This window comes from Anser anser, assembly GCF_964211835.1.
Source record: "Anser anser genome assembly, contig: HAP1_SCAFFOLD_32, whole genome shotgun sequence".
Classification (NCBI taxonomy): domain Eukaryota; kingdom Metazoa; phylum Chordata; class Aves; order Anseriformes; family Anatidae; genus Anser; species Anser anser.
In genome coordinates, this window is record NW_028154148.1 from 3,482,862 (window position 1) to 3,552,353 (window position 69,492).

At 51.8% G+C, this 69,492-nt stretch overlaps 6 protein-coding genes across 6 annotated transcripts; 3 read left to right on the forward strand and 3 right to left on the reverse strand.

Moving 5' to 3' along the window:
• The first annotated feature begins 2,696 nt into the window (after window positions 1-2,696).
• Window positions 2,697-6,058, forward strand: LOC310890624 (olfactory receptor 14C36-like). Its single transcript, XM_083852935.1, has one exon. It carries the CDS (start codon window positions 3,408-3,410, stop codon window positions 4,338-4,340), a length of 933 nt encoding a protein of 310 aa, XP_083709061.1. The 5' UTR covers window positions 2,697-3,407; the 3' UTR covers window positions 4,341-6,058.
• Window positions 6,059-12,132: 6,074 nt separating this feature from the next.
• On the reverse strand, window positions 12,133-15,185 carry LOC310890655 (olfactory receptor 14C36-like). Its single transcript, XM_083852968.1, has one exon. The coding sequence runs from the start codon at window positions 13,709-13,711 to the stop codon at window positions 12,749-12,751; it is 963 nt and encodes a 320-aa protein (XP_083709094.1). The 5' UTR covers window positions 13,712-15,185; the 3' UTR covers window positions 12,133-12,748.
• Window positions 15,186-21,454: 6,269 nt separating this feature from the next.
• Window positions 21,455-22,686, forward strand: LOC310890547 (olfactory receptor 14J1-like; the record flags this gene model as incomplete). Its single annotated transcript, XM_083852874.1, has 1 exon — window positions 21,455-22,686. The coding sequence occupies exon 1, from the start codon at window positions 21,757-21,759 to the stop codon at window positions 22,684-22,686; it is 930 nt and encodes a 309-aa protein (XP_083709000.1). The 5' UTR covers window positions 21,455-21,756.
• Window positions 22,687-28,577: 5,891 nt separating this feature from the next.
• On the reverse strand, window positions 28,578-32,041 carry LOC310890548 (olfactory receptor 14C36-like; the record flags this gene model as incomplete). Its single annotated transcript, XM_083852875.1, has 1 exon — window positions 28,578-32,041. Exon 1 carries the CDS (start codon window positions 29,616-29,618, stop codon window positions 28,578-28,580), a length of 1,041 nt encoding a protein of 346 aa, XP_083709001.1. The 5' UTR covers window positions 29,619-32,041.
• A 9,450-nt stretch (window positions 32,042-41,491) lies between these two features.
• On the reverse strand, window positions 41,492-44,379 carry LOC310890670 (olfactory receptor 14C36-like). The gene has a single exon (XM_083852981.1). The coding sequence runs from the start codon at window positions 42,494-42,496 to the stop codon at window positions 41,618-41,620; it is 879 nt and encodes a 292-aa protein (XP_083709107.1). The 5' UTR covers window positions 42,497-44,379; the 3' UTR covers window positions 41,492-41,617.
• Window positions 44,380-48,435: 4,056 nt separating this feature from the next.
• On the forward strand, window positions 48,436-56,667 carry LOC310890676 (olfactory receptor 14C36-like). The gene has a single exon (XM_083852987.1). It carries the CDS (start codon window positions 50,455-50,457, stop codon window positions 51,388-51,390), a length of 936 nt encoding a protein of 311 aa, XP_083709113.1. The 5' UTR covers window positions 48,436-50,454; the 3' UTR covers window positions 51,391-56,667.
• Window positions 56,668-69,492: the final 12,825 nt, after the last annotated feature.

The following is a 69,492-nucleotide window of genomic DNA, read 5'->3' on the forward strand; positions in this document are numbered from 1 at the left end:
TCGACATCCTCATCCTCATCTTCAGTCTCCTGCACCTTTGATGGCCCAGCCTCGTCTTCACTATGCCCAGACTTCGCAGAAGACTGTCTGCGTTGTAAACGACCTGAGCCTCTATACCATTTTTTCACCTTGTCTACAGGGGCAACTTGCACTGCTACAGCTCGTTTCTCTGACCCAGCCACAGGGTCTGCCACAGGGCTTGGAATACCCTCTGCGGGGTCAACTTGCACTGCTACAGCTCGTTTCTCTGACCCAGCCACAGGAGTGGGAGCAGCTGCAGGAGCTAGAGCGGCTGCAGGAGCTGGAGCTAGGTTGATAGTAGCATCAATTGCAGCTCGATAGGAACAAGCCAGACCCCAGCACACTACAGTGATTTGTGTCACTTTGGAACGGCCAGAGTCATGACACCTTTTTTTCAAGCATTCTGCCAGCTTTTTAGGATTTTGCAGTTGTTCAGGGGTGAATGTCCAAAACACTGGAGGTGACCACTGCTCTAGAAACCTACCCATATCCTCCCACACTCCCTGCCACTCGCAACTATCCCACCTCAAGACAGATCTCCGGATGAGATTCCTAAGTAGTTGTTTAACCCTCAACAAAACCTGAAGCGCATTCAGGAGACATAACAACAAGAGCAGGCTGGTCTGAGTATCCCAAGGATATTCAACATCTCGGAGAACCACCGTAACTAGCTCGGGGGATAAGAGGGTGGTGAAGGAGAAAGGGAGAGTGAACAGGGAGGGAAACATGTCTTCCCCTGTCCCCTTCACAGATTGGCTCCCTAACGAAAACAGGCAATAGGTGTAATTGCTAATAGTTTCCGAGATATGGTTTCCAAAGTATAGAGTCGACGTCACTGCTGAGTACAAATACCAGGTTAGAGTCGTGACCAGATATTTCATCATTTCATAAGCCATTGTTACACCGCACAGTACCGTAACAATCTTAAACCAGGGCCCAGAAAGGATAAACAGTGCAACAGGGAGCACATACAGAAAGTAACGCGCTATAAAACTCAATTTGGAAAACAGGCACAGCAGACTGGAGAGTAAGGCAATCACCACCGTGACTAGCAACTATCAAGCAGGTCCAATACTTATACCAATTTTAGTTTAATACACTCAGGTCAAATCTGTCTATATCTCAACCCTTCGAGCCCCACGTTGGGCGCCAAAAGGGCTGTTGTGGTTTAACCCGGCTGGCAGCTAAACACCACACAGCCGTTCGCTCACCCTCCCCCCTCCCTCTCTGGGATGGGGGAGAGAAACGGGGAAGTGAAGCCTGTGAGTTGAGATAAAGACAGTTTATTAAGACAGGAAAATAATAATAACAATAATGATAATAGTGATAATGATAATAGTATTACTAATAATAATGTGTAAGAAACAAGTGATGCACAATGCAATTGCTCACCACCCGCTGACCAATGCCCAGCCTATCCCCGAGCAGCCGGCCCCCCACCCCGGCCAGCCACCCCTATATATTGTTTAGCATGACGTCAGATGGTATGGAATACCCCTTTGGCCAGTTTGGGTCAGCTGTCCTGGGTCTGTCCCCTCCCAGCTCCTGCCGCACCCCCAGCCTGCTCGCTGGCAGGACAGAGCGAGAAGCCGAAAAGTCCTTGGCTTGGTGTAAACACTGCTCTGCAAAAATTAAAACATCAGCATGTTACCAGCGCTCTTCTCATCCTAATCCAAAACATAGCACCCTACCAGCTACTAGGAGGGAAAATTAACTCTGTCCTAACTGGAACCAAGACAGTGGGACAGAGAGAGCTCATGGCAAGAGGGCCCTGGTGCAGAGATACAGCTGTGCCCAGGAGCAGCTCCTCTGCACAGCGCAGCAGGGCTGGGGGCTCTGACCGCAGGTGGCACGGGGACAGGAGAGAAGGAGAGAGGGCTTGGAGGCAGTGAGGAGCGCAGCAACAGAGGGCAGCGTGTGGCAGGACAGATCTGCAGGCTCTTGGCACCGTGAGTCTCTGGCTGCAGGGCCATGCAGGTGGGGTTGCCAGAGGGGTCTTCTACAGCTGGCACATCCGATGCCTAATAGCATCTGTCGGGATGGGTCTCTCTGTTTCTCCAGCTAGGAGTAGAAGATGCTGTAGAGAATGGCATTTATGGTTGCAATTTTCAAGAGAAAGACCAAGGCAGGGACTATCAGAAAGGCAAGACTTTTTCTGCACTCGGTGCCTTAAGAATCCTGCAGTGGAGGGGAGGCAGGTTTCATGGTAATGGTTTGTCAGGATTGGGCAGGAGATTGAGACTCCTAGAGCATTGCAGAGAGGGACCAATATGGCATCAATGAACTTCATAAAGTCCCTTCCTGCACCTCAGCCCACAGACTGCACCAACATCATCATTGTGGTCCTTTCAGGCTTTATCCTAGCTGATCTTAGGGAGCTGCGAACCCTCCGATGCCCAGTGCCCTGCCTTTGGAAGGTGCCTGCAGGCTTGAGGTGAGCACAGATCGTTTGCAATGAACAGGAGCTGCCTCCTCTGCAGGCAGAGCTGCAGCACAGGAGGGTGTGCTGAGTGTCCGTCTGTCCCTCCCTGGCCTTGCCTCCCCTGGCAGCAGCACGCTGCCATTCCTCCTGGCTTCTCCACCTGGCCGTGCTGCTGCTGCTCTTGTTCCCAGGCTGCCTGGGGATGGGGGTTTCACGTGCCCATGGAGTGAGCCCTCGGGGTGCTTGGGGGAAGGGGAGTACGGGGACAGGGTGAGGGGTCTGGAGATGGGCACTTGGAGCCTGGATTCCTCTGCTCTCAGCAGTGTTCAAGCTCTTCTCAGGACAACCTCCTTAGTGCAATTGTCCTGCAGTCGAAGAGATGCCAGCGCAGCTGAGACCAGCACTGATGGACAGACTGGCTGTCGTCTTTGTGGGACGCTCTGCACTAAAGGGACAGTCTCTTTGCCTCTGAGGGTCCAAAAGGTTTTGCTTGGAGTGCAGCAGAACGCCAAGGATTTGTGCCTTAGAATCACTCCTCAGGTGTGGTGGGGCAGGTAAAAAACAAAAATAGAAAACAAGTAATTATATAACTAAATCTTCACACCTCTGCTCTGCAGTTAGGTGAACTGGGAGCAAAACCGGAGAAATCTCTTTGATATCAGCAGTAAAGTGAATCTGAGACTACCCCATATTCCTACCATGTTACTACCATGTTACTACCATGCTACTACCTCTGGCTGTAGTGCAGGACTGTCTCTTCCACTGCCCACAGAAAAGTCTCCTGCTCCCAGAGACACTCTCAGGCAGAATCAATGAAAGAGACCTTCAAAATATCTGCCTAGAAATGGGCAATTTTTGGTGATTTTAAATGAGAAAATGGAAAGAGTTTTCCTCTGATATGCCTGTGGTACATTATCACTGCCTTTCTCCTCCTTGTACAGGACCTCATGACCAGAATTAGCAGATGTCCAACAGCAGCTCCATCACTGAGTTCCTCCTGCTGGCATTCGCAGACACGCGGGAGCTGCAGCTCCTGCACTTCGGGCTCTTCCTGGGCATCTACCTGGCTGCCCTCCTGGGCAACGGCCTCATCCTCACCGCCGTAGCCTGCGACCACCGCCTCCACACCCCCATGGACTTCTTCCTCCTCAACCTCGCCCTCCTCGACCTGGGCTGCATCTCCACCACTCTGCCCAAAGCCATGGCCAATGCCCTCTGGGACACCAGGGCCATCTCCTATCAGGGATGTGCTGCACAGGTCTTTCTATTTGTCTTCTTGATTACAGCAGAATTTTATGTTCTCACGGTCATGTCCTACGACGGCTACGTTGCCATCTGCAAGCCCCTGCACTACGGGAGCCTCGTGGGCAGCAGAGCTTGTGCCCAGATGGCAGCAGCTGCCTGGGGCAGTGGCTTTCTCCATGCTGTCCTGCACACGGCCACTACATTTTCCCTGCCCCTCTGCCAAGGCAATGCTGTGGACCAGTTCTTCTGTGAAATCCCCCAGATCCTCAAGCTCTCCTGCTCAGATGCCTACCTCAGGGAAGTTGGGCTTACTGCAATCGACTTCTGTGTAGGTATTGGTCGCTTTGTTTTCATTGTGCTGTCCTATGTGCAGATCTTCAGGGCCGTGCAGAAGATCCCCTCTGAGCAGGGCCTGCACAAAGCCTTTTCCACGTGCCTCCCCCACATGGCCGTGGTCTCCCTGTTTGTAAGCACTATCGTGTTTGCCTACCTGAAGCCCCCCTCCATCTCCTCCCCATCCAGGGACATGGTGTTGTCATTTCTGTACTCGGTGGTGCCTCCAGCAGTGAACCCGCTCATCTACAGCATGAGGAACCAGGAGCTCAAGCATGCACTGAAGAAACTGTTTCAGTTGTCTTCCAGAAGCAATTAGCTGCTGCTCTGCTGCTGCAATGGGAAAAACTCACGAAAAAAACATGGTGTGAGACACAGCCTTGCAGTGCCAGGTACCAGGTCCATCAATCCTGGCCCCAGACTGTGAGAAACAAAGTAAAAATGTTACGTACAGAAGGAGAGAAGGTGGATCCTGATGATACAGGACTGCAGGCACCTGTGGGCAGTACGGACACTGACCTGCAGTCTCAAGGCTCTCTGGGTGGGGAATAGCAGAAAGAGGCCAGTGCCTGTCCTGTGCCACCTCCCCGCCAGCCGTGCCCTCCCACAGGTGGAGTATTTCTCCCTTACTCGCGCACCAGCAGCTCTTTGCCTCCTCCTCCTCCTCCACAGGGAGATGAGCCACAAGCCTGGCTGTGTGTGAGGCTGTGTGCAGACCTGAGCAGAAAAAAAGCCAGTTTCATGGCATTGGGGCACCTGAAGGGTCCAGCCCCTGTGGCTGGGTCTGTTCTCTGCAGCAGAGGGCTGTCACCAAGCCCCAGCTCTGTGGTTGCTCCTGCAGCTCTGAGGACCACTCCAAGGGCATCACAATAACGATGCTCAGGACCTAGGGGGGTCAGCCCGCCCATGGATCGCAGCAGGAGGTTGGTAGGATTCCATAGTACACAAGGACACGGACACCTCGTTGCTCTGTCTTCATGAACGTCTTTATTACAAATTGCTACAAATCCCTACCTGTAAAGCAACTACATGTTGCAAGAAACTTCTACGTTACCACTAGGAAAGCAAATATGGGCTTGTGATGCTTTCCCTAAATCTGCACCAATAAATACTATTTGAGGTGCTACTGGTACGACACTCATGAATCCACTTGGTGGAGGGCACAAGGCAGGGCACCTTCCCCTTCTTTCTTTGGGGCCAGTCATGATAGCTCGTGAGTAACGTGAACATCATTGGGTAACCCTAACGACATACCTCCAGACTGTGTTTCTGGCTTTTTCCAAGGGTAAACAACTAAGCAAAAGGGTACCAGAGGGCTGTTGGCATAACTGCCTTGAATAGAGAGAACGTCAAATAGTTGTCTACCTTGCCTGGTCTCGCACAGGACCCTTCTGTTGTGGGGTTGCTGAGAGCCGAAGCAGAGCAGGTGCCGACGGCTGCCACAACGGTGCACCGGCAGCAATAGCGCACTGACCTCCAAGTCCTCCAAGCTCAGGAGCTGTGTGATCCTGTGAGCAAAAAGTCAGGCAAAGGGGGCAGGAGACCTGCTTGGAAGATCAAGGAGATCCTGGAGTGACTGAAATGAAAGAAGGAAGCATACATACTGTGGAAAAGGGGACAAGCCACTTGGGAAGAATATAGGGACCTTGTCCGAGGATGCAGGGAAGCGACAGGGAAGTCCAAGGCCCATTTGGAGTTAAATCTTGCAAGGGGTGTCAAGGACAACAAAAAGGGCTGTTTCAAACACATCAGTCGCAGAAGGAAGAGGAAGGAAAATGTGGGCCCACTGCTTAATGAGGTGGGTGCCCTGGTGACAAAGGACAAGGGGAAGGCAGAATTACTGAATGCCTCCTTTGCTTCAGCCTTCACTGCTAAGACCAGCCCTCTGGAATCTCTGACCTTAGGGACAAGGGAGGAACTCTGGAGAAACGAGGACTTTCCCTTGGTTGAAGAGGATCAGCTCAGAGATCTCTTAGGCAAACTTGACACCCACAAGTCCATGGACCCCGATGGGATACATCCATGAGTGCTGAGGGAGCTGGCGGATGTTACTGCTGGCCCACTCTCCCTCATCTTTGAAAGGTCATGGAGAACAGGAGAGGTGCCTGAAGACTGGAAGAAAGCTCATGTCATGCTGGTCTTCAAAAAGGGCAAGAAGGAGGCCCCAGGCAACTACAGGCCGGTCTGCCTCACCTCCATCCGTGGAAAGGCGATGGAACAGCTCATCCTGGAGGTCATCTCCAGCATGTGGAGGAGAAGAAGGTGATCGGGAGCAGTCAGCATGGGTTCACCAAGGGAAACCGTGCTTCACCAACTCGATAGCCTTCTATGATGGAATGACTAGCTGAGTGGGTGAGGGAGAACAGTGGATGTTGTGTACCTTGACTTCAGCAAGGCTTTCAGCACTGTCTCCCATAACATCCTCAGAGGCCAGCTCAGGAAGTGTGGGATGGATGAGTGGTCAGCGAGGTGGATTGTGAGCTGGCTGGATGGCAGAGTTCAGAGGGTTGTGCTTAGTGGAGCAGAGTCTAGTTGGAGGCCTGTAGCCAGCAGTGCCCCCCGGGGATCTACACTGAGTCCAGTCCTGGTCAACTTATTTGTCAGTGACCTGGATGATGGAATAGAGTGAGTGCACCCTCAGCAGGTGTAAAGATGTGCTGTGTTTCGGGTCAAAGTGGTCTCCCTGCGTAGCATCACCGCCATGGCTGCCTGCCTGAAGCCTCCGTCCATCACCTCCCCATCCCTGGACATGGTGCTTTCATTTCTGTACTCAGTGTTGCCTCCAGCAGTGAAACCCTCATCTACAGCACGAGGAACAAGGAGCTAAAGGAGGCACTGAGGATGTTATTCTAATATACAGCATTTCCCCACCAATGAGGTACCTGCACATCTTCCTCACATATTCCCGGGCAAGGCAGAAACACCTTTGTTCATGTATTTCAAAATTGCCTTTCAATCTTTGCAATATTATTCCAATTAAAGTATTTTTTCTTCATCTCACTTCTATCTCACTTCTTCTAACTTTTATTTATTTATTTATTTATTTATTTTAACCCAGAGACCCCATGTACAGGTGCTGATAAGCTCTTGGTAATTAAGGAAATAAAGGAACCAGCAGGTAGTCATTTTCTGTGACTCTTCCTTCTCATGATTTCTCTTCAGGTACAGCAGAGGTTGTGGGATTGAAGAGCCCAGCAGCAATGTGGAGGAAAAGCAGAGATGTGGCTGAGGGACTCAAAGTATTTTCTGCGGTAGTCTGTACCAAAAAGTTCTCCTAAGCCTCTGAATTCAGTAAAAGAGATCAAGCATGAGAAGAGCAGGTACTGAGAGGAAGGCCATGAAAAGCCACCAGGACAAGGGCCAGTTTCCGCCCCTGCAGGGGACTGAGCCTGGGCAAGGCCCAGCTTGGGAAGCAGCCCTGTCGCACGTTCTTGGTGGGCAGTGAGCTGGGCAGGAGGCAGCCGTGTGCCCTGGCAGCACAGGAGGGAAGGCTGAGGGGCACCTCACCGCAGCCTGCCAGGAGCTGTAGGGATGTCAGGAAGAGCCCAGGGCCAGGCTCTGCCCCGTGGTGCACAGGGAGCCCTCCTCCTGCCACGCCGCGTGCAGTGGCTGCAGCAGAGGGGACCCCCAGCCAGCCCCTGCATGGGGCTCTGCCACCCGCCTCGCCCCAGCCCTCTCCAGCGCCCTCCTTGCCGCTCTCTGATGCACGCCAGCACCTCCCCGTGCGTGCCGGCCAGCACGTCTGCTGAGGGCCAGTGCGGCTGCTGCACGGGCAGGGAGCTCAGCATGGCCCTTGCAGCCCCCTGCCCTGGGCCTGCCCCTCCCCTTGCCCTCGGCCCCGGCCTGGTCTCTGCTGGCAGGAGCGCTCTTGGCATGCGCTTCCTGGCCTCCCCTCGCCTGCGCACAGCTGCTGCCCTCTCAGGCTGCTGGCACAAACGTGTCCTCACAAGCAGCACCACCCCTTGGGCTGCTTCTCCTGGCCTCCCGCAGCTCCTGCCTTGGCTCCTTGTCTCTGCTGGGCCCCACCTTCCACACCCAAATGCGTCCCTTGGCTGTCAGCTCCCTCTCCCGTGCCCTGTGGGGTGACAGAGCCAGAGTGGGGCTTGTTACCTTTATTTGATATAGTTTTGTGTATTTGCATTGGTGATGGCACAAAAAGACAGCTCCTTCACCAGTCATGTACATCCTTCTTCATTTTAGGACACAACTCAACGTCCTTCACTCTGCTTTATCTCACGGATGAACTGGATTAGGTCTCCTTGATTATTCTGAGGCACAATGCAATGCTTTTTGCCTTCTGCTACTGCAGCACAATATGTGTGACTTTCCCTTACTCTGTGCATTGACCTGACGGGTCATTTCACATTTTTCACTTTGAAAACCTAAGTTGGACGGGGACTATTTCCAAAGTGGGGCAAGCTGATGGGTTCCTTCTCAGCCATTTGAAGCGTGCTATACTTGAGTTTTTCATCCTGAGTTTGCTAGAGATGACCCAGGAAGGTAAATGCATGTTCAAGTGTCTAGTAGGAATAAGGGAAAGTATCATGGGTTTCCAATGACCATTTCAAATCTAGGTCAGTCCCAGGAACCCAATGAACTAGGGTGTTGTCTTTGAAGGGGTTTCCTGTGCTGGGCTGGGCTGCAGTTACAGGGACAAAGACCACTGCTGGCAGTGGAGGTGCCCTGGGAACTCCACCTGGCTCCACCTGATTTTCCCAAAGGGCTCCGGTCTCCTGCAGGTCTTTTCTGACATCTGCTGGTGCAGGGAAGTGCCACAAACACAACGGGGCCACAGGAGGTTTTCCCTGGTTATGCTTATGGTCACACAGCAAAGCTCTGCCTCAATACCCAGTAATTTTTTTAGTACTTAACTAAAAAAGCAACTACTCATCAGCTCAAATGACTCAATCCCTTCCGTTAAATGTCTCACATGAAGTGTAATTTATATCATGAAGAAATGTGATTTTCTGTTTTCTATATTCATCGCAGGAGAAGAAATACTGGTGTTCACCTGTACTTGCTTGGTCATCGCTTTGTCTATCATGGTGTGCTCCCTCATCTTCCAGGAAGAAAACCTGACTTGATTACACAGAACATGCTGAATGTCCCCTTTCCAGCTGCCTGTCTGGACCTATGCACTTCCCATGGTTCTCCTGCTTTGCCCTCCCCTTACTCTTGGATCATTCTGACCGCTCTCACCAACCCAGTTGCTGCTTTTTCTTTTTTTTTAATGCAGAATGGTTTCCTGTTGTTTGTTTTTAAATTGGAAAAACCCTACTCTTCCTACCTCAGCAGGGCTTCAAAGGAGTAACCCTAGACCAATATCTATAGGAAAATGATGCTCCAAACTGAAATGCAACAAAATTCAGCCTTTAAAATGAGGAAAGATTTCTATTAGATGCTCTTTGAAATCTTCCTCCTTAACTACACCATGAAAGCTTTCCAATTAGCTCTACAAGTCTTGAAGACTTGAAGAAAATCATGGGAGAGATATGGCTGTTTACGACATTCTGCATTTTAATGATCTCAATGGTGTATTTTGGTGCTCGGTCTATGAAGCTCAGGTACTGAGAGGAGAATGACGCAACTGCTTGAGAAAGTAAAGTCAGGAGGAAAAGTTGAAGTGACTTGGAGTATTAATGGGCCCCACTGAGGGCTGTTACTAACAAAGCCTCCCCAGGGACTTGTTAGAGCAGATAACTGGAGGCCATAATTGCAGACAGGCAAAGCGCTGTGCTGAGAAAAGTCTTGGTTGGTTTTGGTGAAGCAGAAGGGCCAAGGCCTGACCCCAGCCACTGGGAGGGGAGATCCTGCACCCCCCCGTCTGGCTCAGGGCTCTTCTTGGAGTCTGTATGATGTGGTGGGCAGTGTGATGCCACGACAAGAACTTCATCATGACACCTTCCCACCCCTGCACAGGGTATCAAGGAGGCAAAGAGGCCCCATTGCAATGACTATATCTCGTCTCCTCAGAAGCTCTAGCCAAAGGGACAAAAAGGTCAGGGCTGTTGGGGCCTTCCATTCTTACCAGCACCCTCTGCCTTCTCCTCTGCAGGCTTTCCTATGCTGTTCCACACTTTGCCTTATTTCCTTGAAGGCTGCAGACACTCATCTCTGTCCACCACCTTGCTCTGATCCCAACATTTCCATCATTTCACCAGTCTCTCATCAGCCCTCACCAGCTGTTCCTTGAAACACAAAGCTAGAGTCTGATCATAGGTACTCACCAGCATCTCCCAAGGCCTGGGCCTGCTGCTGGCCTTGCAGCTTCTTGGCTAGACACAGCCAAGCCTTGTGCCTCCTGCTGTCCAGTCCTGGCCTCAAGCAGAAGGGACAGGACAAGCCCTCTGCGGGCCTTCTTTCTGTCTGGGTCCTCCTGGGGATGGAGGCAGAGGGGATCCCACAGTCAGCATGCCAAGCAGGGGCCTTCTGCTGGCCTAGCAGGGCCACTGGCAGATGTCGGCCCCAAAGTGCCGATCCCAGGGAGAAGCCAAGGCTGACCTGCCACCTCCAGACACAAGGCACCTCACAGTCCCTTTGCGTGACACGTTCCTGCTGCTGCCCTATCAGCTGCAGAGACAGAAGTGACCTCCCAGTCACTGCCCCAGTCCCATTCCTCCTGCTGGGGCAGGAGATCCTGAGGCAGAGCTGAGCTCAGCAGAGCATTCCCACCCATCTCCTCCTTGTGGCCCACAAGCTGATCAGATCCATGGCCCCTCACACTCATCTCTGAATGCCATGGGACTGCACGGCAACCTCACGGTTCCTGCCCTGCTACAGGAGAGGGCACGGAGGTGAGGGGAGGAGACCCAGGGAGGAGAGGGATTGGAGGTGAGGATGTTAATGTACAGGAGGACAGGGTTTGGATGTTAGTTGTTCATGTATGGCGTTAGGGACTGCGGTGAACATTTCTGGGTGAGAGCTTAAGCAACTATTGAGTGGGAGGGTTTGGTGTTGTGCTTGGGGTGTCAGGTCTGTGGTTAGGGTATGTGCAAGCTCCTTGGTTTAGCATTTTGTTTAGGTCTGCAAGGATACTAGATTTTATTAGAGCATTTAAATGCTAGTGTTAAGGGCAGGGATCAGGGTGAGCAAGAGAGTAAAGGTAATGGAAATGGTGTTATAACTAATTTTGGTTTCAAGGGATATTGTGGTCAAAACTTAGAGCAGTGGATTCCTGTCAGGGTGTGGAGTGGCATTTCGATTTAGGTATTAATGTTACAGGTTAAAACAGGGCCTCACATGACTGCTTTAAGTCTGCATTATTGTGGGATCGAGATTACCTGAGCATTTTTACCTCTCCAAAATCATTAGCTACTGCTGGCCAAGCTCCTCTTCCCTCCCCCAAATCTCACATCTCTCCTGGCCAGGCTTCTCCTGACTTCCCCATATCAGTCATCTTCTAAGGGGCAGCTTTCTGATGGCTTTCATGAACTCTGAGTGTCTGTCTCACCTCGGTTGGCTACTCTGCTCCTGAGAAAGAAGCAGCTCCCAAGCCAGCACGGAGAAGGACACAAAGGCTGTAGGAGCACCCTGCACAATGTGCCCAGCAGCTCTGCACCACCACAAAAGCAGCCCTAAAAGATGAGTTCAGGCAAAAGCAGATACCTCTGACATGACAACCCCAATCCAAGACCTCTTCCCCTATGGGGCCTACCAGCTACTTAGGAAGAGAGGATCTCACAAACTGTGTGCAGAGCAGATGCATCTGGTGTCCTATCATGGAGACCAGCAGATGTGAGCCTAAAGGCACAGATCCCAGCCAGGAGTCAAGGGATGACCTGTCAGCTGCTTCTGAAAAAAGTCACCTCACAGGCCACGTAACAGCCATTAGCTTCCTACTGGACTTGGAGCTTCTGAGGCACCACTGAGATCATAATACCACACCTACAAAACACCCCCTTTTTGGCCCAGAATCTGCCCAGGTAGAAGTGATCCGGTTGTGACCCTTCCAGCCCATGGCACAGCTCCTGGGCTCCCAGCCTCTCTGACACACAGGAGCCAGTGCCGTGCCAGTTCTGGGAGGTGCTAGGGCAGGAGGGACCTTGCAGTCAAATCACTCGCCAGACTCCTTGGCTGGGGCTGCTGCGTGCCCTGGGGCTGCAGAGCTCTCCACTGCCTGCTCACAGCAGATTGAGCCCTTGAGCTGTGGTGAGTCCACCTTGGAGGAGATCCCCCCTTAGGAGGGAAGTGCTGCAGCGCAGGCTGGCTGTGCCACTGCCGTGCCCACTGCCTGTCCCTGCCTGCAGTCCCAGCACAGCCCCACAGCAGCACTGGCACCAAGCTACAGGAGCAGCCGGGCCTGACCCCACCAGCAGGGCTCAGCACCAGAGGGGGGCAGTGGCAAGAGAGCAGCTCGGCATGCCCCAAGCGCTGGTGCTCCCTGGCCGTGCTGCTGGGATGGGACTCTTTTCCTCTGCAGCCCTGCACATGGCACTGCCCCTGCAGAGCCAGAGCAGCTCTCACAGGAAGGACGTCACACAAGGAAGGCAGTGCAGGCTCCTTTCTTTTATTGCAATTCACAGAGGGCCTGGCTCCTCATATACAGAATCTCTGAGCTATACCCGACAGGTACATACTGTAAAAGAAATGAGATGAATCATATCATTTTAGGGGGCAACTTTAGCCATATTAAAACAAAGTCCTGTAATCAAAACACTCATAAATACACAAACACACAAGAAAAAATCATATATATAATATTAGTTGTTCTTCCAGTCATTGACATTATTAGTCATCTGCAGATGTAGAATGAAAATTTATTGCTTTCAAAACACATCTACTCATCAATTTCCACAGCGCATGCTTGAGCTCCTTGCTCCTCATGCTGTAGATGAGGGGGTTCACTGCTGGAGGCACCACCGAGTACAGAACTGCCACCAAAAGTTCCAGGGATGGGGAAGAGATGGAGGGGGGCTTCAGGTAGGCAACCATGGCAGTGCTGACAAACAGGGAGACCACGGCCAGGTGAGGGAGGCACGTGGAAAAGGCTTTGTGCCTGCCCTGCTCAGAGGGGATCTTCAGCACAGCCCTGAGGATCTGAATATAGGAAAAAACAATGAAAACAAAACAGCCAAAAGCTGAAGAAACACTACACACAAGTGCTCCAACTTCCCTGAGGTAGGCATCTGAGCAGGAGAGCTTGAGGATCTGGGGGATTTCACAGAAGAACTGGTCCACAGCATTGCCTTGGCAGAGGGGCAGGGAAAATGTAGTGGCCGTGTGCAGGACAGCATTGAGAAAGCCACTGCCCCAGGCAGCTGCTGCCATCTGGGCACAAGCTCTGCTGCCCACGAGGCTCCCGTAGTGCAGGGGCTTGCAGATAGCAGCGTAGCGGTCGTAGGACATGATAATAAGAGTATAATATTCTGCTGATATGAAGAAGACAAAGAAAAAGACCTGTGCAGCACACCCTTGATAGGAGATGGCCCTGGTGTCCCAGAGGGCATTGGCCATGGCTTTGGGGAGAGTGGTGGAGATGCAGCCCAGGTCGAGGAGGGCGAGGTTGAGGAGGAAGAAGTACATGGGGGTATGGAGGCGGTGGTCACAGGCTACGGCGGTGAGGATGAGGCCGTTGCCCAGGAGGGCAGCCAGGTAGATGCCCAGGAAGAGCGCGAAGTGCAGGAGCTGCAGCTCGCGCGTGTCTGCGAATGCCAGCAGGAGGAACTCGCTCACAGAGCTGCTGTTGGGCATTTCCTGCTTCTGGGCATGGGGTCCTGCCAAAGGAACAGAAATACAGTAATAATATAGCGAAGCGATCTGAGAAAACGATTTACATTTCTAAATTGTTCCCCTCAAAGCACTTGCCCAATTACACGCAAACAATTGGGAGATCCATTTCCTGCAATAGATTCAGCTACTTTGTGCTGGCATGTCTTCGACTGCAGGACAATTGCACTAAGTAGGTTCTCCTCAGAAGAGCTTGAACACTGCTGAGGGCAGAGGAATCCAGGCTCCAAGGGCCCATCTCCAGACCCCTCACCCTGTCCCCGTACTCCCCTTCCCCCAGGCACCCCGAGGGCTCACTCCATGGGCAGGTGAAACCCCCATCCCCAGGCAGCCTGGGAACAAGAGCAGCAGCAGCACGGCCAGGTGGAGAAGCCAGGAGGAATGGCAGCGTGCTGCTGCCAGGGGAGGCAAGGCCAGGGAGGGACAGACGGACACTCAGCACACCCTCCTGTGCTGCAGCTCTGCCTGCAGAGGAGGCAGCTCCTGCTGGGGACAGCGGGGGCTTGAGGGCAGAGGCTGTGCTGGTGGCAGAGGAGAGCAGGGGGTGTCCCAGGGAAGGCGCCTGCCCTGCAGGGGCTGCCAGGGCGGTGCCTGAGCCCTCCCTCGCACAGCATTTGTGGCAGCAGCTCCCTCTCACTACCTGCCTATGTCCCTGCTGCCTACAGCTATCCCTGGCAGCAGCTCTTTCTCTGTCCCCATGTCTCCTCCCTGTCCATTCTCACAGACCCCATCCCACAAGATGTGTGCTCAGATTCACTCAGGTTCCCCTCCACTGCATGAATCTGAAAGCACAGAATCCAAAAAAGCCTTTCCCTTCTGATAAACCAAGCCTCAGTCTTCCTCTGGAAATTTCCTCTAATAAATGCCATTCTCTACAGCATCTTCTACACTTTGCTGGAGAAACAGAGACACAACTATCCAGAGAGGTGCTGTCAGGCATTGGATGTGCCAGCTGTAGAAGACCCCTCTGGCAACCCCACCTGCATGGCCCTGCAGCCAGAGACGTACCTTGTCAAGGGCTGTGCAGATTTCTCCTGCAGGCAGCTCTCAGCATCCTCCCACTGCCAACTGTCTCCAAGCCCTCTCTCCTTCTCTTCTCTCCCCATGCCACCTGCGGTCAGAGCCCCCAGCCCTGCTGCGCTGTGCACAGGAGCTGCTCCTGGGCACAGCTGTCTCTCTGCACCAGGGCCCTCTTGCCACGAGCTCTCTCTGTCCCACGAGCCCGGCCCAGCTCAGCACCAGGCGCCCAGCCCAAGGCATTGGAATCCCCCCTCGGGGGGCTTTGGGGAGGAGCCCACGAACCTCAGGCACTGAGAGACAATTGAAGACATCTCTCAACAAGTCCAAGTCAGAGGCAAGTTTCCTGCAGTGTCCCCCTGAGGGCCAGCACTGACACAGCCTCCCTTGGAGCTCGTTAGAGCAGAGCATTGGAGGCAGTGAGGACAAGGAGACAAAGGCAGTGTGAAGGTGACCCTGATGTGTAGGAACACTGGATGTGTGTCACCAAGCACAAGGGCCAGGCCTTGACCCCCAGCCCCTGGGAAGGGAGATCCTTTCCCTTCACACACTGCTCAGGGCTCTTCCTGGGCCAGGAGGAGATGGGGATGTGCATGGCCAAGTGCAGGAGAATGGTACAAGCCCTGCCTGGTTCATGGGTGGGGGCGAGGAGGCAATGAGGCCCTGGTGCTTTACCGATAAGCTGTCTCCTCCTAGGCCTCAGTGGCAGAGACAACAGCCAGAGCCATGGACACAAAGCCCTGGGTCCTGTTGGGACTCTCAGCCTTGTCACAGCCCTTGATCCTCTCCACACCAGGCTGTCCTAAGGACTCCCACACCTGTACCTCTTTTCCTGCTGGCTCTAGACCCTTGTCCGTGTGGTATCTCACAAGATCTGAGCTGAGTCTGATAACTCAGATCTTATTGATGGCCATGCTCCTCGTAAGGCAGCTCTGTAGGAAGCTGGCCTGGTTCCTGGGGAGCAGCACCACTGCTCGTATGGCATCCGTCGTGGTGCCCAGGCCCTCCTCCTCCTGGGCACTGCTCTCTCAGCAGGGTCCCAGTCTGCCCTGATGTGTGGGGTTCCTCTTCCTCCGGTGCAGGACTGGGCTCTTCTCCTTGTAAATGCCAAGATGTTCCTTTAGGCAAAATCCTGCAGTTTCTCAAGGTTCCCCTGGACAGATGCTGCATTCTGTCAGCTGTTAATGTCTGCAGGCAGATGGCTCACCCTGATTATGCCATCTCTCACAAGGTAACAGGAGCAGGAATTTGCAGGACAGTTTTGACAATACCGCAGTAACTATTTGAATGGAATTGCATCACAAACTCATTTAAGGGTACGGGATAGAAGGCTGGCAGATTCCACTTTTTCTCTTCTTCCTTCTCATGCATGCGGTTATTTTGTCTGGAAGTGCGTCTTACATACAAACACTGCACCATGCCAGCTAATAGGAAGAAAATTAATTCTATCCCAGCCAAAATGAGGACAATATCCATCCCATATTCCACACCATCTGCATCGTGCTCAGCTCCAGTACTTTCTAATTAATCACCACCACCTTTTCTCTTTTGATATACACACAGAGATATCATGCCCTTCGTCTGTGGGTGTCCTGGAGTTGGCTAGGATTGAGTTAATTTTCCTCCTAGTAGCTGGTATGATGCTGTGTTTTGCATTTAGCATGAGAAGAATGATTATCACACACTGATGGCTTAGCTGTTGCCCAGCAGTGGAGGGCTGGGGGTGCCTGAGAAGCTGGGGGGGACAGAAGCAGGACAGCTGACCCCAAGTGGCCAAAGGGATGTTCCATACCGCAGCCGTCATGCTGAACAATCAATATGGGGTGGCTGGCCAGGGTAGGGGGTACCACTGCTGCGGGATAGGCAATCACCATCACGATCATCATCATCATTGTTTGTATTATTTGTCTTCCCTTAAACTGTCTTTATCTCAACCCATGCTTTTTTATTATTATTATTTTGTTATTTTTTTCCCCTCCTCATTCTCTCCTGCATCCGCTGGGGGCGTAGCAGGGTGTGTGTGTGAGGGAATGGCTGTGTGGTGCTGAGCTGCCTGCCTGGTTAAACCACGCTCTTTTTGGTGCCCAACATGGAGCACAAAGTTTGAGCCAATCACAGATCTCACCACAGCATGTTAAAAGAAAGCCGTTATAAGCATGAGTTGATTTTAATGGTTGCTGATCACAAAGTCGATTTTTTTATTTTTATTACTTTTTAAATCTCAGGTCTGTTGTGCTCAATTTCAGAACTTTGTTGTATTGCACATGACTTCCTGTATGTCTCCCCTGTCATGCTGTTTATCTTTTCTGATGGCTCCTTCAAGTTTATTCTTTTGTTGTATCGTGTAACACTAGCTTGTGATATGATAAAATTCCTGGTCATGAAACTAATCTGGTACTTGTACTCAGCATTGCCATTACCTCCATACCTTGGGAGCCATCTCTCAGAAACTATTAAGAATTACACTCTTGACCTTTTCTCCTCAGGAAACCAAGCCATGGGGGAGACAAGGGGAGGACACTTTTCCCCACTGGTTCACTCTCCCTTTCTCCTTCACCTCCCCCTTCTCCTCCAGGCTAGTTACATAAGCTCTTCAAAGCTTTTAATATCCTTGGGATGGTCAAACCAACGTGTTCCTATTGTTACATATCCTGCATGTGTTTCAGCTTTTGTTTCTGTTTAAGCAACTACTTAATGCATGCCATCCAGAGATGTGTCCAGAGGCAGGAGAATGAGGAGTGGCAGGGAGTGTGGGAGGATCCGGGCAGGCACCTAGAGCAGGGGGCACCTCCAGTGCTTTGGAACTTCACCTCTGAGCAACAGCAGAGTCCTAAAAAACTGTGAAAACTGTGTGTCATCACCCTGGCAACTGCAAAGAGACACAAATCACTGCAGCGTGCTGGGCCTTGCCCTATGCTTAACAAGCCACAGTCAACACCTCCCCAACCCCTGTGACTTTTCCTGCAGGCACACGCCAGCCCCTCTGACAGACCCAGCAGCCACTCCAACCCTTGTGAAGGGCCCAGCAGCCACTCCAAACCCTGCAGCAGGCCCTGCAGGCGCTCCAGCTCCTGAGATGTGCCCAAAGTTAAACCGACCCCTGTGACAGGCCCTAGAGCCACTCCCAAACCTGCGATAGGCCCTGCAGCCACTCCAACTCCTCTGAAAGGCCCTGCAGCCAGAACAACTCCTGTGATGGGCCCTGCAGCCACTCCAGCCCCTGAAATGGGCCCTGTGGCTGGGCCAGAGAACCAGCCTGTGCCTGTATCGGTTGCCTATTTCTGCAAGAGAAAACAGTGGGTGTGGAAGTCAGTTTTTCTTTAGAAAGGAAAGAAACTCCTATCCAGACAAGAAATAAGGAAGAAGATAAGGCAGGTTTCTCCGAAGAAGGACCACCATGGAAGCAGGATGACAAAGAAGAAGAGATCATCTAAACATCAGAAACCACGTGATCCTTTTCCCAGGGTAAGCTATGAGATAAGGGAAAAGATTTCAGCCATCATCTTGGTGAGCACATTGTCACCTGGCTGCCCTAGTGCTGGGAGAACAGGGCCAATAGCCTGGAATTAGAGGGCAGGGAAGCCAAGCAGCTGGGATCCCCCTCTAGAGAAGGAGTGATTGACAAAGCCGTTGCAAAAGGGCACAAGGAATTTAATCCTGTCAGGCGTCAAGGGAAGGTCTCCCTTCAAGAAAGATCTTGTATGTCAACCAGGAAAGTGGACCAACATGGAGAGGGGTATCTGGTACCTGAGGGAATTAGCCATGCTGAAGGTGATTGATAGTGACCTAGACAACAAACAGCTGTCCAAAGTTCCAGATGAAGTCAAGTGCCCATGACCCATGTGGCAGAAGTTTGTACAGAGCACACCATCACCGTATGCCAGCTCATTGGCAGTTATGACCTGGAAAGACCAAGAGGAACCCACATGGGTGAATCGGCTAGCCAACTACAGCATTACAAAGGAAGTCTCTCTTCTTCCCTATAGGCCTGCATCTCATCTTGAGAGAAACTTTCTCATGAGGTGCAAGAACTACAAGAGAATACATCTTCCTCCCCACCTGCACGAACCAATAGCTCAGCTATCAGGTGTAAGCATCCCTCTGCTCAAGAAAGTTGATATAGTGCGTGCATACTACGTGCCACCCTGTGGTTTTAACTGTGTGACCCCGGAAAGGCCATGAGAAAACGGGATGCAAAAATCTCCCCTACCTCCACCCTAGAGGCAGGGATCCATGAAGCACAAGGAAAAACATTCACAAAAAGTGGTTCTTCTGAGAAAATTACTGCTTCAGTTTCTAGCAGGCAGTCCTCCAAACAGAGTAATGAATACTATGAGCAGGACTAGAGGGGCCCAGCCTCCATCCAGGGGGAGGAAGGGGACAATCGGGTGTATTGGACTCTGAGGAGTATTGGCCTGGCACATCAAACCCAAGAGATAACTGTACTGGAGGCTGAAGTGAGCCTAACTGGGAAGGAGTGGCAAAAGTTACCCATTGGGACTGGTCTGGAGGCTCTGTGCAACCTTGACATAGACTACTTCAGGAGGGGGTACTTCAAAGATCCACAAGGGTATTGGTGGGCTTTTGGCATAGCTGCCTTGGAGAAGGAGGACATCAAACAGTTGTCTACCTTGCCCACTCTCTCACAGGACCCTTCTGCTGTGCAGGTGCTGATGGCCAATGAGCAGCAGGTGCCAATCGCTACCACAACAGCGCACCTGAGGCAGTACTGCACTCACAGAGACTCCCTGATTTCCATGCATGAGCTGGTTCATTGACTGCAGAGCCAAGGAGTGATCAGCAACACTTGCTCACCCTTTAGTAGCCCCATACGGACAGTGCAAAATTGTAATGGTGAGTGGAAGACAACGGTGGACTTCTGTGGCCTGAATGAAGTTACACCACCGCTGAGTGCTGCTGTGCTGGGCATGCTAGAACTTCATTCAGTACGAACTGCAGTCAAAGGCAGCCAAGCGCTCTGCCACAATTAATACTGCTAATGCATTTTTCTCCATCCCTTTGGCAGCAGTGTGAAGGCCGCACTTTTCTTTCAGTTGGAGGGGCGTCCTGTCCACCTGGAATGGCCTGCGCCAGGGGTAGAAACACAGCCCTACCATTTGCCATGGGCTGATCCAGACTGCCCTGGAAGAGGGGGAAGCTCCTGAACACCTCCAGTACATTGATGTCACCCTCACATGGGGCAACACAGCTCCAGAAGTATTTGAGAAAGGGAAGAAAATAGTCCTAATCCTTCTGAAAGCTTGTATTGCCCTAAACCAAAGTAAGGTCAAGGGACCTGCAGAGGAGAGCATAATGCAGGCTGGTCAGGTTCAGGGGGACCCCTGCTTGGGGAAAGGTTGGGCATCGGTCAGTGGGTGATGAGCAATTGCATTGTGCATCACTTGCTTTATACATGTAATTTAAACTATTTTTATTTTAACCCATTATCTTTTGAGGGTGGATGTCAACTAACATCTGTGTGGTGCTTAGGTGCCTGACGGGTTAAAGCACAACGTGTTTGACAACCACAGCCCAACAGCAAAAATCACAATTGTAAAAATCAGTCTCTGACATCTACAAAGTGGAGCAGTTGGCGATGATGTCAGTCTGCTTCAGACACCACAGCCCAGCAGAGACCCTGCTGCCTTCGGGAGCTGTCAGCCCTGAGGCCTTGGGGACACCTCGAGGGAGCCCAATGGCACAGAGCAAGCGATGCCATGGTCGGGTGCTGTGCTGCTGAGCTGGGCCGGGCTCGTGGGACAGAGAGAGCTCGTGGCAAGAGGGCCCTGGTGCAGAGAGACAGCTGTGCCCAGGAGCAGCTCCTGTGCACAGCGCAGCAGGGCTGGGGGCTCTGACCGCAGGTGGCACGGGGAGAGGAGAGAAGGAGAGGGGGCTTGGAGGCAGTGAGGAGCGCAGCAACAGAGGGCAGCGTGTGGCAGGACAGATCTGCAGGCTCTTGGCACCGTGAGTCTCTGGCAGCAGGGCCATGCAGGTGGGGTTGCCAGAGGGGTCTTCTACAGCTGGCACATCCGATGGCTGACAGCATCTGTCGGGATGGGTCTGTCTCTTTCTCCAGCGATGAGTAGAAGATGCTGTAGAGAATGGCATTTATGATTGCATTTTTCAAGAGAAAGACCAAGGCAGGGGATACCAGAAAGGCAAGACTTTTTCTGCACTCGGTGCCTGAAGAATCCTGCAGAGGAGGGGAGGCAGGTTTCATGGTAATGGATTGTCAGGATTGTACAGTAGACGGAGACTCCTAGAGCATTGCAGTGAGGGACCAATATGTCAAAAATGAACTTCATAAAATCCCTTCCCGCACCTCAGCCCACAGACTGCTCCAACATCATCATTGTGGTCCTCTCAGGCTTTATCCTAGCTGATCTTTAGGAGCTGCAAACCCTCCGATGCCCAGTGCCCTGCCTTTGGGAGGTACCTGCAGGCTTGAGGTGAGCACAGATCGTTTGCAATGAGCAGGAGCTGCCTCCTCTGCAGGCAGAGCTGCAGCACAGGAGGGTGTGCTGAGTGTCCGTCTGTCCCTCCCTGGCCTTGCCTCCCCTGGCAGCAGCACGCTGCCATTCCTCCTGGCTTCTCCACCTGGCCGTGCTGCTGCTGCTCTTGTTCCCAGGCTGCCTGGGGATGGGGGTTTCACGTGCCCATGGAGTGAGCCCTCGGGGTGCTTGGGGGAAGGGGAGTACGGGGACAGGGTGAGGGGTCTGGAGATGGGCAGTTGGAGCCTGGATTCCTCTGTGCTCAGCAGTCTTCAAGCTCTTCTCAGGAGAACCTCCTTAATGCAATTGCCCTGCAAAGAGATGCCAGCACAGAGCAGCTGAATCCAATGCAGGAAAAAGATCTGCCAACTGTCTGCGTGCAATTGGGCAAGAGCTTTGAGGGGCTTAATTGAGAAATGGGAAGGATTTTCTCAGATAACTCTCGTATGTTATTGCTGTATTTCTGTTCCTTTGGCAGGACCCCATGTCCAAAAGCAGGAAATGCCCAACATCAGCTCTGTGAGCGAGTTCCTCCTGCTGGCATTCGCAGACACGCGCGAGCTGCAGCTCCTGCACTTTGGGCTCTTCCTGGGCATCTACCTGGCTGCCCTCCTGGGCAACGGCCTCATCCTCACCGCCATAGCCTGCGACCACCGCCTCCACACCCCCATGTACTTCTTCCTCCTCAACCTCGCCCTCCTTGACCTGGGCTGCATCTCCACCACTCTCCCCAAAGCCATGGCCAATGCCCTCTGGGACACCAGGGCCATCTCCTATCAAGGGTGTGCTGCACAGGTCTTCTTTTTTGTTTTCTTACTTGGAGCAGAGTACTTCCTTCTCACTGTCATGTCCTATGACCGCTACGTTGCCATCTGCAAGCCCCTGCACTACGGGAGCCTCCTGGGCAGCAGAGCTTGTGCCCAGATGGCAGCAGCTGCCTGGGGCAGTGGCTTTCTCAATGCTGTCCTGCACACGGCCACTACCTTTTCCCTGCCCCTCTGCCAAGGCAATGCTGTGGACCAGTTCTTCTGTGAAATCCCCCAGATCCTCAAGCTCTCCTGCTCAGATGCCTACCTCAGGGAAGTTGGGGCACTTGTGTTTAGTGTTTCTTTAGTCTTTGGTTGTTTTGCTTTTATTGTGGTGTCCTATGTGCAGATCTTCAGGGCTGTGCTGAGGATGCCCTGTGAGCAGGGCCGGCACAAAGCCTTTTCCACGTGCCTCCCTCACCTGGCCGTGGTCTCCCTGTTTGTCAGCACTGCCATGTTTGCCTACCTGAAGCCCCCCTCCATCTCCTCACCATCCTTGGACCTGCTGCTGGCAGTTTTATATGTAGTAGTACCTCCTGCAGTGAACCCCCTCATCTACAGCATGAGGAACCAGGACCTGAAAGACACACTGAAGAAAATGATTCCAGTGGTAATATTTCCTTAGCAATAAATTGGCTATCTCACTTGTCTACTTTTATTCAAGTTAATCTGAGACAATTTTTGACCTTTATGTGTAGTATTGTTTGCAATTCTGTTTTCAGTTCAATGTTTGCTTTCATTCATCTTTTCCAGATGACCAACCCTCTGTTTGACTGAGAGGTTTTATGTAAACATGTTTATTCCTAAATGACACCTGGCCTCTGTTGTGGCATCTTGTTAATAAAAGTGAAGTTGCTCAGTTCTCTGGGCTTTTCTTCCCAAACTGGAGAGCAGAAGACGCTCAGGGAATGCCAGGCTCAAGGCCTCGCTCTTGTGCTTGGGTGCCACCTGGACACAGGGGCAGGAGGGCACAGGGTGGGGGGTGAGGGAGTCAGGGCTGGACTGAGTCGTCACTGGTGGATGCCCAGTGCCCCTGGAGGCCCTGACTGGTCAAGAAGCAGCTTCCTGGGATTGAAACGTGATAGGGCTGGCGGCATCAGGGAGGTATCGGGAGCCACCAGGATATCCTAAGGGTTCTCCTGGGATGCCGTGTGCCTTGTGTTGGGTGGGCAGCGCGTGGGTCTTCACAGTAAAGCGAAGCCAAAGGATGCACGGGCTGATGGGAGCTCTGCAATGCCAGGACACACAGCGAGGCCACAGCACAAAGGTCTCAGAGGCCTTCAGTGAACAAGCGGAAAGGGCCAAGACTGGGTGGCCAGGCAAGGTCCGGGAGGTGGGGAGAGGTGGGCAGGGGCTGGGCTGGGCTGGGCAGTGCCCGGCAGAGGGCACCAGCAGCATCAGGGAGCGGTGGCAGCATGCAGGGGAGGGCTCCCAGCAGGGCTTGGTGCTGCAGAGCCAGGGCTGGGGAAGGGAGCCCCGAGCTGCAGGGGCAGGGGACACGAGGCCGCTCGGGGCCCTTGCTGGCCTGGGCAGAGCAGGAAGGGGGCCCAGGGCATTCGTCCCCTCACCGCAGCCAGCCACGACCTGCACGGTGCTCACGGGGCATCCAGGGCCAGGCTCTGCCCCGTGGTGTGCAGGGAGAGGGCAAAGCCTCTCTGAAAAAGAGGCTGAAACTGAGAAAGGTCCCTCCGCTGCCCCGTGGTGTGACAGGGCCAGGGTGGGGCAGCTGACCTTTATTTGATGTAGTTCTTGTGTAATTTGCATTGGTGAAAAATGGTAAATGGATGTTTAGGTGTCTCCTAGGAAGAAGGGAGAGTGTCTTGGGATCCCAATGGCCATTTCAAATTTAGGTCTGTCCCAAGAAACGACTGAAGAAGGAATTTGCCTTGATAGGTTTCCTGTGCTGCACTGGGCTGCAGTTACAGGGACAAAGACCACTGCTGGCAGTGGAGGTGCCCGGGAAACATCACCTGTCTCCACCTTATCCACCAACGGGCTCTGGTCTCCTGCAGGTCCTTTCAGACAGCTTCCATTCCAGGGAATTACTCTAAATGCACCAGAGCCTCTGGAGGCCTAATGATTTCATTGAAAGCAGAACCAGGAAATGGGATTTCAAGGAAATATTTCAAATGTGAGTAAACTACTCTGAAGACCTTGGCACTGGTTGATTATGGTCAGACAGCAAAGCTCTGCCTCAGTACCCAGTATTTTCTTCAGTACCTAAGCCATAAAGCAACTACTCATTACCTCAAATGATTCAATCCCTTCCATAAAATGTCGCACAGTGTAGTTTCTCTCATGAAGAAATAGGCATTTTCAGGACGTATATTCGTCACAGAAAAAGAAATACTGGTGTTCCCCTGTACTTGCATTGTCATCGCTTTGTCTATCATGGTGTGCTCCCTCATCTCCCAGGTACATCCACCTGTCTTGATTAAACAGTCCATGTTGAATGTCCCCTTTCCAGCTGCCTGTCTGGACCTATGCACTTCCCATGGTTCTCCTGGCTTGCCCTCCGCTTCCTCCTGGATCACTCAGACCGCCCTCACCAACCCAGGTGCTGCTTTGAGCTTCAGGGAGTTGAAGCTTGCCCATCTATCTGCAGTCTGTCTAACTGTGTCCTTAGAAAGCTCATCATCATTTATCATTGAATTAATATCATATGGATTAATTCTAATCTTAACACTTATAATTTCCGGTCTGTCAGTATAAAAGACTTCTGGTACAGTTACCCTTTTGGGAACATAAACCTCACAGGAGGCACACAGGATGAGGAGCTTGCTTTGCTTTTGGAAGATTGCTGCATGTTTTCCTGTTGTTTGGTTTGAAATAAGGAGAAACCCTTCTGCGCCTGTGTGCATCCAGGTCTCTAAGGCAAGCAGGAGGGTGCTGGTGCAAAGGAGCTGTAACATCCAGCTGCAGACTTCTGTGCCAAAGTCTGGTGGAAGGAGAAGTGATGCAAGCACCAAAGAGAGAAATGTCAGGGCTGGGGTGGTGAGGAGCAAGGTTCTCCATGCAGTGTCAGACCTCAAGAGTCTGCTTTTCCTCCCAATACAGGTCTCCAAAGGAGACACCCTGGATCACTATCAGTTAGAGAATAATGCTCCAAACTGAAATCCAGCTAAAGGCATCCTTTAAGATGAGAAAAGATTTTTTTTCAGGTGCTTCTTGAAATCTTCCTCCTTAACTACACCATGAAAGCTCCCCAATTAGCTCCACAAGTCTTGAAGACTTGAAGAAAATTCTGGGAGAGATATGTCTGCTTAGGACGTTCTGCATTTTAATGAGTTCCGTGGTGTATTTTGGTGCTCAGTCTATGAAGCTCAGGTACTGAGAGGAGAATGATGTAACCGCTTGAGAAAGTAAAGTCAGGAGGAAAAGTTGAAGTGACTTGGAGTATTAATGGGCCCCACTGAGGGCTGTTCCTAACAAAGCCTCCCCAGGGACTTGTTAGGGCAGATAATTGGAGGCCATGATTGCAGACAGGCAAAGCGCTGTGCTGAGAAAAGTCTTGGTTGGTTTTGGTGAAGCAGAAGGGCCAAGGCCTGACCCCAGCCCCTGGGAGGGGAGATCCTGCACCCCCCCGTCTGGCTCAGGGCTCTTCTCGGGGTCTGTATGATGTGGTGGGCAGTGTGATGCCACGAGAAGAACTTCATTAGGACACCTCCCCACCCCTGCACAGGGTATCAAGGAAGCAGTGAGGCTCCATTGCAATGACTATATCTTGTCTCCTCAGAAGCTCTAGCCAAAGGGACAAAAAAGTCAGGGCTGTTGGGGCCTTCCATTCTTGCCAGCACCCTCTGCCTTCTCCTCTGCAGGCTTTCCTATGTTGTTCCACTCCTTGCCCTATTTCCTTGAAGTCTGCAGACACCCATCTCTTTCCACCGCCTTGCTCTCATCCCAGCATTTCCATCATTTCACCAGTGTCTCATCAATCCTCACCAGCTGTTCCTTGAAACATAAAGCTAGAGTCTGATATTTGAGTGACCTGTGTCACCACAGCACTACTCTTTGAGGTACATTTCTTCCTCCTCCTTGCCAGTACCAACCTTCCAAGGGGCACTTTGTGGCAGTTTTTTCTCTCCTGCTCTTTCCTACTACCAAAGAAAGCTCCATCAGGGTGGCAACCACTCCTGAAGGAGGCATCCCAACCCATCAGGCTCCTTGCGGCCTGTCAGCCAAGCAGACAGAAGTCACCTCAGCAGCATCTCCCAAGGCCTGGGCCTGCTGCTGGCCTTGCAGCTTCTTGGCTAGACACAGCCAAGCCTTGTGCCTCCTGCTGTCCAGTCCTAGCCTCAAGCAGAAGGGACAGGACAAGCCCTATGCGGGCCTTCTTTCTGTCTGGGTCCTCCTGGGCATGGAGGCAGAGGGGATCCCACAGGCAGCATGCCAAGCAGGGGCCTTCTGCTGGCCTAGCAGGGCCACTGGCAGATGTCAGCCCCAAAGTGCCGATCCCAGGGAGAAGCCAAGGCTGACCTGCCACCTCCAGACACAAGGCACCTCACAGTCCCTTTGCGTGACACGTTCCTGCTGCTGCCCTATCAGCTGCAGAGACAGAAGTGACCTCCCAGTCACTGCCCCAGTCCCATTCCTCCTGCTGGGGCAGGAGATCCTGAGGCAGAGCTGAGCTCAGCAGAGCATTCCCACCCATCTCCTCCTTGTGGCCCACAAGCTGATCAGATCCATGGCCCCTCACATCCATCTCTGAATGCCATGTGACTGCAGAGATGTCTCACAATTCCTGCCCTGCCATAAGGGGCCAAGCAAGTTAAATTAAGTTTTAGGAGAGGGGCTGAAGGTGATGATTTTAATGTACAGGAGGACAGGGTTTGGATGTTAGTTGTTCATGTATGGCATTAGGGACTACGGAGAACCTGTCTGGGTGAGAGCTTAAGCAAATATTTAGTGGGAGGGTTTGGTGTTGTGCTTGGGGTGTCAGGTCTGTGGTTAGGGGATGGGCAGGTTTTGTGGTTTTTGGGTTTTGTTTATTTTTTTGTTTGTTTGTTGTTTAACCCTAGACTTCTAGGTTTAAATAGAGCAATTACAAGCTAGTGCTAAGGGCAGGGATCAAGGTAAGCAAGAGAGTAAAGGTAAGGGAAAGAGGCTATGGGCTGAGTTTTGGCTTCAGTGCATACTTTGAGCTCAGGCATAAGAGTAGTGGATCCCTGTCAGGGTGTGGAGTTGCATTTAAATTTAGGAATTAAGTTTACTTTTTGAAGCCGGTGAAGGGCCTCGTGACTGTTTTCAGTCACAGTTACAGCAGCATCAGCATAACCTGAACCTTCTGACCTCTACAAAATCCTTAATTTCTGCTGGCCAAGACCCTATTCCCTCCTCCAAATCTCACATCTCTCCTGTCCTGGGTTTCTCCTGACCTCCCCATATCAGTCATCTTCTTAGGGGCGTGTTGATGATGGCTTTCGTGATCTCAGCTTATCCATCACACCTCTGTTGGCTACTCTATTTCTGAGAAAAGTGGCACTGAAGACACGATGGAAAAGGACACAAAAGTCCATCAGAGCACCCTGCACAATGTGCCCAGCAGCTCTGCACCTCCAGAAATGTGCTGTTCCTGCCTACAAGTTTTCTTTCCAGAATGGCTCCTATGGATCCAGGGTAACTTTTCCCAGGCCCTCACTTCCCCAGGCCACACCACTCTTCCCACAGGCCCCACGTGTCTCTCCAACCCTCCCCTCTTCCCCTGCAGTAGTGGCACCTCACCGCAGCAGGCTGGTGCATCTCCAGGCTCAGGGGTGTTTCCTGAGGGCCTGCCCCGTGTGGGGAGTGGCGGGGAGGAAGAGAGCAAGGTCAGCTCCTGGGGCATGGCTGAGCACAGCCCAGCCATCCCGCACCGCGGGCAGGCCCCTTCTCCCAGGCTGAGGCACACACGCAAGGTGGACACTTCTCCATCAGCCCAGCTTCGCGCAGGGCCCTTCAGCCCTGCCCCTGTCCTGGGACTCGCCTCCTCCTCCTCCACCCACAGACATACGTTGCTTTCCATTTGGGGACCCAGGCGGGACTTTAAGGATCTGCTAAAGCCCTGAATTTCCATGTTTTTCATAGTCTTCACACAAGTCTTCCTCCTGCCATCCCCACTGCCTAGCCCTGCCTTCCAGGTGGAACTCAGTAACGTGGTGCTCAGCACAGGGGGAACACACTGGAAGGCAAAAGAGAGCAGGAGTTGAAAGGCCACGTCCTGCTGCTGGCCATGGCCATGGCTCCAGTGAAGCAGCAGGGGCCCTGAGCCCCTCCTGCGTGCTGGGGCTGCTCCCCCAGCTCCAAAGGAGATGGGAAGAGATGGCAGCTGAGTGCAATGAACTTCTGATGACTTCCTTATTGGGTATATCTATACAGGAAACTGGTATCTCTGGGAAAATGATTAACAAATAGGAAAATAAAAAATATATTATTTAAATCAGAAACAATATTTTCAGAATATAATAATACAGACAAATATTAACAAAAATTGTCTTACTTTTTTGAGGAAACATAGGAATTTTGATTTTATGCATATTATTATATGTAAATATATTGAAGAATTGTGTATTCTAGAACTGTCTTCACTGAATTCCTTAGTTCCCTATTCCTGATGCTGTAGATGAGGGGGTTCACTGCTGGAGGCACCACTGAGTACAGAAATGACAACACCAGGTCCATGGATGGGGAAGAGATGGAGGGGGGCTTCAGGTAGGCAAATAGGACAGTGCTGACAAACAGGGAGACCACGGCCATGTGAGGGAGGCACGTGGAAAAGGCTTTGTGCCGGCCCTGCTCAGAGGGCATCCTCAGCACTGCCCTGAAGATCTGCACATAGGAGAGCACAATGAAAACAAAACAGCCAATACCTAAACCGAAGGTGATTGCATTAAGCCCAACTTCCCTGAGGTAGGCATCTGAGCAGGAGAGCTTGAGGATCTGGGGGATTTCACAGAAGAACTGGTCCACAGCATTGCCTTGGCAGAGGGGGACAGAAAATGTATTAGCTGTGTGCAGGACAGCATTGAGAAAGCCACTGCCCCAGGCAGCTGCTGCCATCTGGGCACAAGCTCTGCTGCCCACGAGGCTCCCGTAGTGCAGGGGCTTGCAGATGGCAAGGTAGCGGTCGTAGGACATGATGGTGAGAAAAGAATACTCTGCTCCAAGCAAGAATACTAAAAAGAGGACTTGGACAGCACATCCTTGATAGAAGATGGCCCTGGTGTCCCAGAGGGCATTGGCCATGGCTTTGGGCAGAGTGGTGGAGATGCAGCCCAGGTCGAGGAGGGCGAGGTTGAGGAGGAAGAAGTACATGGGGGTGTGGAGGCGGTGGTCGCAGGCTACGGCGGTGAGGATGAGGCCGTTGCCCAGGAGGGCAGCCAGGTAGATGCCCAGGAAGAGCCCGAAGTGCAGGAGCTGCAGCTCCCGCGTGTCTGCGAATGCCAGCAGGAGGAACTCGCTCACAGAGCTGCTGTTGGACATCTGCTTTTTTGGGGATGTGGTCCTGCACAAAGAGAAAGAATAGTAATAATGTACAACAGACTTACCAGAGGAAAATTTAATTTTCTCATTAAAAAACATCAAGAGGATTGTCCAATTGCAGGCAGTTATTTTGAAGTTCCCTTTAATGACTTCCAACTGCTTCTTAGTTTCTCTGCAAGAAGAGTACTCTTCTGTGGGCAATGGAAGAATCAGTCGTGCACTACAGCTCAAGGTAACAACATGGTAGGAACATGGTGTAGTCTCAGATTCACTTCACTCCTGATATAGAAGAGATTTCCCCAGTTTTGCTCCTAGTTCATCACAGAGCAGAAATGTGGAGATTTATTTATGTATTTGTTTCTTTGTTTGTTTGATTTGTACTCTTTGTTCAGCTGCCCCACCACACCTGAGGAGTGTTTCTAAGGCATAAACCCTGGGCGTTCTGCTGCACTCCAAGTGAAGCCCTGTAGGTCCTCAGAGTCACAGATACTGCCTTGTTAGAGCAGAGTGCCCTTCAGAGAGGAGAGGCAGTCAGTCCATCAGTCCTGGTCTCATCTGCCCTGTGTTGGCAGGTCTTTGAGCTCCAGGACAATTCTCCTCCTATGTTCCTAGAGTTGTAGAATCCTCTAGAAGCTGTAGAATATCCTGACTTGGAAGGGTTCCACAAGGATCATCAGATCCCACCCCTGAATCTGTACATGAACACCCAAAAATCAGTCCATATGCCTGAGGGGGTTGCCCAAATATTTGTTGAATTCTGACAGCCTCAGCGCTGTGAACACTTCCCTGGGGTAGCTGTTCCAGTGCCTACAGAAGCTGGCTGCTGCTGAGTTTTTCTAAAAGAGAAATCGTGGGCATTTCTCCTGCACTTGAAGGGAAACTTTGTGGATCCTCAGAAAAAAGGGACGGGTCCTGTAGTGCAGTGTCCTTTAGTGATGACAGGCAATCTGTCCATCAGTGCTGGTCTCAGCTGCCCTGTGAGAGCTGCAGGAAAGCTGTACTCAGTTGTTCATCTGAAAAGAACCAGGACACTGCTGAGAGCAGAGGAATCCAGGCTCCAAGTGCCCATCTCCAGACCCCTCACCCTGTCCCCGTACTCCCCTTCCCCCAAGCACCCCGAGGGCTCACTCCATGGGCATGTGAAACCCCCATCCCCAGGCAGCCTGGGAACAAGAGCAGCAGCAGCACGGCCAGGTGGAGAAGCCAGGAGGAATGGCAGCGTGCTGCTGCCAGGGGAGGCAAGGCCAGGGAGGGACAGACGGACACTCAGCACACCCTCCTGTGCTGCAGCTCTGCCTGCAGAGGAGGCAGCTCCTGCTCACTGCAAACGATCTGTGCTCACCTCAAGCCTGCAGACACCTTCCAAAGGCAGGGGGTATCAGGGCTTTTGTAGCTCATAAAGATCAGCTAGGATAAAGCCTGAGAGGACCACAATGATGATGTTGGTGCAGTCTGTGGGCTGATGTGTGGGAAGGGACTTTATGAAGTTCATTGATGACATATTGGTCCCTCACTGCCATGTTCCGGGAGTCTCAGTCTCCTGCAAAATCCTGACAACTCATTACCATGAAACCTGCCTCCCTTCCACTGCAGGAATCTGAAAGCACATCCAACAGAAAAAGTCTTGCCTTTCTGGTAGCCCCTGCCTTGGTCTTTCTCTTGAAAAATGCAATCATAAATGCCATTCTCTAAAGCATTTTCTACTAATTTCTGGAGAAACAGAGAGACAACTATCCCGACAGATGCTGTCAGGCATCGGATGTGCCAGCTGTAGAAGACCCCTCTGGCAACCCCACCTGCATGGCCCTGCTGCCAGAGACTCACGGTGCCAAGGGCCTGCAGATCTGTCCTGCCACACGCTGCCCTCTGTTGCTGCGCTCCTCACTGCCTCCAAGCCCTCTCTCCTTCTCTCCTGTCCCCGTGCCAGCTGCGGTCAGAGCCCCCAGCCCTGCTGCGCTGTGCACAGGAGCTGCTCCTGGGCACAGCTGTCTCTCTGCAGCTCTGCCCGCTTGCTACGAGCTCCCCATTGGGCCCAGGAGCCCAGCCCAGCTCAGCAGCATAGCACCCGACCATGGCATCGCTTGCTCTGTGCCATTGGGCTCCCTCGAGGTGTCCCCAAGGCCTCAGGGCTGACAGCTCCCGAAGGCAGCAGGATCTCTGCTGGGCTGTGGTGTCTAAAGCAGGCTGACATCATCGCCGACTGCTCCTCTTTGTAGAAGTCAGAGACTGATTTTTACAAGTGTGATTTGTGCTGTTGGACTGTGGTTGTCAAACACATTGTGCTTTAACCCGTCAGCCACCTTAGCACCACACAGATGTTAGTTGACACCCACACCCAAAAGATAATGGGCTGAAATAAAGGTAGTTTAAATGGACAGAAATTGAAGAGATAGTAATAACTTTAAAAATACTACTAATAAATAATAATAATTTCTATTTTTATTATTATTATATGTATAAAGCAAGTGATGCACAATGCAATTGGTCATCACCCACTGACCGATGCCCAACCTTTCCCCAAGCAGGAGTCCCCCTGAACCTGACCAGCCTGCATTAGGATCTCCTGTGCAGGTCCCTTGACCTTACTTTGGTTTAGGGCAATACAAGCTTTCAGAAGGATTAGGACTATTTTCTTCCCTTTCTCAAATACTTCTGGAGCTGTGTTGCCCCATGTGAGGGTGACATCAATGTACTGGAGGTGTTCAGGAGTTTCCCCCTCTTCCAGGGCAGTCTGGATCAGCCAATGGCAAATGGTAGGGCTGTGTTTCTACCCCTGGCGCAGGCCATTCCAGGTGGACAGGACGCCCCTCCAACTGAAAGCAAAGTGCGGCCTTCACACTGCTGCCAAAGGGATGGAGAAAAATGCATTAGCAGTATTAATTGTGGCATAGCGCTTGGCTGCCTTTGACTGCAGTTCGTACTGAATGAAGTTCTAGCATGCCCAGCACAGCAGCACTCAGCGGTGGTGTGACTTCATTCAGGCCACAGAAGCCCACCGTTCTCTTCCACTCACCATTAGAATTTTGCACTGTCCATATGGGACTCCTAAAGGGTGAGCAAGTGTTGCTGATCACCCGTTGGCTCTGCAGTCAATGAACCAGCTCATGCATGGGAATCAGGGAGTCTCTGTGAGTGCAATACTGCCTCAGGTGCACTGTTGTGGTAGCGATTGGCACCTGCTGCCCATTGGCCATCAGCACCTGCACAGCAGAAAGGTCCTGTGAGAGAGTGGGCAAGGTAGACAACTGTTTGATGTCCTCCATCTCCAAGGGAGTCATGCCCAAAGTCCATCTAGTAAACGTTTGGATCTTTGAAGTACACTCTCTTGATTTAGTCAGTGCCAAGGTTGCACAGAGCCTCCAGGCCAGTCCCAATGGGTTGCTTTTGCCACTCCTTCCCAGCTAGGCTCACTTCAGCCTCCAGTACAGTTAACTCTTGGGTTTGACGTGCCAGGCCAATACTCCTCAGAGTCCAATACACCCGATTGTCCCCTTCCTCCCCCTGGATGGAGGCTGGGCCCCTCTAGTCCTGCTCATAGTATTCATTACTCTGTTTGGAGGACTGTCTGCTAGAAACTGGAGCAGTAATTTTCTCAGAAGAACCACTTTTTTGCGAATGCTTTTCCTTGCACTTCATGTATCCCTGCCTCTAGGGTGGAGGTAGGGCAGATTTTTGCATCCTGTTTTCTTATGGCCTTTCCGTGGTCACACAGTTAAAACCACAGGGTGGCACATAGTATGCACGCACTATATCAACTTTCTTGAGCAGAGGGATGCTTACACCTGATAGCCGAGCTATTGGTTCGTGCAGGTGGGGAGGAACATGTATCCTCTTGTAGTTCTATCATCTCGGGAGAATGTTTCTCTCTAGACGAGATGCAGGCCCATAGGGAAGAAGAGAGACTTTCATTGTAATGCTGTAGTTGGCTACATCCAACTACATCCGATTCATCCATGTGGGTTCCTCTTGGTCTTTCCAGGTCATTACTGCCAATGAGCTGGCATATGGTGATGGTGTGCTCTGTACAAAATTCTGCCACATGGGTCATGGGCACTCGACTTCATCTGGAACTTTGGACAGCTGTTTGTTGTCTAGGTCACTATCAATCAGCTTCAGCATGGCTAATTCCCTCAGGTACTGGATACCCCTCTGCATGGTGGTCCACTTTCCTGGTTGACATACAAGATCTTTCTTGAAGGGAGAACTTTCCTTGACGCCTGACAGGATTAAATTCCTTGTGCCCTTTTCCAATGGCTTTGTCAATCACTCCTTCTCTAGAGGGGGATCCCAGCTGCTTGGCTTCCCTGCCCTCTAATTCCAGGCTATTGGCCCTGTTCTCCCAGCACGGGGGCAGCCAGGTGACAATGTGTTCACCAAGATGATGGCTGAAATCTTTTCCCTTATCTCATAGCTTACCCTGGGAAAGGGATCACGTGGTTTCTGATGTTTAGGTGATTTCTTCTTCTTTGTCCTCCTGCTTCCATGGTGGACCTTCTTTGGTGAAACCTGCCTTATCTTCTTCTTCCTCCTTTCTTGTCTGGGTAGGAGTTTCTTCACTTTCTAAAGAAAAACTGACTTCCGCACCCATTGTTTTCTCTTTAATAAAGAGGCAACCAATAGTGGCACAGGCTGGTTCTCTGGCCCAGCCATGGGGCCCATTTCAGGGGCTGGAGTGGCTGCAGGGCCCATCACAGGAGTTGTTCTGGCTGCAGGGCCTTTCAGAGGAGTTGGAGTGGCTGCAGTGCATATCGCAGTTTTTGGAGTGGCTCTAGGGCCTGTCACAGGGGTTGGTTTAAATTTAGGCCCATCTCAGGGGGTGTGGTGCTTGAAGGAGACTGAAGTCATCACCGACTGCCCTTCCCTGAACACAGGAGAGACGAATTTTACAAGTGCGATTTGTGCTATTAGAGTGTGGTTGTCAAACATGTTGTCCTTTAACCTGGCAAGTAGCTCAGCACCACACAGCAGTTAGCTCACACCAACCCCCCAAATGCTTATGTGTTGAGATAAGGGCAGTTTAATGGACCGAAAGGGAAGAGAAATAATAATAATAGTAGCTTTTATGATGATGATGATGATGATGATGATGATGATATTTATTATTTTTATTATTGTTATGTACAAAGCAAGCTGTGCACAGTGCAATTGCTCATTACTTACTGATGTCCAGCCTGTCCCCAACTGGTAGAACATTGTGGTAACCACCTGCACCTGCTCTTCTTTGACCTTCAACGACTCCACAAACAGAAGGCTCCTCCCAGAGACTGGGCAAGGTAGACAACTCTTCAATATCCTCTGTCTCCAAGGCAGCTGTCCCAAAACCCCACCTGTAACCTTTTGGATCTTTGAAGTACCCCCTCGTGGGGAAGTCTATGTCAAGGTTTCATAGATCAACATTCTTCTTCCTCCTTTCTTTTCTGGGTAGTAGTTCTTTTCCATTCTAAGGAGCCTGATTTTCACACCCATTGTTTTCTCCTGCATATAGAGGCAACGGATACTGGCACAGGTTGGCGCTGTGGCCTAGCAAGACCAGACCTGGGGGGTCTGGTCTAGTCCCCAGACTAGACCTGGGGCCTGTCCCAGGGGCTGGAGTGGCTGCAGGACATGTCAGAGGTGTTGGAGTAGCTGCAGGGCCTGTCACTGGGGTTGGACTGGCAGAGTGGAGAGGCATCAGTGAAATCCTGGCAATACCAGAGTGAGAGCCAGGTGGGGAAGAGAAGTGGCTGTCTGCAGCCTTCAGAGAGGTGTGGGACAGCACAGGAAAGCCTGCAGAGGAGAAGGCAGAGGGCTCTGACAAGAATGGAAGGCCGCAGCAGCACTGACATCTTTGTCTCCGCAGCCATGGCTTATGAGGAGACGTGTTATACTCATGGCACTGGGACCATGTATTTTCCTTTCAACCATGTGCAGACACTGGGAGGTGTCATACCATTGTCCTTCACATGATATTATGGGCATAGTCCCCTACCCCACAGACCCAGACCCCAGGAAGAGCCCTGAGTGAGACATGGGGTTGCAGGATCAGTACTCAAGTGGCTGGCGTCAGGCCTTGGCCCTTCTGCTTCACCAAAACAAACCGAGACTTTTCTCAGCACAGCGCTTTGCCTGTCTGTAATCACGGCCTCCAGTTAGCTGCCCTAACAATTCCCTGGGGAGGCTTTGTTAGTAACAGACTAGAATAGCCAACAGAGTGTATAGTGTACTCTAATACTACAGGATTGAGTAACCAACAGAGGTGAGACAGGTACTCTGGTGTAATGAAAGCCATCAGAAAGCTGATCCCAGTTAGATGACTGCTATGGGGAGGTCAGGAGTATCCTGGCAAGGATATATGTGAGATTTGGGGGAGGGAAGAGGAAGGGAAGAGTAGCTCGGAAGCTTCCTTTCTAGAGGTTAGAGGGTTCATGTAATGTTGATGCTTCTGTAACACTGACTTCAAACCGTCTTCTCTGTCCCTTACACTATTTTCAAGAGTAACAATAATCCCTCAACATAAACATTAGTCCACCACCCTGATAGGAATCCACTACTCTAATGCAGAAGTCAAAGTATCACTTCTAGGAAAACTCAGCCCATAGCCCCTTTCCCTTACCTTTCCTTTCTTGCTCACCCTAATCACTGCCCTTAACACTAACATTGAAATGCTCTATTTAAACCCAGACTTTCTGACAAACCTACACAAAACCCTTAACCATAGTGCATGCCCATACCCTAACCAGAGACCTGACTCCACAAGCAGAAATCCAAAAACACCCACTAAAATTTTGCTTAATCTCTAACCCAGAAAGTGAAAAACACGTACCGAGGGGGCTCTGTAGGTCAGCTACGTCTCCCATAGGTCAGCTCTGCCTCAGGATCTCCTGCCCCAGCAGGAGGAATGGGACTGGGGCAGTGACTGGGAGGTCACTTCTGTCTCTGCAGCTGATAGGGCAGCAGCAGGAACGTGTCACGCAAAAGGACTGTGAGGTCCCTTATGTCTGGAGGTGGCAGGTCAGCCTTGGCTTCTCCCTTGGATGTGCACTTTGGGGCTGACATCTGCCAGTGGCCCTGCTAGGCCAGCAGAAGGCCCCTGCTTGGCATGCTGCCTGTGGGATCCCCTCTGCCTCCATCCCCAGGAGGACCCAGACACAAAGAAGGCCCGCACAGGGGTTGTCCTGTCCCTTCTGCTTGAGGCCAGGACTGGACAGCAGGAGGCACAAGGCTTGGCTGTGTCTAGCCAAGAAGCTGCAAGGCCAGCAGCAGGCCCAGGCCTTGGAAGATGCTGCTGAGGTGACTTCTGTCTGCTTGGCTGACAGGCCGCAAGGAGCCTGATGGGTTGGGATGCCTGCTTCAGGAGTGGTTTCCACCCTGATGGAGCTTTCTTTGGTAGTAGGAAAGAGCAGGAGAGAAAAATCTGGCACAAAGTACACCTTGGAAGGGTGGCACTGGCCGCAAGGAGGAAAAAAATATCCCTCAAATGGTAGTACTGTGGTGCGAGAGGTCACCCAAAGAGTATCTATTATCAGACTCTAGCTTTGTGTTTCAAGGAAGAGCTGATGAGGGTTGACGAGACATGGGTGAGATGATGGAAAGTCCTGGATGAGAGCAAGGTGTTGAACAGAGATGGGTGTTTGCAGACTTCAAGGAAATAGGGCAAAGTGTGGGACAGCGTAGGAAAGTCTGGAGAGGACAAAGAGGTGGGTGCTGGCAAGAATGGAAGGCCCCAACAGCTCTGAGGTTTTTGTCCCCTTGGCTAGAGCTTCTGAGGAGATGAGATACATTGCAGTGCAGCCTCTTTGCTTCCTTGCAACCCTGTGCAGAGGCGGGGAGGTGTCATACCAGTGTTCTTTTCGTGGCATCACACTGCCCACCACATCATACGGACCCCAAGAAGAGCCCTGAGCCAGACGTGGGGGTGCAGGATCTCCCCTCCAGTAGCTGGTATGAGGTCTTTGCTCTTCTGCTTCATCAAAATATTTCTCAGCACAGCGCTTTGCCTGTCTGGAATCATGGCGTCCAATTATCTGCTCTAACAAGTCCCTGGGGAGGCTTTGTTAGTAACAACCATCAGTGGGGCCCATTAATACTCCAAGTCACTTCAACTTTTCCTTCTGACTTTACTTTCCCAATCGATTGCATCATTCTCCTCTCAGTACCTGAGCTTCATAAATTCAGCACCAAAATATACCGTGGAACTCATTAAAATGAAGAAACTCCTAACACTTCTTACATAGTATTGTTCAAGACTTCAAGACTTGCACAGCTAATTGGAGAGCTTTCATGGTGTAGTTTAGGTTTGAAGATTTCAAAGAACACCTAATATTTTTTTTTTCTCATCTTAAAGGATGCTTTTAGTTTAATTTCGGTTTGGAACATTTCAGTTCACTGATTTATATTGATCCAGGGCGTATCCTTTGGGGAATTGCATAGATAGGAAAAGCAGACTCTTGAGATCTGACACTGCATGGACAACCACCCCAGCCCTGACATTTCTCCCGTTGTCTACTTGGTGCTTACGTCACTTTTCCTTCCACCAGACTTTGGCACAGAAGTCTGCAGCTGGATGTTAGAGCTCCTTTGCACCAGCTCCCACCTGCTTTCCTTAGAGACCTGGCTGCACTCAGGTGCAGAAGGGTTTTTCCTATTTCCAGCCAAAGAACGTGAAAACATGCTGCAATTATCCAAAAAACAAAGCAAGCTCATCATGTATGCCTCCTGTGAAGTTTACCTTCACAAAAGAACGACTGTAGTAGTATTTTATAGTGATAGATAGGAAATTAAAAATGATAGTGTTATTATTAATCCATATCATATGAATTCAATGAGAAATGATGAGGATCTTGGTAAGGAAACAATTAGACAGACTGCTGAGAGATGGGGAAGCTGAGCTGCTTCTATCTCAAAGCACAAAGCAGCAACTGGGTCAGTGAGAGCAGTCTGAATGATCAAAGAGTAAGGGGAGGGCAAACCAGGAGAATTATAGGAAGTGCGTAGATCCAGACAGGCAGCTGGAAAGCAGACATTCAACATGGACTGTTAAATCAAGACATGTGGATGTACCTGGAAGATGAGGGAGCACACCATGGTAGACTAATTGATGACAAAGCAAGTGCAGGTGAACTTCAGAATTTCTTCTCCTGCGATGAATATACATCCTAAAAATTCACGTCTTCGTGGCAGAAACTACACTGTGTGACATTTCATGGAAGGGATTAAATTATTTGAAGTGATGAGTAGTAGCTCTATTAGTTAATTACTAAAAAAATTAATGGGTATTGAGGCAGAGTTTTGCTGTCTGACCATAAGCAACCAGGGAAAACCACCAGAGACCCCTTTGTATTTGAGGTACTTCCATGGACTGTCAGCTTTCAGAAAGGACCTGCAGGAGACCAGAGACCCTTGAGGGATTCAGGTGGAGATAGACGGAGTTCCCAGGGCACCTCCACTGCCAGCAGTGGTCTTTGTCCCCGTAACTGCAGCCCAGTCCAGCACAGGAAACCTCTTCAAAGACAAACCCCTTCTACAGTGCACTCCTGGGATTAACTTAGATTTGAAATGGCCATTGGAAACCCATGATACTCTCCCTTAGTTCTACTAGACACTTGAACATCCATTTACTTTCCTGGGTCATCTTCCTCGGTCTTCTAGCAAAGTCAAGCTGAAAGACTCTTTCAGCTTTTTTCAGCTTTTCTTTTCAGCTCTTTTACTGGGGCCGGTCCTCTTTAATATCTTTATCGATGATCTGGATGAGGGCGTCCAGTGCACCCTCAGGAAGTTTGCAGATGACACCAAGCTAAGTGCGTGTGTCGATCTGCTCGAGGGAAGGAAGGCTCTCCAGGAGGATCTGGATAGGCTGGAGCGATGGGCTGAGGTCAACTGTATGAAGTTCAACAAGGCCAAGTGCCGGGTCCTGCACCTGGGGCGCAACAACCCCAAGCAGAGCTACAGGCTGGGAGATGAGTGGCTGGAAAGCTGCCTGGCCGAGAAGGACCTGGGAGTATTGGTTGATAGTCGGCTGAATATGAGCCAGCAGTGTGCCCAGGTGGCCAAGAAGGCCAACAGCATCCTGGCCTGTATAAGAAGCAGTGTGGCCAGCAGGTCTAGGGAAGTGATTGTGCCCCTGTACTCGGCTCTGGTGAGGCCGCACCTTGAGTACTGTGTTCAGTTTTGGGCCCCTCGCTACAGGAAGGACATGGACATGCTCAAGCGAGTCCAGAGAAGGGCGACCAAGCTGGTGAGGGGTCTGAAGAACAAGTCTTACGAGGAGCGGCTGAGGGAGCTGGGGTTGTTTAGCCTGGAGAAGAGGAGGCTCAGGGGCGACCTTATGGCTCTCTACAGGTACCTTAAAGGAGGCTGTAAAGAGGTGGGGGTTGGTCTGTTCTCCTACGTGCCTGGTGACAGGATGAGGGGGAATGGGCGAAAGTTGCGCCAGGGGAGTTTTAGGTTGGATGTTAGGAAGTACTTCTTTACCGAAAGGGTTATTAAGCATTGGAACGGGCTGCCCAGGGAGGTGGAGGAGTCACCATCCCTGGAGGTCTTTAAAAGACGTTTAGATGTAGAGCTTAGCGATATGGTTTAGTGGAGTACTTAGTGTTAGGTCGGAGGTTGGACTCGATGATCTTGAGGTCTCTTCCAACCTAGAAATCTGTGATACTGTGGTACTGTGATACTCAAGTACAGCACGCTTCAAATGGCTGAGCCAGAACCTATCAGCTTGCCCCCCTTTGGAAATGGTCCCCATCCAACTAGGGTTTTGAAAGTGAAAAATGTGAAATGACCCGTCAGGTCAATGTGCAGAGGAAGGGAAAGTCACACATATTGTACTGGAGTGTCAGAAGGCAAAAAGCATTGCATTGTGCCTCAGAATAATCAAGGAGACCTAATCCAGTTCATCTGTGAGATAAAGCAGAGTGAAGGACATTGAGTTGTGTCCTAACATGAAGAAGGATGTACATCACTGGTGAAGGAAGCGTCTTTTCGCGCCATCACCAATGCAAATTACACAAGAACTACATCAAATAAAGGTAACGTTTCCAACCCTGGCCCTGTCACACCATGGGGCAGCGGAGGGACCTTTTTCAGTTTCAGCCTCTTTTTCAGAGAGGCTTTGCCCTCTTCCTGTGCACCACGGCGCAGAGCCTGGCCCTGGACGCTGCGTGAGCGCCATGCAGGTCGTGGCAGGCTGCGGTGAGGGGACGAATGCCCTGGGCCCCCTTCCTGCTCTGCCCAGGCCAGCAAGGGCCCCGAGCGGCCTCATGTCCCCTGCCCCTGCAGCTCTGGGCTCCCTTCCCCAGCCCTGGCTCTGCAGCACCAAGCCCTGCTGGGAGCCCTCCCCTGCATGCTGCCACCGCTCCCTGACGCTGCTGGTGCCCTCTGCCGGGCACTGCCCAGCCCAGCCCAGCCCCTGCCCACCTCTCCCCACCCCCCTGCCCTTGCCTGGTCACCCAGTCTAGGTCCTTTCCTACTGTTCCCTGAAGGCCTCTGAGACCTTTGTGCTGTGGCCTCGCTGTGTGTCCTGGCATTGCAGAGCTCCCATCAGCCCGTGCATCCTTTGGCTTAGCTCTACTGTGAAGACCCACTCGCTGCCCACCCAACACAAGGCACACGGCATCCCAGGAGAACCCTTAGGGTATCCTGGTGGTTCCCGATACCTCCCTGATGCCGCCAGCCCTGTCACATTTCAATCCCAGGAAGCCGCTTCTTGACTGGTCAGGGCCTCCAGGGGCACTGGGAATCCACCAGTGACGACTCAGTCCAGCCCTTATTCCCTCACCCCCCACCCCGTGCCCTCATGCCCCTGTGTCCAGGTGGCACCCAAGCACAAGAGTGAGGCCTTGAGCCTGGCATTCCCTGAGCGCCTTCTGCACTCCGCTTTGGGAAGAAGAGCCCTGAGCACTGAGGAACTTCACTTTTAGTACCAAGATGCCACAACAGAGGACAGGTGTCATTTAGAAATAAACACATTCTCTAGGTCACACAGAGGGTTCGTCATCTGGAAAAGAGAAATGAAAACAAATATTTATCTGCAAACAGAATTTTAAAGAATACGTACCTAAAGGTCAAGAATTGCCTGAGATTAACTTGAATAAAACTAGAAAAGGGAGACAGCCAATTTATTGCTAAGTAAATATTACCACTAGAATCAGTTTCTTCACTGTGGCTTTCAGGTCCTGGTTCCTCATGCTGTAGATGAGGGGGTTCACTGCTGGAGGTACTACCACATATAAAACTGCCACCACCAGGTCCAGGGATGGGGAAGAGATGGAGGGGGGCTTCAGGTAGGCAAACATGGCAGTGCTGAGAAAGAGGGAGACCACAGCCAGGTGAGGGAGGCACATGGAAAAGGCTTTGTGCCGGCCCTGCTCAGAGGGCATCCTCAGCACGGCTGTGAGGATCTGCACATAGGACACAACAATGAAAACAAAACAGCCAAATGCTAAAGAAAAACTAAATACAAGTGCCCCAAATTCCCTGAGGTAGGTGTCTGAGCAGGAGAGCTTGAGGATCTGGGAAATTTCACAGAAGAACTGGTCCACAGCATTGCCTTGGCAGAGGGGCAGGGAAAAGGTAGTGGCCGTGTGCAGGACAGCATTGAGAAAGCCACTGCCCCAGGCAGCTGCTGCCATCTGGGCACAAGCTCTGCTGCCCACGAGGCTCCCGTAGTGCAGGGGCTTGCAGATGGCAACGTAGCGGTCGTAGGACATGACAGTAAGAGTATAATATTCTGCTGATATGAAGAAGAGAAAGAAAAAGACCTGAGCAGCACATCCTTGGTAGGAGATGGCCCTGGTGTCCCAGAGGGCATTGGCCTTGGCTTTGGACAGAGTGGTGGAGATGCAGCCCAGGTCGAGGAGGGCGAGGTTGAGGAGGAAGAAGTACATGGGGGTGTGGAGGTGGTGGTCACAGGCTACGGCGGTGAGGATGAGGCCGTTGCCCAGGACGGCAGCCAGGTAGATGCCCAGGAAGAGCCCGAAGTGCAGGAGCTGCAGCTCGCGCATGTCTGCGAATGCCAGCAGGAGGAACTCGCTCACAGAGCTGCTGTTGGGCAGTTGCTGGTTCTGGGCATGGGGTCCTGCCAAAGGAACTGCAATACAGCAATAACATACCACAGTGATCTGAGAAAACCATTCCCATTTCTCAGTTAACTCCCTCAAAGCACTTGCCCAATTGCACGCAGACAGTTGGCAGATCCCTTTCCTGCATTGGTTTCAGCTGCACTCTGCTGGCATTTCTTTGACTGCTGGACAATTCCGCTACGGAGGTTCTCCTGAGAAGACCTTGAAGACTGTTGAGGGCAGAAGAAGCCAGGCTCCAAGTGCCCATCTCCAGACCCCTCACCCTGTCCCTGTACTGCCCTTCCCCCAAGCACCCCGAGGGCTCACTCCAAGGGCAGGTGAGACCCGCATCCCCAGGCAGCCTGGGAACAAGAGCAGCAGCAGCACGGCCAGGTGGAGAAGCCAGGAGGAATGGCAGCGTGCTGCTGCCAGGGGAGGCAAGGCCAGGGAGGGACAGACGGACACTCAGCACACCCTCCTGTGCTGCAGCTCTGCCTGCAGAGGAGGCAGCTCCTGCTGGGGACAGCGGGGGCTTGAGGGCAGAGGCTGTGCTGGTGGCAGAGGAGAGCAGGGGGTGTCCCAGGGAAGGCGCCTGCCCTGCAGGGGTTGGCTGGGAGGTGCCTGAGCCCTCCCTCGCACAGCATTTCTGGCAGCAGCTCCCTCTCACCGCCTGCTCATGTCCCTGCTGCCTGCCCGTGTCCCTGCTGCGAGCCACTTCTGTGTCCCCACGTCTCCTCCCTGTCTACACTCACAGAATCCATCCCACAAGCTGTGTACTCAGATTCACTCAGATTCCCCTCCACTGCAGGAATCTGAAAGCAGAGAATCCAAAAAAGCCTTTCCCTTCAGATAAACCAAGCCTCTGTCTTCCCTTCGAAATTTCCTCTTATAAATGCCATTCTCTACAGCTTCTTCTACACTTTGCTGGAGAAACAGAGAGACAACTATCCCGACAGATGGCATCAGGAATCAGATGTGCCAGCTGTAGAAGACCCTTCTGGCAACTGTAGCCGCATGGCCCTGCTGCCAGAGACTTACCTTGTCAAGGGCTGTGCAGATTCCTCCTGCAGGCAGCTCTCAGCATCCTCCCACTGCCAACTGCCTCCAAGCCCTCTCTCCTTCTCTCCTCTCCCCGTGCCACCTGCGGTCAGAGCCCCCAGCCCTGGTGTGCTGTGCAGAGGAGCTGCTCCTGGGCAGAGCTGTCTCTCTGCACCAGGGCCCTCTTGCCACGCGCTCTCTCTGTCCCAGGAGCCCGGCCCAGCTCAGCACCAGACGCCCAGCCCAAGGCATTGGAATCACCCCTCGGGGGGCTTTGGTGACGAGCCCATGAACCTCAGGCACTGAGAGACAATTGAAGACATCTCTCAAGACGTCCAAGTCAGAGGCAAGTTTCCTGCAGTGTCACCCTGAGGGCCAGCACTGACACAGCCTCCCTTGGAGCTCGTTAGAGCAGAACATTGGAGGCAGGGAGGACAGGGAGCCAAAGGCACTGTGAAGGTGACCCTGATGTCACTTTTCCAAACTGGATGTGTTTCACCAAGCACAAGGGCCAGGCCTTGACCCCCAGCCACTGGGAAGGGAGATCCTTTCCCTTCACACACTGCTCAGGGCTCTTCGTGGGGCAGGAGGAGATGGGGATGTGCATGGGCAAGTGCAGGAGAATGGTACGAGCCCTGCCTGGTTCACGGGTGGGGCGAGGAGACAATGTGGCCCTGGTGCTTTACCGAGAAGCTGTCTCCTCGTAGGCCTCAGTGGCAGAGACAACAGCCAGAGCCATGGACACAAAGACCTGGGTCCTGTTGGGACTTTCAGCCTTCCTACATCCCTTGCTCCTCTCCACACCAGGCTGTCCTAGGGACTCCCACACCTGTACGTCTTTCTCTGCTGGCTCTAGTCCCTTGTCCGTGTGGTGTCTCACCAGATCTGAGCTGAGTCTGATACCTCAGATCTTCTTGGTGGCCATGCTCCTCGTAAGGCAGCCCTGGTGGAACTTGGCCTGGTTCCTGCTGAGCAGCACCACTGATCGTATGGCATCCCTCGTGGTGCCCTGCTTCTCCTGGGCCAGCACTGACATAGCCTTTGTTGGAGCTCGTTGGAGCAGAACACTGGAGGCAGTGAGGACAAGGAGACAAAGGAAATGTGAATGTGACAGTGATGTGTAGGGAAACCGGATGTGTTTCACCAAGCAGAAGGGCCCAGAGAAGGAAAACCAGGTAAGGGGCAGTGGTGACAGCACCCGAGAAGCGCAGCAGTGATGGAACCAGAGCTGGCCTCAGCATACAACAATGCAACACCACACACCGCCTCTTTTGTTGTGAAGGACTGTGATGACAGATGGAGCCCAAATTCATGGACTGACTGAACTCAACAGACATTTTAGAGGGATGGTTTTTCCACTATTTGAGCAGAGCCATCAGTGAGCAGGATATTGTCCTTCTCATCTTCTGGGAGGGTGAGACAGAGAGGCCTCTTCAACATTAGTCACCTCCTCTTCTGGCGACATTTCCAAGTCCCTGTCCTCTGGACAGTCCATGATCACTTCCAAGACTCCAAGACTGGGGTTTCCTGTCGGAGCCTGCTGTGTAATCAGTGCAACCCGCTCACTCCGTGGAGCATAAGGTGCATGATGTGTAGAAGGGGCCCTCCCTTGGAACTTCCAACCCAGCGCCAGCCGTCAGGGTGCCAAGAGGAGCTGTGCTTCAGTATGAACCAATTCCAAAGCAGACCCAACCCCTTCATATGTTGCCAACATCACTTTTCAGGCAAAGTATAGTGGGCCTTGCATCCTCACTGTCCCTGACTCCACAACCCTAGGGGTCAACCTCGCATCTCCCCTGGTACTTTGTGCCAGAGGCTCCAGGCAGGGCGATTCTCCTGAGGTGCCGTGTAGAGCACAAGTTTTACATCCTGTCCTGCTCCGACTGGCCCCAGAGCTACGGCAGGAACTAACTTCCTTTGAATTTGTTCAAAGGATTGTCATTGTTCTGGGCCTGTAGTGGGTTTACGTGGCAAGGTTTTGGTAGCGGGGGAGCCATAGGGGTGGCTTCTGCGAGAAGAATCCAGAAGCTGCCCCATGTCAGATAAGGGCCCCGACACTGGCCAGACCTGAGCCAATAAGTGATGTTGTTTGCGCCTCTGTGAGAGCATATTTAAAAAAGGGGCAAAACTGCTGTGGAATAGCATCTGGGAGAGAGAGAGGAGTGAGAAACAGCCTTGCAGACACCAAGGCCAGTGAAGAAGGAGGGGGAGAGGTGCTCCAGGAGCCGGAGCAGAAGTTCCCTGTGGCCTGTGGTGAGGTCCATGATGAAGCAGGCCGACAGCCTATGGTGTACCACAGTGGAGCAGGTATGCTGTGCACCGGTGCCCACTAGAGCCTTATATCTTCTGTTGGTCTCATGTGCCAGGCCATGGAATCCTCAAAGTCCAATAAGCCCAATTGTCCCTACCCTCCCTGTGGCTGGAGGCCAGGTGCCTCTAGTCCTGCTCATAGTATTCATTCATCAGGTTAGATGAGGCCCTGAGCAACCGGATCCAGTGGGTGGTGACCCTGCCTATGACAGGGGGTTTGAAATTAGAAGATCTTTGAGGTCCCTTCCAACACAAACCATTCTATGATTTTATGACTACTCTGTCTGGAGGACTGCCTGATAGAAACTGGAGCAGCAATTTTCTCAGAAGAACCCCTTTTTGTGATTGCATTTCCTTGCAATTCATGGATCCGTGCCTCTAGGATGGAGGTAGATTTTCCATCCCATTTTCTCATGTCCTCCCCATGGCAGAACCACATGTTGGCACATGGTGTGTACCCACTCATTTCTCTTTCTTGAGCAACGTTCTTTTACGTACACCTGGCAGCTTACATATTGGTTTCTACAGGTAGGGAGAAAGATGCATTCTCTTGTTCTTCCTGGACCTCTTGAGAAAGTTTATCCACAGCTAAAATGCAGGCCCATGAGGAAGAAGAGAGACTTCCTTCATACTGCCAGTGTTGGCTAGCTGATTCATCCACTCTGGGTTTCTCTTGGCCTTTCCAGGTCATTTCTGCCAATGAGATGGCATATGATGATCCATGGTGCATGGATGCACATGGTGCACCACTCTATACAAACTTCCACCACATAGATCATGTACACTTTACTTCATCAGGATCTTTGGATAATTGTTCATTGGCTAGGTTTTTATATATCACCTCCAGCATGACTAATTCCATCGGGCACCAGATACCCAACTCCACTGTCGTCCACTTGCCTGGTTGACATACAAGATCTTCCTTCAGGGGATACCTTTCCTTCACACCTGACAGGAGTATGTTCCTTCTGCCCATTTTCCAATTGTTTGTCAGTCACCCCTTCCCTAGAGGGGGATCCCAGCTGCTTTGCATCCCTGCCCTCTAATTCCAGGCTATTGGCCCCTTTCTCCCAGCAGCCAGGTGGCAATGTGCTCACTTAGATGGTGGCTGAAATCTTTCCACAAATCTCCTAGCTCACCCTGGAATAGAGATGCTGTGGTTACTGATGTTGTTATGATCTCTTCCTCTTTGCCCTCCTGCTTCCACGATGGCCCAACTTTACCGTAACATTCCACGTCTTCTTCCTCCTTTCTTGTCTGGGTAGGAGTTTCTTTCCTTTTTAAAAACCCTGACTTTCACATACATTGTTTTCTCTTGCATATAGGAGTAACCAATAGTGACACAGGTTGGTTCTCTGGCCCAGCCCTGAAGCCCATCACAGCCGTTGGAGTGGCTGCCGGGCCTATTGCAGGAGTTGCTGGGGCTGCAGGGCCCATCACAGGACTTGTTCAGGCTGCATGGCCTGTTGCAGGGGTTTGGAGTGGTTGCACGGCCCATTGTAGGAGTTGCTGTGGCTGCAAGGCCATTAAGAGGAGTTGCAGCGGCTGTGGGGCCTGTCACAAGGGTTGGAGTGGCGCTGACTGCAGCTCAGTAAGCACAGGCCAAGTTGCACATTGCAGTGATTTGTGTCTCTTTGGAATTGCCAGGCTGATGACAAACCTCTTTCAAGCATTTCACCATTTTTTCTAGAATTCTGCACTTGTTCAGGAGTGAAGTTCCAAAGCACTGGAGGTGCCCACTGATCAAGGTGCCTGCTCGTATCCTCCCACAATCCCTGCAACCCTTAACTCTCCTGCCATGGGGCAGATCTCTGGAGGGCATTATTAATAAGTTGGTTAATGTTAAACAAATCCTGAAACACATTCAGGAGGCATCACAATAGGAACATGCTGGTTTGACCATCCCAAGGATATTCAAAGCTTTGAAGAGCTAGTGTAATTATCCTGGAGGAGAAGGAGGAGGTGAAGTAGAACGGGAGAGTGAAGAAGTGGGCAAAAGTGTCCCCCCATTGCCCTCTCGGTGTCCTTATCTACCAGCTCTGGGGGCTGAGTACCAGGGGAACAAATGGTCCAGCTGGTAAAGACTGAGGCAAAGAAGTCATTAAGTAACTCAGCCTTTTCCTCATCACTTCTCAGTAGGCTTCCTCCCACATCCAATAAAGGTCGAAGACACTTCTTAATCTTCCTTTTAAATTTTTTATTTATTAATAAAAACTTTTTTACTGTCTTAGAAACTAATAGCCAGACTGAGCTAGAGTAGAGCTTTAGCCCTTCTAACTTTGCCTTGCACAGCCTCACAACATTTAGGACACCGCTCCAGGCAAAATGAGAGCATGTCTGAGAAGGAAGCACAGAAGAGGTGGAACCTGGCAGCCTTCTGTCCCCTGCCCTTCTGTGACTCTGTGCTGCAGTTCCATTCAGGTGGTTACTCCTGTATTATCCAAACTTCCCTGCAGCTCCTGATGCCGCTGTCTTGTCAAATATAGCACAATGACGGTGAGTCATCTGCACACAGACATTAACAGCTGACAGAATGGAGCATCTGCCTAGGGGCAAATTGAGAAACTGCATGAATTTGCCTAGAGAAACCTCTTGAGAGTCGCAGGAAGAATGAGGTTGTGCAATGGAGGAAGAGGAACCCCACACATCAGGGCAGACTGGGACCCTGCTGAGTGAGCAGTGCCCAGGAGGAGGAGGGCCTGGGCACCATGAGGGATGCCATACGAGCAGTGGTGCTGCTCCCCAGGAACCAGGCCAGCTTCCTACACAGCTGCCTTACGAGGAGCATGGCCACCAAGACAGACTGTTGTGGAGAGCAGCAAGGGCTGTGACAAGGCTGAGAGTCCCAACAGGACCCAGGGCTTTGTGTCCATGGCTCTGGCTGTTGTCTCTGCCACTGAGGCCTACGAGGAGACAGCTTCTCGGTAAAGCACCAGGGCCTCATTGCCTCCTCGCCCCCACCCATGAACCAGGCAGGGCTCGTACCATTCTCCTGCACTTGGCCATGCACATCCCCATCTCCTCCTGCCCCAGGAAGAGCCCTGAGCAAGCTGTGACATGAACAGATCTCCCTTCCAGGGTGCCAGGGATCAAGGCCTGACCCTTGTGCTTGGTGACACACATCCAGTTTCCTACACATATGGTTCACCTTCACATTGCCTTTGTCTGCTTGTCCTCACTGCCTCCAATGCTGTGCTCTAACGAGCTCCAAGGGAGGCTGTGTCAGTGCTGGCCCTCAGGGGGACACTGCAGGAAACTTGCCTCTGACTTGGACGTCTTGAGAGATGTCTTCAATTGTCTCTCAGTGCCTGAGCTTCGTGGGCTCTTCACCAAAGCCCCCCGAGGGGGGATTCCAATGCCTTGGGCTGGGCGTCTGGTGCTGAGCTGGGTCCGGGCTCGTGGGCCCAAGGGGAGCTCGTGGCAAGAGGGCCCTGGTGCAGAGAGACAGCTCTGCCCAGGAGCAGCTCCTGTGCACAGTGCAGCAGGGCTGGGGGCTCTGACCGCAGGTGGCACGGGCAGAGGAGAGAAGGAGAGAGGGCTTGGAGGCAGTTGGCAGTGGGAGGATGCTGAGAGCTGCCTGCAGGAGAAATCTGCACAGCCCTTGACAAGGTACGTCTCTGGCTGCAGGGCCATGCAGCTGCACGTCCTGGAAGGGTCTCCTGCTGGGTCTTGTTTCTGGGAGGGCAGTGGGCAGTGCAGTAGGCTTTGGGAGTCCTGCTGGATGGCACTGCGAGGTGAGGAAGTCTGGCAGAAGCCCCTTGGAGTGCCCTAAGCCAGGTGCCCCTGGTCAGACAACAGCGGGGTGGCCCAGCCTCCTTCAGGCACTGCAGGGGATGCAGATGGGATACTGGGATACCTCAGCTTGCGGATATTCATGTCTGTCTGTGGGGTGTTCTTCTGGTCTGGAGGCTGGTCTCCAGCAGGATGCAGCTCTCTCGTGGCATCCTTGTGTTATCCAGGTGCCCCAAGGAGAAGACACCTCCATGCTTAGGCCATGTCTGTGGTGCTGGACGGCTGTCAGCTGGCAGCTGGAAGGAGGCGTTTGCACCCCTGGTTAAGAGGGAGGAGCTGAGATCCTGCTGAGACCCCCAGAAATAAGGTGAGAATTCTGTCCAGATGCACTGGGACTGGGGCTTCTCTGCTTTAAGCAGTCTCCACTTACTGGGAAACACAAGAGTGTGATTGTTGTCCTGAGCATAAGAATATTTGCCTTGCTCTACACTGCGGTTGGATGTGTTCTCTGCAACAACACTGCAAAGTTTATGGATTTCATAAGTGGACTGAACTCGAGTTTCCCCCGTGTTCCTGCTTCCAGCCAGCTTCACAGCAGGAAGGACTCCTCTGGAGCCCACAGCAGTCCCTGCTCCCAGTGCCACTCTCAGAGAGCATCAGCTGGGACTCAAGTCATGGAGCTGCAGAAAGGTTCTCCTGCAAAGAGAGAGGCTTGGGATGAGAGTGCTCTAACACCTGCAACAGCTTTTCCTCAGAGAAGTCTGTTCTAAGCTTTTTCTGCCTTCTCCTTTTCAACAGACAGCTGTGCCCAATGTCAGAAAATGGCCAACAGCAGCTCTGTGAGCGAGTTCCTCCTGCTGGCATTCGCAGACACGCGGGAGCTGCAGCTCCTGCACTTCGGGCTCTTCCTGGGCATCTACCTGGCTGCCCTCCTGGGCAACGGCCTCATCCTCACCGCCGTAGCCTGCGACCACCGCCTCCACACCCCCATGTACTTCTTCCTCCTCAACCTCGCCCTCCTCGACTTGGGCTGCATCTCCACCACTCTCCCCAAAGCCATGGCCAATGCCCTCTGGGACACCAGGGCCATCTCCTATCAAGGATGTGCTGCACAGGTCTTTCTATTTGTCTTCTTGATTACAGCAGAATTTTATGTTCTCACCATCATGTCCTATGACCGCTACGTTGCCATCTGCAAGCCCCTGCACTACGGGAGCCTCGTGGGCAGCAGAGCTTGTGCCCAGATGGCAGCAGCTGCCTGGGGCAGTGGCTTTCTCAATGCTGTCCTGCACACGGCCACTACCTTTTCCCTGCCCCTCTGCCAAGGCAATTCTGTGGAACAGTTCTTCTGTGAAGTCCCCCAGATCCTCAAGCTCTCCTGCTCAGACTCAGACTACTTTAGGGAAGTTAGGTTCATTGCATTTAGCTTCTGTTTAGGTGTTGTTTGCTTTGTCTTCATAGTGGTGTCCTATGTGCAGATCTTCAGGGCCGTGCTGAGGATGCCCTCTGAGCAGGGCCGGCACAAAGCCTTTTCCACGTGCCTCCCCCACCTGGCCATGGTCTCCCTGTCTATCAGCACTGCCACATTTGCCCACCTGAAGCCCCCCTCCCTCTACTCCGCACACCTGGACCTGGTGGTGTCAGTTCTGTACTCAGTGGTACCTCCAGCAGTGAACCCCCTCATCTACAGCATAAGGAACCAGGAGCTCAAGCACGCACTGAAGAAGCTATTTCAGTTGTCTTCCAGAAGCAGTTAGCTGCATCTGTGCTGTTGCAATGGGAATAAGTCACAAAAAAATAATCACAGAATCATAGAATATCCCGAGTTGGAAGGGACCCATAAGGATCATCAAGTCCAGCTCCTGGCACCACACAGGTCTACTCAAAAATTCAGACCATGGGACTAAGTGCACAGTCGAAATGCTTCTTAAACTCTGAGAGGCTTGGTGCAGTAACTAGTTCCCTGGGGAGCCTGATCCAGTGGGCGACCATCCTCTCGGTGAAGAACCTCTTCCTGATGTGTAGCCTAAACCTCCCCTGACTCAGCTTGACACGATTCCCATGGGTCTTATCACTGGTGACTAAAGAGAATAGATTGGCGCCTGCTCCTCCACACCCCCCCGTGAGGAAGCTGTAGACTGCAATGAGGTCTCCCCTCAGCCTCCTCTTCTCCAGGCTGACAAGGCCAAGTGACCTCAGCCGCTCCTCATACGTCTTCCCCTCTAGGCCCTTCACCATCTTTGGAGCCCAGTATCTTACTGACTTGAAGAAAGAGGCTTTAATCTCTCTTGGTTTGTTTCCTAACGAAGGAGCACGAAAGAGATGCGTGTCCTTGTCTCTGAAGAGGAGGTGAATGAACAGGTACGGCAAGGGACACAATAATCAGTTGCGCCAGACTATGGTTGTATCTGAGCTTGGAGACTGCAACCCTCTTCAGACTTCCAGATCTAGAGGAACACTTTGGCTGCAGCCTAAAAGCCACATGTACATAAGCTCCCCCAGTCCAGCCAATCTTCTTCCCATAACCTGCCAGGAAACAGCAATGTAGGCATGTAACTAAATTAAAGCCCAAACCTTCAGCCCAGCCCTTGACCTGAATAGTGAGTGAGGATCCGGATCCTGGCATTTATACGTGAGATTTTATACGCAGCCAAAGTAAATACTGTAGTCACAGGTCATGGGGCTGGATTTTGAAAAGCCCTACAGAAAGAAGAGATCTCAGAAAAGCAAATTTAAATAACATTAATGTCAAGAAAAGTAATTCTGATTGCTATATTCTTTATCTGCCATGACTAGACAGAAGAAAATCTATGATAGCCATTTTCCCTTCAAGGTCATTTTCTTTTGCCTTTTATTTCTTCTATTTATTTATAAATTGATTGATTGATTGATTGATTTTAACAGGCTCTGTACTAATTTTCCTCACAGAATGACTAAGAGAAATGTGACCCTTGTGCACCATTTGTAGTTAATTCATTAGGTCAACTCTAACCACTAAGCCCCTTCTCAGGCTATTTCTATTAGTGATAAGGAGCGATTGACCTTCAAAGACTGAAGCCAGGTAGATGAGCCTATTCCACAAGGTCTCTTGGCTCCACCCTTGTTAAGTGAAATCTGCCAGGTGTGGATCATTTGACCTTTGCTCTATAGGAAGCATGAGGAGTGGTGGGGAATTGTCTCCCCAGGGGAGTTGGAGGCTTGTGTTATTTAGGGTGTGTTTCCAGTGTGGTGCAATGGACTCAGTGTTCCCCATAGGCTGCTTTTCCTTCATGTTTTCTACCATCTCTGTGAAATAGTTTTAGTGACTCTAGGAGCTAGCTACGTTGGTGGTGCCTTCTCAGTGTAGTAAAACCCTGGTGGTACGACTTCACTGTGAAGTAGTTGGGAAGTGACTCAAGCTCAGAAGCTGGCAGGTAAGTGTTCCTGGGTTCTACAGTTGTTTGATGTTGAGGAGTTTGAGTACTTCCTTCACCTTGTCTGTTTTCAGTGAAATTACTTACATGGGTTCTGAGCTCCCTTTCCAGCCCTTAAAAATAAAATAAAATAATAATAAAAAAGACAAACTCAGAAGCTCAAGTGCTTACAGGTAAGCCTGACTTTGAAGAATGCTTTTAAGTATTTGTTAAGATGGAACAACAGCCTGTGTGAAAAAGGTGCCTTAATGTGAACTCAGATGATGTCTTGTGGGAAGTAGAAACAGATTTGGATAGATACTGGTGGCATTAGTGTTACTTTCACTAAGTGGAAATTGTGAGAATGTTCTGTTCCTACAGAAAATAATGTTCTCACTATAGGCAAGTCAAAAGCAGTGGGAAGGAAGCCTATCCTCTTCCCTACAGGCCTGCGTCTCGGCTGTGGAGAAACTTTTGGAAGAGGTCCACCAACTTAAAGAGAACTGATCTTCCTCCCCACCTGTACAAACCAGTGTCTCAGCTCTCGGGGTTAAGCGTTCTTCTGTGCTAAGAAGATGACACTGTGTAGAGGCTACCCGAGAAACTCCCCTGAAGAACACTACTGCTGCCAAGAAGAACCTGCACCTTGTAGTTTGCCGCAACCGAACTGACAAGCGAGGCAGAGAGTGAAACAGTGGGGAACTGCGTGGCCGGGTAAAGAACTCCGGAAAATGAGCCCTATCCACTTTTTGCGATACATAGTGTACATAATAATAGGTGCAATTGTTTTCACTGTTCCTGGGTCTGCGCACCCTCATAGACTTTTACTTGGAGCCTAATTAGATGGGAAGATTACCATGTTGTGCAGCAAATAGCCATCGCTGGGGGCCCTAGCTTTAGGGTCTTACTGTGTGACCTTGTGACATGGGGCAAAAACATAGCAAACGTGTTCTGGTCAATTGAGCTTCTATATGTGCCCAAGTTCTAACCTGGGAAGACCGTATTGTAATTATCCACATGAATACTTTTGTGCTTATTGGGATTGTGAGACTATCGCCACAGACTGGAATCCCGGAGCTGGAGCAGACAGATATTTGAAGGTGGGATACGGGCCACCAGGATGTAACCATAAGGGTGAACTACAGCATTACACCACCCTCTCTGGTGGGGGTCCACAGTACTCCAGGTCAGATTGCAAATTCATATACATCAATGTAACCCAACCGGGGGATCAAAGATGGACCCTAGGACAACATTGGGGAATCAGGTTTCATGAATCTGGAGCTGATAGGGGAGGGATAATATATAAGAACCCCCAGTGGGTGGGACCAAACCAAGAATTGTCAGGGAGTGTTTTAAGAATTCAACCTACACAAGCTTTTGGAATACAAACTTCTAATAGCCCAAAAACACTAAAGGTCATTAATAAATCAGTGGGTCAAAAATATGAAATTAAAAGTGAAGGGATGACTGAGAATAACATGTGGAGAATCATGGATGCTACTTATTACTTATTGAATCAAACAAATCCAAACATACCTAGACCTTGCTGGTTATGTCTTGATATAAGGCCTCCATATTATGACGCTATTGGAAATCTGGGAGAGGTCACCCGTTCACGTAACCCCAACCCTCCACAATGCAATTGGGAAAGGGATGTAGGAATAACATTGATGGAAGTAACTGGGAATGGCAGGTGTGTAGGTACAATCCCTAGTGAGAAGCTCTATATATGCAGTATTACGGAGAAGGTTACGCCAGGAAGTAGAGAAAGGTGGTTAATACCCGCAAACAATGCTAGATGGGTCTGCTCATCGATAGGTGTTACCCCTTGTTTATCACTTGAACTCTTTAATGTATCTCAAGATTTTTGTATACAGGTGATAATTATACCAAGAATTCTATACCATTCTGAAGAGTACGTATATACACGGCACACAGTAGCAGAGAAACATTTAACAAAAAGAGAACCAATCACGGCTATAACATTGGCAATGTTGATAATTCTGGGAGGCACCGGGGTGGGCACTGGAGTTGCCTCTCTGGTCAGACAGAGTCAGGAGTTTACCTCCCTACGTGTGGCTGTAGATGAGGACTTAACTCGAATTGAACAGTCAATCACTGCCCTGGAAAAATCGGTATGGTCACTATCAGAAGTTGTTTTGCAAAATCGTAGAGGATTAGATCTGATGTTTTTACAACACGGTGGATTATGTGCCACATTGAAAGAAGAATGCTGTGTATATGCAGACCACACTGGAGTAGTGAGGGATACAATGAGGAAGCTCAGAGAAGGATTAGAAAAAAGAAAGCAAGAAAATGAGGCTAAGCAGAATTGGTACGAATCTTGGTTTAATTATTCACCCTGGCTTACAACTTTACTGTCGACAATAGCGGGACCTTTGTTGTTACTAATATTGAGTCTAACTTTTGGACCATGTATTCTTAATCGAGTAATTGTGATTGTAAAAAAAACCGTTTGGAGGCAGCACATTTGATGCATATCAGTGCCAAATACGAACCCATAACCACGAGTGAGGATGCTGAACCTCTAACGCTCAGCAGACAGGCATACCAGGAATTAATGAACAAAATAACTAACTAAAAGAAAAAGGAGGGATTGTGGTGTATGAAGCATGTTTGTTCATTATTTCCCATGGCTATATTAAGAAAGAACAAAGGGAGTCGCCAGGTGGCTGTAAGGACCTGGAGGCTCCCTGCCTGTTGCTGTCTCAGGCGGATAGTTGAGAGAACTTTGTGTAAATACTATAACTGCAAAATTTGATAACCCACTGTCCTATCTGAAGACAAAACAGCATGACCGGTTAAGGAGGCAAAAACATCACATACCAAGCGGAGGAAGACTACGGCCTTTATCTGTGCGACCACCAGAGGGACCGGAGACGACCCCCTAGCAACAGTCGGCGCAGCCGCAGTAGCAGGAAGGGGGCTACGTAACCCCGGAAGAACTCGATGATAAAAGGGGACTGTGACGGGGGGGGGGGGGGGGGCGCGCGCCGTTTGGAAGAGCACGGACTCCCCGGCCGCCAAGCGCTGTTTTGCTTGCTGATCGCTTACTCAATAAACTAATTCTTTCTGGCTAAAAGAGTAATTTATAACACTAGCAGCACGGTAGCAAGGGGGGTTGCTCAGGGCAAATGCAGTCTTGGAATCATCTGCATGGGACCGCGCCCCCTGCAGTGGGGCTGATGGCAGATTCCAGCCTGGAGAGGAATCTGGAGCTGGCATCAGATGTCAGGGGATCTGCAGGGACAATGTGCTCAGTGGGTAGTGATTAGGACCTCTTAAAATGAGTGACCATCCAAGGAAGAGTCTTTTAGGGGGAAAAGCGAATCTGAGGTGTCCAGGGGCTAAGGAGGGCTCTGCAACACCAGGGGAGGCCGTGAAGAGCCAGCAGGTGAAGGCCCATAAGACTGCATAATAATTGGCGAGGCCTTATTTAAAGCCTTGATGAAGATGCAATATTTCATCAGCTCTGCAGCCTGCCCCCGAGAAATTTCTACCCTCTCTTGGAAAGATGACCCCATTATTTATTGCTGAGCACCACGTTACTGAGTTCCACCTGGAAGGCAGGGCTAGGCAGTGGGGATGGCAGGAGGAAGACTTGTGTGAAGACTATGAGAAACATGGAAATTCAGGGCTTTAGCAGATCCTTAAAGTCCTGCCTGGGTCCCCTAAATGGAAAGCAATGTATGTCTGTGGGTGGAGGAGGAGGAGGCGAGTCCCAGGACAGGGGCAGGGCTGAAGGGCCCTGTGCGAAGCTGGGCTGATGGAGAAGTGTCCACCTTGCGTGTGTGCCTCAGCCTGGGAGAAGGGGCCTGCCCGCGGTGCGGGATGGCTGGGCTGTGCTCAGCCATGCCCCAGGAGCTGACCTTGCTCTCTTCCTCCGCGCCACTCCCCACACGGGGCAGGCCCTCAGGAAACACCCCTGAGCCTGGAGATGCCCCAACCTGCTGCGGCGAGGTGCCACTACTGCAGGGGAAGAGGGGAGGGTTGGAGAGACACGTGGGGCCTGCGGGCAAGAGTGGTGTGGCCTGGGGAAGTGAGGGCCTGGGAAAAGTTACCCTGGATCCATAGGAGCCATTCTGGAAAGAAAACTTGTAGGCAGGAACAGCACATTTCTGGAGGTGCAGAGCTGCTGGGCACATTGTGCAGGGTGCCCTGATGGACTTTTGTGTCCTTTTCCATCGTGTCTTCAGTGCCACTTTTCTCAGAAACAGAGTAGCCAACAGAGGCGTGATGGATACGCTGAGCTCATGAAAGCCATCATTAACGTGCCCCTAAGAAGATGACTGATATGGAGAGGTCAGGAGAAACCCAGGGCAGGAGAGATGTGAGATTTGGAGGAGGGAATAGGGGCTTGGCCAGCAGAAATTAAGGATTTTGTAGAGGTCAGAAGGTTCAGGTTTTTGCTGATGCTGTTGTAACTGCGACTTAAAATAGTCATATGAGGCCCTTCACCAGCTTCAACCAGTAAACTTAGTTCCTAAATTTAAATGCTACTCCACACCCTGACAGGAATCCACTACTCTTATGCCTGACCTCAAAGTATGCACTGAAGCCAAAACTCAGCCCATAGCCTCTTTCCCTTACCCTTACTCTCTTGCTTACCCTGATCCCTACCCTTAACACTAGATTTAAATGGTCTATTTAAGCCTAGATTCTTGGAGGAACCATACAAAACCCTAAATCACAAGGCTTGTCCATACCCTAACCACACACCTGACACACCAAGCACAACACCAAACCCTCCCACTAAAACTTTTTTAATCTCTAACCCAGAAATATGAGACCTAGTCCCTAATCCCATTCATGAAAATCTAACACATAAAGCCCTGTTCCTGTGCATTAACCTCCTCACCTTCAGCCCCTCTCCTAACCCTTAACTTAAGGTGCTTGGCCCCCTGGGGTAAGGCAGTAATTGTGAGACTTCTCTGCACTCCCATGGCATTCAGAGATGGATGTGAGGGGCCATGGATCTGATCAGCTTGTGGGCCACAAGGAGGAGATAGATGGGAATGCTCTGATGAGCTCAGCTCTGCCTCAGGATCTCCTGCCCCAGCAGGAGGAACGTGACTGGGGCAGTGACTGGGAGGTCACTTCTGTCTCTGCAGCTGATAGGGCAGCAGCAGGAACGTGTCACGCAAAGGGACTGTGAGGTCCCTTGTGTCTGGAGGTGGCAGGTCAGCCTTGGCTTCTCCCTGGGATGTGCACTTTGGGGCTGACATCTGCCAGTGGCCCTGCTAGGCCAGCAGAAGGCCCCTGCTTGGCATGCTGACTGTGGGATCCCCTCTGCCTCCATCCCCAGGGGGACCCAGACAGAAAGAAGGCCCGCAGAGGGCTTGTCCTGTCCCTTCTGCTTGAGGCCAGGACTGCACAGCAGGAGGCACAAGGCTTGGCTGTGTCTAGCCAAGAAGCTGCAAGGCCAGCAGCAGGCCCAGGCCTTGGAAGATGCTGCTGAGGTGACTTCTGTCTGCTTGGCTGACAGGCCGCAAGGAGCCTGATGGGTTGGGATGCCTGCTTTGGGAGTGGTTTCTGCCCTGATGGAGCTTTCTTTGGTAGTAGGAAAGAGCAGGAGAGGAAAACTGCCACAAGGTGCACCTTGGAAGGGTGGCACTGGCCACAAGGAGGAAGAAATGTCCCTCAAAAGGTCGTGGCGTGGTGACAGAGGTCAACCAAACAGAGTCTATGATCACACCAAGGCTTTGTGTTTCAAGGAACAGCTGGTGAGATTTGAATAGACATTGGTGAAATGATGTAAAGTCCTGAATGAGAGCAAGATGGTGAACAGAGTTGGGTGTCTGCAGACTTCAGGGAAATAGGGCAAAGTGTGGGACAGCATAGGAAAGCCTGCAGAGGAGAAGGCAGAGGGTGCTGGCAAGAAGGGAAGGCCCCAACAGCCCTGATGTTTTTGTCCCTTTGGCTAGAACTTCTGAGGAGACGAGATAGAGTCATTGCAATGGGGCCTCACTGCTTCCTTGATACCCTGTGCAGGGGTGGGGAGGTGTCCTAATGAAGTTCTTCTCGTGGCATCACACTGCCCACCACATCATACAGACCCCAAGAAGAGCCCTGAGCCAGACGGGGGGGTGCAGGATCTCCCCTCCCAGTGGCTGGGCTCAGGCCTTGGCCCTTCTGCTTCACCAAAACCAACCAAGACTTTTCTCAGCACAGCGCTTTGCCTCTCTGCAATCATGGCCTCCAATTATGTGCCCTAACAAGTCCCTGGGGAGGCTTTGTTAGGAACAGCCCTCAGTGGGGCCCATTAATACTCCAAGTCACTTCAACTTTTCCTTCTGACTTTACCTTCTCAAGCGGTTACATCATTCTCCTCTCAGTACCTGAGCTTCATAGACTGAGCACCAAAATACACCTTGGAGCTCATTAAAATGCAGAATGTCCTAAGCAGACATATCTCTCCCACAGTTTTCTTCACGTCTTCAAGACTTGTGCAGCTAATTGGAGAGCTTTCATGGTGTAGTTAAGGAGGAAGATTTCAAAGAGCATCTAGTAGAAATCTTTCCTCATTTGAAAGGCTGAATTTTGTTGTATTTCAGTTCGGAGCATCATTTTCCTATAGATATTGGTCTAGGGTTACTCCTTTGAAGCCTTGCTTAGGTAGGAAGAGCAGGGTTTTTCCTATTGAAAAACAAACAACAGGAAATCATGCTGCAATTTTCAAAAAAAAAAAAAGTTCAAGTTCCTCCTTTTGTTTCCTCCAGTGATGTTATCCTTCCCATAAGAATGACTGTACATGATATATTTTACACTGATTAATAGGAAATTTAAAATCATAGTGTTAATATTAATCCATATCATACTAATTCAATGAGAAACAATGAGTTTCTTGCTAAGGAAACCAGACTGCTGAGAGATGGGTGAGCTGGAACTCACTGAAACTCAAAGCAGCAACTGGGTTGGTGAGAGTGGTCTGAATGATCCAAGAGTAAGGGGAGGGCAAAGCAGGAGAACCATGGGAAGTGCATAGGTCCAGACAGGCAGCTGGAAAGGGGACATTGAACATGGACTGTTTAATCAGGATGGGTTTCATGCCTGGAAGATGAGGGAGCACACCATGATAGACAAAGCGATGACAATGCAAGTACAGGTGAACACCAGGATTTCTTCTCCTGTCCTGAATATACATCCTGAAAATTTCTTCATAATAGAAATTATCATTCACGTGAGACATTTAATGGAAGGGATTGAATCATTTGAGCTGATGAGTAATTGCTTTATTAATTGAGTACTAAAGAAATTATTGGGTATTCGGGCAGAATTTTGCTGTCCGACCACAAGCAACCAGGGAAAACCTCCTGTGGCCCCGTTGTGTTTGAGGCACTTCCCTGGACCAGCAGATGTCAGAAAAGACCTGCAGGAGACCGGAGCCCTTTGGGAAAATCCGGTGGAGCCAGGTGGAGTTCCCAGGGCACCTCCACTGCCAGCAGTGGTCTTTGTCCCTGTAACTGCAGCCGAGCCCAGCACTGGAAGGGAAGCCCAGCACTGGAAGGGAAGCGCAGCACTAAAGGGAAACCCCTTCAAAGACAAACCCCTTCTTCTGTGGGTTCCTGGGATAGACCTAGATTTGAAATGGGCTTTGGAAACCCATGATACACTTCCTTATTCCTACGAGACACTTGAACATCCGTTTCCCTTCCTGGGTCATCTCTAGCAAACTGAAAAACTCAAGTATACCGTGCTTCAAATGGCTGAGGCAGAACCCATCAGCTTGCCCCACTTTGGGGAAATGGTCCCTGTCCAACTAGGGTTTTGAAATCGAAAAATGTGAAATGACCCGTCAGGTCAATGCGCAGAGTAAGGGAAAGTCACACATATTGTGCTGGAGTGTCAGAAGGCAAAAAGCATTGCACTGTGCCTCAGAGTAATCTAGGAGACCTAATCCAGTTCATCTGTGAGATAAAGCAGAGTGAAGGACGCTGAGTGGTGTCCTAACATGAAGAAGGACGTACATCACTGGTGAAGGAACTGTCTTTTTGTGCCATCACCAATGCAAATTACACAAGAACTACATCCAATAAAGGTAAGCTGTCCCACCCTGGCCCTGTCACACCACGGGGCAGCGGAGGGACCTTTCTCAGTTTCAGCCTCAATTTCAGAGAGGCTTTGCCCTCTCCCTGCGCACCACGGCGCAGAGCCTGGCCCTGGACGCTCCGTGAGCGCCTTGCAGGTCGTGGCAGGCTGCGGTGAGGGGACGAATGCCCTGGGCCCCCTTCCTGCTCTGCCCAGGCCAGCAAGGGCCCCGAGCGGCCTCGTGTCCCCTGCCCCTGCAGCTCGGGGCTCCCTTCCCCAGCCCTGGCTCTGCAGCACCAAGCCCTGCTGGGAGCCCTCCCCTGCATGCTGCCACCGCTCCCTGACGCTGCTGCTGCCCTCTGCCGGGCACTGCCCAGCCCAGCCCAGCCCCTGCCCACCTCTCCCCACCTCCCGGACCTCTCCCCAGCCCAGCAGCCCAGGCTGGGCTGGCCCCAGGCCAGTGCCCACCGCAGGCTGCTGCAGGGCTCTGGGCACGGCCAGCACAGCCCCAGCCCCTCGCAAGGCACCGCAGCTGCTGGCACAAAGGCGGCTCTGGGCCTCCCCAGCAGCCCCCGCGCTGGGGCCAGCCACGGCTCAGGAGATGGAGGGCCGTGAAGCTGCAGGAGCCCTGCTCTCCTGCCTGGGACATCCCCAGCAGAGTGCCTGTGCCCCGCAGGGCCAGCCCCGCTCCCCAGGCCAGCACAAGAGGCCTGGCCCAGGCACAGAGCACCTCCAGATTCCTCTCCAGGATGCCATTTGCCATCAGACCCAGCACCACTGGGACAGTCCCTATCCAGTCAAGGCCAGTTACTGTTTGCTGGGACATAGGCAAGCAAGAAGGCAGCTCCCAGTCCAGCCCTTGGTCCTTCACTGATCACTCTGGGGTTCTGATCCATTGTGAGGCCCAGAAAAGCAAGAGGTCTGTTCAGGAAGCAGCTCCTTGGGTATATTCCTAACACCAGCTTTGGAAGAGCTGTGCAAAGAAAGAGATGCCACCGTACAGACAACAAACTTATCAACAAGGCACATGAAATCTAAACGTTTAGTCAAATACAAGAGCATAAGAGAACAATTTGGAAGCCAGAAGAGAGCAGCAGTGAAAAGGCCTCGTCCTGCTGCTGGCCATGGCCATGGCTCCAGGGAAGCAGCAGCCCCGACCCAAAGGCAGCAGAGAGGCAGAGCCCAGCGGGCAGTGAGGGGCAGCCGTGAGTCCCAGCGGGGCTGCTCCTCCCTGTGGCAGCTGGGCTCTGGGCCCTGAGCCCCTCCTGCGTGCTGGGGCTGCTCCCCCAGCTCCAGAAAAGATGGGAAGGGATGGAAGCTGGGACCAATGAATTTCTGCTCAACTCTTTTTTGTCTTTATCTAAACGGGAAGCCCACTTCCATAAGTACATGAGATACTTGGTTCAAAAATAAAATAGAATGATAAACAGATAGGATACTAAGTAGATCATTACTGAATGAAAATCACAAGGCTCAGAAAATTGTACAAAAATAAAGTAAGGTTGTTCTAACACTTATACAGAAAAAAAAAATAAGAAAAGCGTTCTGGCAGCCAGGTAGATGCCCAGGAAGAGCCAGAAGTGCAGGAGCTGCAGCTCGCGCATGTCTGCGAATGCCAGCAGGAGGAATTCTCTCACAGAGCTACTGTTTTGCATTTGCTGACTTTGAATGCAGTTGTCTGTTGAAAAGGATAAGGGAGAACAAAGTTAATATACACTTCTCTGAGGGAGACTTATTACAAGCCTTAGAGCACCCTCCAGCCCAAGCCTGTCTCTTTGCAGGAGAACCTTTCTTCAGCTCTCCTGCTTGAGCTGCGGCTGGTGCTGGCTGAGAGTGGCACTGGGAGCAGGGGCTTCTGTGGGCTCCAGAGGAGTCCTTCCTGCTGTGCAGCAGGAGGGAAACAGGAACACGGGGGTAACTCAAGTCCTTTCGACTTGTCAGTTCTTGCAAACAAGTCATCTGAACGCAGAGCTGAGCTGTAGGGATTTTGTTTGCTGTATTTTCTCCCAGTAGGCCCTGTAGTGCTTAGGATAGGTATTGGATGGTTGAATGCCCTCACATTTCCTGTACACTCCTGCTGATATTTTATGGGAGTGTCCATTAGTGCAGACCGAGAAGAGCACTTCTGTCCACCAGTCCTGTTCTCAGCTGCCTTGTGGCACCCCTCTCTGAGCTGTACTGTCATCCCATTCAGGTGTTTCCCTGAGAAGAAACAGGAGAATTCTGCTGAGGGAGAAGGGCCACAGCAAGCCAGACGGAGCTTGGGAGCTTCTCTTCTTTCCATGGCTGCAGGAGCTCCGGGGCAGCTGGCAGAGAGCCTGGCCTGGCCAGCCAGGGCAGGGTGTTCTGGGCTGACCGGGGGCACCTGGTTTAGGGCACTCCGAGGGGCTTCTGCCAGACGTCCTCACCTCGCAGTGCCATCCAGCAGGACTCCCAAAGCCTACTGCATTGCCCACTGCCCTCCCAGAAACAAGACCCAGCAGGAGACCCTTCCAGGACGTGCAGCTGCATGGCCCTGCAGCCAGAGACGTACCTTGTCAAGGGCTGTGCAGGTTTCTCCTGCAGGCAGCTCTCAGCATCCTCCCACTGCCAACTGCCTCCAAGCCCTCTCTCCTTCTCTCCTGTCCCCGTGCCAGCTGCGGTCAGAGCCCCCAGCCCTGCTGCGCTGTGCACAGGAGCTGCTCCTGGGCACAGCTGTCTCTCTGCACCAGGGCCCTCTTGCCACTGGCTCTCTCTGTCCCAGGAGCCCGGCCCAGCTCAGCACCACTCACTTGCCAAGGCAACCGGCTCCGGGGCAGACGCGTGCTGCAACGGAGCGCGGGATCGGGACAGGCAGGGCTATTTTTCGGGCATCGAGCCTACGTGAGGGAGCCGCCAGGCACCGGCAGCCCTCGTGAGGGAGGCTGACGAGGTATAGGTGGAGCCAGCAGCGTCAGCGACAGCTCCTCCCCCTGGCCATTCAAAGGCAGCCCTTAGGGAGCGCGAGCGACCAGGAGCGCGGCGAACAGGGAGTGACACGGGGGGAGTGACGCGGCAGTTAGCGAGGCAGTTAGCGCGGGCAGGGCGGGCAGGAAGGGCGGAGCGCTCACACCTGCCCATAGGGACAACTCCTCCAACGGCACTCTCCTGTCAGCTGGGCTGCAATGGTCTCCACCAGGCACGGTGCTTTCTCTAGGAAGTCAGTACACACCCAGACCGACTGCCCGCCCAAACATGCGGCAGTTCAGGTCTCCGGATGCGGGGAGTGTCTGAGCCTCTTGCTGCCATCGGCGGGAGGCAGAGAGACTGCTTGCGTGAGGTGTGAGCAGGTGGACGACCTGGTCCGCATGGTGGCGGAGCTCAAGGAGGAGGTGCAGAGGTTGAGGGATATCAGGGAGTGCGAGCGGGAGATAGACTGGTGGAGTGACTCCCTGCAGGACCGGAGGGAGAGGGACCAGGGTGAGACGCTCCAAAGGGGGGTGGACCCCCTGCCCTGTCGCCATTTGGCAGAGGGAGGGGACCTGCGAGTTGAGGAGGAATGGAGACAGGTCCCTGCTCGACCTCGCAGGAGATGCCCTCCCCTTCCGGTGCCGCCTTCCCAGGTGCCCTTGAACAATAGGTTTGAGGCCCTGGAGCTGGAGAGACCGGTGGGTGAGGATGAGGTAGGAATCCTACCCAGGAGGATGCCTGAGGTGAGGAAGTTGACTCCACGCCTCAGGACTGCCTCCACCAAGAAAGAAAGAAGGGTGATTGTTGTGGGCGACTCCCTCCTCAGGGGAACGGAGGGCCCTATTTGTTGGCCTGACCCCACACATAGGGAAGTCTGCTGCCTCCCTGGGGCCAGGGTCAGAGACATTACCAGGAAGCTTCCAAACCTGGTTCGCCCCTCTGACTATTACCCGCTTTTGATAGTCCAGGCTGGCAGTGATGATGTTGAAAAGAGAAGCCTCAAGGCTATCAAACAGGACTATAGGGGGCTGGGACGATTGGTGGAGGGAGCGGGAGTGCAGGTGGTGTTTTCGTCCATCCCTACGGGGGAAGGGAGAGGCACGGAGAGGACACGGAAAGCTCGCGTGGTTAATAGGTGGCTCAGATGCTGGTGCAAGCACAGAAATTTTGGGTTTTTTCACCATGGGGAGCTTTACTTGGCACCCGGCCTGATGGCCCCAGACGGGTCCCTATCTCCAAGGGGAAAACGGATCCTAGGCCAGGAGCTGGCGGGACTCATAGAGAGCGCTTTAAACTAGGTAAGAAGGGGGACGGGGCTCAAACAAGGCTTGTTGGAGCTGTGCCAGGGGAAACAATGGCTAGGCCGGGGAAGAAGGCGATGGCCCAGCTGAAGTGCATCTACACTAATGCACGCAGCATGGGTAACAAACAGGAGGAGCTGGAAGCCATCGTGCAGCAGGCAGGCTACGACTTGGTTGCCATCACGGAGATGTGGTGGGACCGCTCCCACGACTGGAGTGCTGCAATGCCTGGCTATCGGCTCTTCAGGAGGGACAGGCAGCCCAGAGGGGGTGGTGGCGTGGCTCTCTACATTAGAGAATCTTTTGATGTTGATGTTGTGGAACTCCAGGCTGGGAATGATAAGGTTGAATCCCTGTGGGTTAGGATCCGCGGGAAGGCCGGCAAGGCTAGCATCCTGGTCGGGGTCTGTTATAGACCGCCGAACCAGGATGAGGAGACGGATGAGGAGTTTTATAGGCAACTGACAGAAGTTGCAAAATCATCGGTGCTTGTCCTCATGGGGGACTTCAACTTCCCGGACATATCCTGGAAACACAACACGGCACAGAGAAAACAGTCTAGGAGGTTTCTGGAGAGCGTGGGAGATAGCTTCCTGACGCAGCTGGTCAGCAAACCTACCGGGGTGGTGCCCCGCTAGACCTTCTCTTCACAAACAGAGAAGGACTGGTGGGAGATGTGGTGGTCGGAAACTGTCTTGGGTAGAGTGACCACGAAATGGTAGAGTTCTCTATTCTTGGCGAGGCCAGGAAGGGGACCAGTAAAACTGCTGTATTGGACTTCCGGAGGGCTGACTTTGAGCTGCTCAGGACGCTGGTTGGCCGAGTCCCTTGGGAGGCGGTTCTGAAGGGCAGAGGAGTCCAGGAAGGCTGGGCGCTCCTCAAGAAGGAAATCGTGATGGCACAGGAGCGGTCCGTCCCCACGTGCCCAAAGACGAGCCGGCGTGGAAGAAGACCGGCCTGGCTCAACAGAGAGTTGCGGCTTGTGCTTAGCAGAAAAAAGAGGGTTTATAATCTTTGGAAAAAAGGGCGGGCCACTGAGGAGGACTACAAGGATGTAGCGAGGCTGTGCAGGGAGAAAATTAGAAAGGCCAAAGCTCATCTGGAGCTCAACCTGGCTACTGCCGTTAAAGACAACAAAAAATCCTTTTACAAATATATCAGCGCGAAACGGAGGACTAAGGAGAATCTCCATCCTTTACTGGATGCGAGGGGAAACCTAGTTACTAAGGATGAGGAAAAGGCTGAGGTGCTTAATGCCGCCTTTGCCTCAGTCTTTAGCGGCAATACCGGTTGTTCTCTGGATACCCAGTGCCTTGAGCTGGTGGAAGGGGATGGGGAGCAGGACGTGGCCTTCGCTATCCATGAGGAAATGGTTGGCGACCTGCTACGGAGCTTGGATGTGCGCAAGTAGATGGGGCCGGATGGGATGCACCCGAGGGTAGTGAAAGAACTGGCGGAGGAGCTGGCCGAGCCGCTTTCCACCATTTATCGGCAGTCCTGGCTATCGGTGGAGGTCCCAGTTGACTAGCGGCTATCCAATGTGACGCCCATCTATAAGAAGGGCCGCAGGGCAGACCCGGGGAACTATAGGCCTGTCAGTTTGACCTCAGTGCCAGGAAAGCTCATGGAGCAGATTATCTTGAGGGTCATCACGCGGCACTTGCAGGGCAAGCAGGCAATCAGGCCCAGTCAGCATGGGTTTATGAAAGGCAGGTCCTGCTTGACGAACCTGATCTCCTTCTATGACCAAGTGATGCGCTTGGTGGATGAGGGAAAGGCTGTGGATGTGGTTTACCTTGACCTCAGTAAGGCTTTTGACACCGTTTCCCACAACATTCTCCTCAAGAAACTGGCTGCTCGTGGCTTGGACTGGCGTACGCTTCGCTGGGTTAGAAACTGGCTGGATAGCCGGGCCCAGAGAGTTGTGGTGAATGGAGTCAAATCTGGTTGGAGGGCGGTCACTAGTGGTGTCCCCCAGGGCTCGGTACTGGGGCCGGTCCTCTTTAATATCTTTATCGATGACCTGGATGAGGGCGTCCAGTGCACCCTCAGTCAGTTTGCAGATGACACCAAGCTAAGTGCGTGTGTCGATCTGCTCGAGGGCAGGAAGGCTCTGCAGGAGGATCTGGATAGGCTGGAGCGATGGGCTGAGGTCAACTGTATGAAGTTCAACAAGGCCAAGTGCCGGGTCCTGCACCTGGGGCGCAACAACCCCAAGCAGAGCTACAGGCTGGGAGATGAGTGGCTGGAAAGCTGCCTGGCCGAGAAGGACCTGGGAGTATTGGTTGATAGTCGGCTGAATATGAGCCAGCAGTGTGCCCAGGTGGCCAAGAAGGCCAACAGCATCCTGGCCTGTATAAGAAGCAGTGTGGCCAGCAGGTCTAGGGAAGTGATTGTGCCCCTGTACTCGGCTCTGGTGAGGCCGCACCTTGAGTACTGTGTTCAGTTTTGGGCCCCTCGCTACAGGAAGGACATGGACATGCTCAAGCGAGTCCAGAGAAGGGCAATGAAGCTGGTGAGGGGTCTGAAGAACAAGTCTTACGAGGAGCGGCTGAAGGAGCTGGGCTTGTTCAGCCTGGAGAAGAGGAGGCTCAGGGGCGACCTTATCACTCCTTAAAGGAGGCTGTAAAGAGGTGGGGGTTGGTCTGTTCTCCTACGTGCCTGGTGACAGGACAAGGGGGAATGGGCGAAAGCTGCGACAGGGGAGTTTTAGGTTGGATGTTAGGAAGTACTTCTTTACCGAAAGGGTTATTAAGCATTGGAACGGGCTGCCCAGGGAGGTGGTGGAGTCACCATCCCTGGAGGTCTTTAAAAGATGTTTAGATGTAGAGCGTAGCGATATGGTTTAGTGGAGTACTTAGTGTTAGGTCGGAGGTTGGACTCGATGATCTTGAGGTCTCTTCCAACCTAGAAATCTGTGATACTGTGTGATACTGTGATACCCATCAGCTCAAATGATTCAATCCCTTCTGTTGAGAGTCTCACGTGAAGTGTAATTTCTGTCATGAAGAAATGTGAATTTCCATGATCTATAATTAACGCAGGAGAAGAAATTCTGAAGTTCACCTGTACTTGCCTTGTCATCGTTTTGTGTATCATGGTGTGCTCCCTCATCTTCAAGGCAAAAAACCCGTCTTCATTACACAGAACATGCTGAATGTCCCCTTTCCAGATGCCTGTCTGGACCTATGCACTTCCCATGGTTCTCCTGCTTTGCCCTCCCCTTACTCTTTGATCATTCAGACCGCTCTCACCAACCCAGTTGCTGCTTTGAGTTTCAGTGAGTTCCAGCTCGCCCATCTCTCAGCAGTCTGTCTAATGGTTTCCTTAGCAAGAAACTCATCATTTATCATTGAATTACTATGATATGGATTAATATTAACACAATTATTCTAAATTTCCTATTAATCAGTGCAAAACAGATCATGTACAGTCATCCTTCTGGAAGGTAAACTTCACTGGAGGCAAAACAATGAGGAACTTGAACTTTTTTTTTTTTTTTTGAAAATTGCAGCACGATTTCCTGCTGCTTGCTTTTAAATAGGAAAAACCATGCTCTTCCAGCCTAAGCAGGGCTGTATCCCTTGACCAATATCTATAGGAAAATGATGCTCCAAACTGAAATGCAACATAGTTCAGCCTTTAAAATGAGGAAAGATTTCTATTAGATGCTCTTTGAAATCTTCCTCCTTAACTACACCATGAAAGCTCTCCAATTAGCTGAACAAGTCTTGAAGACATGAAGAGAACTGTGGGAGAGATATGGCTCCTTAGGAGATTATGTGTTTTAATGAGTTCCACGGTGTATTTTAGTGCTGAGTCAATGAAACTTGGGTACTGAGAGGAGAATGATGCAACTGCTTGAGAAAGTAAAGTCAGAAGGAAAAGTTGAAGTGACTTGGAGTATTAATGGGCCCCACTGAGGGCTGTTCCTAACAAAGCCTCCCCAGGGACTTGTTAGGGCAGATCATTGGAGGCCATGATTCCAGACAGGCAAAGCGCTGTGCTGAGAAAAGTCTTGGTTGGTTTTGGTGAAGCAGAAGGGCCAAGGCCTGAGCCCAGCCACTGGGAGGGGAGATCCTGCACTCCCACGTCTGGCTCAGGGCTCTTCTTGGAGTCTGTATGATGTGGTGGGCAGTGTGATGCCACGACAAAACTTCATTAGGACACCTCCCCACCCCTGCAC

Bases quoted from the DNA above. Each gene is read 5' to 3' on its own strand.
- LOC310890624 (XM_083852935.1), top strand. From the start codon at position 3,408: ATGTCCAACAGCAGCTCCATCACTGAGTTCCTCCTGCTGGCATTCGCA.
- LOC310890655 (XM_083852968.1), bottom strand. From the start codon at position 13,711: ATGCCCAACAGCAGCTCTGTGAGCGAGTTCCTCCTGCTGGCATTCGCA.
- LOC310890670 (XM_083852981.1), bottom strand. From the start codon at position 42,496: ATGCGCGAGCTGCAGCTCCTGCACTTCGGGCTCTTCCTGGGCATCTAC.
- LOC310890676 (XM_083852987.1), top strand. From the start codon at position 50,455: ATGGCCAACAGCAGCTCTGTGAGCGAGTTCCTCCTGCTGGCATTCGCA.